The 72,089-nt window shown below is 35.9% G+C and overlaps 1 protein-coding gene and 1 long non-coding RNA gene across 2 annotated transcripts; both read left to right on the plus strand.

Annotated features, from left to right (window-relative positions):
• The first annotated feature begins 17,641 nt into the window (after positions 1 to 17,641).
• Positions 17,642 to 31,240, plus strand: LOC129869817 (uncharacterized). The gene is made up of 5 exons (XM_055944419.1): positions 17,642 to 17,901; positions 27,444 to 27,559; positions 27,751 to 27,942; positions 29,029 to 29,143; positions 30,958 to 31,240. The coding sequence occupies exons 1-5, from the start codon at positions 17,642 to 17,644 to the stop codon at positions 31,238 to 31,240; spliced, it is 966 nt and encodes a 321-aa protein (XP_055800394.1).
• An 11,097-nt stretch (positions 31,241 to 42,337) lies between these two features.
• LOC129871329 (uncharacterized) lies at positions 42,338 to 56,986 on the plus strand. Its single transcript, XR_008762237.1, has 2 exons — positions 42,338 to 42,416; positions 56,757 to 56,986. It is a non-coding gene; the product is annotated as an uncharacterized LOC129871329 (long non-coding RNA).
• Positions 56,987 to 72,089: the final 15,103 nt, after the last annotated feature.

Genomic DNA, 72,089 nt, shown 5'->3' on the forward strand with positions numbered 1-72,089 from the left:
ACGTCCGTCCATACCTTGCCAGGGCATGAACGCCTCCCTAATCATGGATACCATCGATTAGTCAAGTCCTATCATTTCAGGACAATAAAATGGGAAACATTCGACTTTAACTGTTCGATCCCACGGGAAGTATCCAAATTTAACGGTTCCATCCCTACCTATGTTGGAGGCATAGTTTATGGAGTTCGAGTATGGACTATACTCTTACCCACTTCGGTGCTCGATACTCCTCCCATGACTCCATGCTCATAAGAATCCCTCCAATCATCTTAAACAAGCCTTCACGGCTAGTTTTATGTGGGACATTGCCAACTCATCAACTCTATTCTCATTTCAACTCAATTAAGTCATAATCGCAAGTCCCATTTAGGACCTTGTCCACTCGTCAATTCTATCCTCCAATCAACTCAATCAAGCCCCATTTAGATAAGCATTTATAACCTCTTCTTAGGACTCATCACAACTCTAGGGCTTTAACCCAACAATTCAAGTAGAATAGCACATTCAAGAAAATTTACTTATGCAACATAATCACATGGTTAAAGAGATCAACAAAACATAATAACAAGTCATCTCCATCAACTCATACTAATATGAAGGTTTTAGGAACTTCTTAGCTCAATAACATCAACACCAATAAAGTCAAATTAATATGAGACAAAACTCATTCAAAGATAAACCATACCAAGAAACTCCATTCTCATGGACCTCTAACCTCTAAGCAAGAGTAGGGCACATAGGTGGACTCAACCCATGTTCTGGATGGCCTTACATACCTTAGTAAAGACTTGGAGAAAACCTTGATGTTGGGTCTTCAATGGAGAATTCGAATCTTGGAGCTCTTAGAGGCAATTCCTTGTTAGAAATGGAAAAGAAGAAGAAGAGAGAGAGAGAGAGAGACTCTTAGAGCTTTTAGAGAGAGAGAGGGGGCTGAAAATATATTCCCAAATTGGTCAAGGATGATACATATATAATTTGGGACATTTCCCAAACTGCCCCTTCTCAAAAGTTCTAAAAAATAGGTTAAAACACTCCTGGCGCGATAGTGGCACGTCGCGCCATTGCAGCGCCAGGTCGATTATGCCTAAAACCTGCATATTTGTTAGTGGCGCACCGCGCCAAGGACCAAACTACTGAGGCACATTCTTGGCGCGATAGTGGTGCATCGCGCCCTTACAGCGCCAATGCCATATTTTCTGGATTCTAGATATTTATCTTGAAAAACCCTGCACATCTCGTAGTGGCGCGCCGTGCCAAGGACCAAACTACTAAGGCATGTTCCTGGCACGATAGTGGAGCATTGCGCCACTGTGGAACCAAGCCCAGTTTTCTAGCAATTGCAACCCAGGCCTGAAATCCCTGCCGTGCTAGTTTGTCTTAGGATCGCCATATCGTTTGACTCCGAACTTCAAAATTTACATTCTTGGTGGCATTGGAAAGAAGACTCAATGAACTTTAATTTAATTGATCGTGGGCCATCCAGATTGTCGTCCTTCAAAAGATAGGGTCATTAGAAGTCAACCCCTTATGCGAACTCCTCCTCAAACTTAGCCACGACGAATCTTTTGGATTTGATTTGGTCCTAGGGGTCTTTCATGACCCCACATCACCTCTAACGCTGCTCAATTTCTCAAAGACTTATCTTAACTCATGCAAATGCTCCACAATACTTGAGTTCGACCCTATCTAAATACAAGAAGGGTCCGAATCTTAGGGAAAAATTTTGGGGGGTGTTATAATCGATGTGACCAAAATTAAGTTGTCAGGTCCGTGATGAAGATGTGTTCCCTTGCTTGAGATCTGAAAATCTTGCCTCTTCAATGCGATGCGCAGCTAACGCAGAATCCACCGCCTAGCCATTTTTCGGAGCTCAAATTTCATCTCCTAGTTCTACGGACCTATTCCTATATGTCCTTTTTCACATGGCCTTAGCTTTTTTGCTCGTCTCTCACGTCATTCTTTATCTTGATTTTCATTCTTCTCCTTCTTCAACTCTTTTTCGTCCAATTTCCATCCTCTAAAACATCTAATCACATTTGTTAGCACAATTACATAAATAAGCATAGAATAATAACAATCACAATGGATTTGCTCTAAAACTTAGTCTCAATCATGGGTTAAACACAGTTAATAGGCATACAAATATACCCAAGATCAAATACCCTTACAACCAATTGAAAAGAGTCCACTTTGGTTTTAAGCTTAGTTGCTTCCGCCCTGGCCTTAGTAAAATGTGCATTCCTTCTCTTGATAGTCCTTTAGAGTAGAGATATCATGTGTGACATCTGCCTTCTCCTCGACATAAGATTTAAGTTCTCTGGCTTTTTGAGAGAAATCGATTTATAAATTCGATAATTGAGAAAATAGTTGTTTATTAGCTCTTGTAAGGATGTCTTTCTATTCGGTAAAATAAACGTCCAATGAATGAGTCTAATCGTTTAGGGAAACAACTTTCTCTTTCAGTCACTCCATCTTTTGATTCACCGATTATTTTTCCAAAGAGAAGTGAGAGATGAACTTAGACATCACTTGGTATACCTACATGAGAATTTTATTCAAAAAAAGAAAAGAAATATAACTATCAAAAAGGTAAAAAGCCTTGTCAAGAGGAATTGGGTCAGGCGTTCCCTTTATTTATTCTAGGGTATTTTCAGCAACAAGGAACCCGAGAAGAGGGAGTGACCTTTCTAATATAGTAGAGGATTAATAACCCTTGACCTCCATAATAGTAGCAAAGTCAGAGTTTATAGTTCCCTTCTGAAGAGGAGATGACATCAGAATGCCTTCCAAATCCTTAGTCGAACACTTTCTTATTTTCTTTTCATTTCCTCTTATCATCCTCTCCCTCAGACGAGAGGGATAAAATTTGAGAATTTATCAGCAACACATCTTGGCTAGAGCGGTTTGATGGTTGAAGCCATATCCCAAATTTGGTGAGAGGAACATCCCTCAACTATATCCCTAATCCAAGATCAATGAGAGAATCTTTGATCTTCGAGAGTAAGGGAGATAACCCATCACCTTCATAAATATGAAATGTATTCTTCTATTCTTTGATAGGCCGGTCTATAGGAGAAATGTCATAATCCAAAATCGGGTGTGATGGCACTCATACTATCCCACCAAAATAAGTCAGCCTAAACCCAACAAATTAAGGAAATAATGCGGAAGTACTAAACTTAACAAATAAATAAAGGTGGAAGTCTTAAATAAACTAGAATAACCCCCAACATCTGATTTTCATGTATACAAGCCACTAATTAAATATGAAATAAAAGATAATACAAGTCTCAATTGTCTTTGTAACTCAAATAGAATAAAATATAAAAATAAAAGTGTTGAAGCAAGGAGTAACTACCAAACATCATGCTACTCAACAAGTCAACTAACAAAACTAGGGAAAACTAAAAAAATATAAGAACACCTTTCATCCCAACCGCACCTCCATAACTAAAACCTACACAGAAATTCAGCCCAACCTAAATTTTACAATACATAGTTCAAATAAGATCCACAATCATAATTAAATCCACACAAGACAGAAATCAAAAGCAGCACGCGAGTCCAACACAAAAGTCAATATACCATAAATAAATATGTGAGGATGCTCATACACACTCAATAAGCAAGTATCAATCACATTTTATGGCAATGACCTCGGCATCGCACTCTCACCAGAATGACCTAAGCATCACACTCTCACCAGCAATGGCCTCGACATCACACTCTTGCCAGAAATGACCTCGACATCATACTCTCATGGAAAATGACCTCGGCATCATACTCTCTAGCCTGTAATGACCTCGACATCAAATATGTCCATCTCATCACAGTGTCTAAGAACAAAATATAATTTGGCATGTTCACACAATTATGGAGAATTGAAAAGTTCAAAAAATTCACAATCGTATGGGACTATCAAGGCATATTACAAGATCCACATCTGTAACACCCCGACTTTTCAAAACTTCTAAATTAGCTCGTACCTTCACGACAAGATAAGAGAGTGATTAATAAATTAAAATTATGTGGTATATCATATTTTAAGTGTTCAAGGTGTGTATCTTAAGTTTTGAAGTTTAGCGGGGTGCTAAATAAAAGTTGCAAAAATTAGCGTAAGTTTTTTTATAGAGACTCTGAAATTTGGGTCAAATATCTCAGAGGTTTCTCCCAATACATAAAGATTTATAGGGACCATGACCTATCAAATCGAAGGTCTATGATTCTATTTGCGAACATATCAAACCATTTGCCAATACGACTTCAGAATAAAGAGATATTCACGTTTTCATAACACTACACAAGTAGGAATATAAAGTGGGCCCCATAGGTCAGTGGAACTTCATATGTATCTTATTCTTTGTTTTTTCTTCATTTTTTCCAGTAATGAACCATAAAAACCTTCAAAACCATTTCATGAATCACTCATATTAGTTAGTTTCTCAACTTAATTCCTTGACAGAAGTTGTTCTACTCATTGAGCTCGTCATCGTGGCAAAATTTATTTTATCGATTTCACATCATATCACACTTTGGTATTGTGACAGTAAGGTTTTGGACATATTTTAAGGTTTCTAGGTGTATTACGAGCTTAATATCAAGGTAAGACCCTTCTTTTATTATTTTTAGCTTTAATAAGTCGCAAATAGTAATTTGCAACAAAAATCCATATCTTTTGTCGGATTGTCGTGATACCTTATATTTGTGGGTTGATTGTAAACATGTCATGTTATAGTATTAGGGAGGGATTTGGAAAGAAGTCAATAGGCCACTAGAAGTCATCAAAAAATGTATGTTAAGGCTATTTCCTTTCTTTAACATATTTTAATAAATCTTAGAGGTAATACGAGAAGGTGTTGTTATCATTGTTATACTTGTAGGCAAGATTGTTGGTTATGCTGCTTGAGTAGTTGTAATCCTCCTTTATTGAGATTCATATTCTTCTAGTAGCAGACCTATGTTGGGCATGACTTAGAGATTATTTGTATAGGTTTCTTATATCTTAATTACTCGCTTTTAGCCTATTAAAATGTTATTGTTTCCCTTGGGTTTATTGTGGTTAGCTGCAGGAATATGATCATTGCCTAAAATGGCTATGTGTTGCCTACAGAGCTATCGTGTTGTCTAAGAGGGCTATGAGTTGCCTACGGGGATATCTTGATGCTTGAGAAGGATATATGTTGCCTACAGGGCTATGCAGTTACCAAGAGGGCTATGAGTTGACAATGAGGTTATATTGACGCCTAAAAGGGCTATGTACTACCTACAGGGCAATATTATTTCCTAAGAGGGCTATGTGACAGCCTATGGGGCTAGGGGACTATCGATAGGGGTATATGGACTAAATGGGCACCTTTTAAGCTTATAGGGGCCTAGGTAGGTGGTCTTGGTTGTTGTTTCTACCTGTCGATCTTATGGGGACTTGGTCAAGTTGTTTTTTGAATATTTTTGTTATATTATATTATGATAAAGGTTAATATGCTTTTCTTAATCTTGATTCATTTATCTAATTACTGTTAGTATATTATGATACCTACTCATAGTTTATTTCTTTTCATACTCGGTACATTATTTCGTACTGATGCCCCATTGCCCGGGGCACGACATTCATGCATGTAGGTCTCGATAGACGAATGGATAAACCTTCTCAGCAACAGGGTTGACTTCTAGCAGGTTGGCTAGACTTGTTCTTCTAGAGCTGTCACAGTTTGGAGATTTGTTAGGTTTTGTTGTATGTATTTTGTTTAGGTAGGTCGGGGCCCTGTCCAACCAAACTTTACTACTCTTAGAGGCTTGCAGACTAGTGTGTGGAATGTATAGCTACATTATGGACATGTTGGTCTAGTTTGTTAGGCTGCTGAGGCTTGTTAGCTGTTTGATATATTGTCATTATATATACATGCTTTTAGTTTCGGTATAGACATCATGGCGGCCTCGACAGCCAAATTAGGACTTGTGTGTTAGGTTTCTATTAGTTTATATGAAACTATTTTATTTATAAGATTGTTGATAAGGGCCTTATCGGCCAAGGGCGTGATTTTAAGACAAGATATACCTATTTGTTTTCTTGATTGCGGGTGGCTTCCATATGCTAGTAGCATATGGTTTAGCAGGGTCAGCACGGGCCTAAGTTTTGGAATTAGGTGCCAGTTGCCCCTCTTGAGTTTGAGGCCTGACAAAGTTGGTATCAGAGCAATGTCGTATCCTAGGTAGTCTACAAGTCGTGTCTAGTAGAATCTTACTTTATAAATGTGTTGTGCACCACATTCGAAACAGAAAGTTACAGGGTATATTAGAATGGTCATCATTCTTTTTCTCACCTTGTGCTATAGAGCGGTGTCTTAAGGGTTGATTTTTTCTGACTTATACCTGATATTTGTTTACAGGGAGAGATGGATGACACTAGAAAGACCACAACTAGTCAAGGTCTAGATAAAGTTGTAGGAGAGGGTGCCGACAAGGTACCACAAGTGGAGGTAGCCTATCCGGAGACACCGAAGGAGATATCTTATCATCCCTAAATAGCTTTTCTACCACTTCAATAGCCTTTGAAGGATACAGGAACCCCTGCCCCACCAACGATACCACCTTTATCTCCTCCTATTATATCTGATTAATATTAAAAAGGTGCAGTGTGTATGTTAGCATAGTTAGTAGCGGCACAGCACTAGCCGGTTGCACTAGATGTTGCCGGACCTTCTGAAGGACCCGAAAGTTTGAGAGTTTGTGAATTTCTTACCTTGAATCCTCCACAGTTTATAGGGATAGATCACAAAGAGAAACCTCAACACCATGTTGATTTGCTTTATAGGATCTTCAGGCTCATGCATGCCTCAACAATTGAGTCAGTTGAGTTACCAGCATTTCGATTATGTTGTTGCAGTATTGTGGAATGAGAGTTGGGAAAGATCAGTTTCATAAGCCACCCAGGGCCTAGTCATAACACAACAATTGAAACCCCAAAGGGCTTCAACCAAGTCTCTTGTTCATATCATAAGCATACATAAGGTAAAGTAAAAGCAAAAACATCATAAGAGAGTCTAAACCAAGAATAGTAAACGAAGAATGTCACATGATAACATAGACTCGAAATATTTGTCCAACTAGATGCCTTTACTCATGAACATGGGCGGGGGTTAAGACATGTCCCTATCTCACCCTCAATATGAAAACATAACAAAAGTTTTTGGAAAATAAGAAACAACAACTCATACTTGTCCTCGATAGATGAGGACTCACCAAGACTTCATCGATAGAAAGCTCACTAGTCTTGTGCATGGATATGATCCTCAACCTCAACCCCTACATTATGAGATAATGTAGACAATAATATGTATTAGTACATTTGAATGTGGATCATAAGATTCAATGATCAAGATTATACATTATAAAAAGGTTAAGTAAAGTCATGATAAATATCATGTAAGCATTTAAAAGTCGCAGTTGAAGATCATAAAATAGCATAATACTCATATACATATGTGGGATAGGAACCATAACCAATAATAAGACCATGCGAGCTATAACATGGAATTCCATTGTCTCCCCATACAATGATGAAAAAGGGCATATACTTGCCAAGGTAGACTCTACCCCGCGAGGTGAGTCATGTACATATGCTATATGTGGATCCACTAGCTAGGGCCTAATGACAACCTACAGTGGCACGTAGTTTGTGGGATATGAGGCTTTTACAATGGCTTTTGGTAGGGCCCCCACCTCTAGTCCACTTGGGGTTAAGTCAAATCCCACGAAACACATACATAGCATAGTAATCATAGTTAACATATATCATAGACATGATCATAGCTTCGTAATTCATGGAGTAGCTCATTTCATAACATAAGTGCAATGTGGGTATTGTCCTTCCACATTACAAATCATACTTGCATAATTCTTTTTATTAGGCCTTAAGTCACCACGAAGGGCCCTAAATCACCCTTTTCCATAACTTGCATGAAAATCATAATTTGAAACATGCTCATGATTCATTATCATAATTCATATTTGAATTTAGAGTGAAACTCAAATACATAATCAATTTGATTGAAAACCATAAGAATATCTTGAAAAAACATATGACTCTATGATCAAAATTCATAAATTCATCATAGAAAATAACATGGGATTTCAGAATTCATCTTGTAATCATATAATTTATGTAAAAACATACTCATAACGATCGTAAATAATGATTAAACATGAAACTGAATCAGCCCAATATAATTCATCAAAATTGAAATTCAAAAGTAATGAGATTTCATGAGATTTTAAAATTAAATCGTGGACTCCATTAGTGGAAGGAACTCATGAATCAATCCACACATACCTTGATTTGAATTAGGCTTGAATTTGAGAAAGGAGGCTTGATCTTGAAGAAACCCTAGTGAAAGCTTGACGAACTTTTGAGAAACCTTGGGAGAGAAGTCTAAAATTTCTTTGGGAATTTATGAGGGAAAATAAAAAGTTTTAGGAGTACATAGGATGCCATTCATAATGAATCTTTCCCTTAAACGTGCACATACATTATTAGAATGTTGGAAAAATACTAAACTACCCCTTATTAAAATTCCAATCGAGCAACTCTATAGATGGGGTCTATGGGTCGTAGACATTATGGCGAGTTGTCATTACGACTTGTCTTACTGGTCCTGAGGAAAAACCTAAAAATTGAGTCTTTGATATATTGTTATGGGTCATGTTAACGACTCTTCTCCCTCTCTACGGCCCGTCAAAATGGCTCATCTTGCAGGTTTGAAAAACCTGCAAGTTGGTAGCCTCTAAAGTTTTGTTATGACTCCTCTTAATGGGTCATCATTTCCTCTATGACTTGTCATGTTGAGTCGTAGAGTGGATTACGAGGATGACATATGTGGGTCATCATACCTTGCCTTGGTGGCTCATGTCTACGAGTCGTCATTCTTTCTATGAGTCGTTAATATACTCGTCAACCTATCTTTTTCCTTTGCCAAATTTTCAGCCCTGAACCCTTTGTCTACGACTTGCTTCTATGACTCATAATCCTTCCTACGAGTCATAGACCCACTCGTAGACTTGGGGTCAGCGGTCTTTTCTTGAAATTTTCCTTTCCTTCGACTTTCCATCTTACAGTTTCTTACAATATCTTCCCCTTTGGAAAATTCATCCTCAAATGAGATTTAACTAGCATAGGACAGATATGAAAAGAGGACTAACAACCCATCATGAATATAGAAACATTTTTGAAATGCATAGAACATGTAAATTTCATACTTAACATAAAACATGGATTTTGAAAATTACATTCATGAATCATGCATGCATATGAAGGACATATGGAACTAAAACGTAGGAGTTTAATTGACTTGATCATGAACAACTTAGTACCTTTAGGCTTGAGTGGAAGGAAAGAGATACGGATAACGCTTTATCATATCTGCTTCTGCTTCCCACGTAGCCCTCTCTTCTTGTAAATTTCTCCACAACACCTTGATGGATACAACATCTTTATTCCTTAGTCTATTCACTTGCTGGTAGAGTTTCACAACTTCCTCATAAGTCAAATTATCTTCCTCATAACTCATACGCCACTTTGGCAACACTCTTTAAAACTCTATAGGGTCCAACATAACTAGGACTCAACTTTCCTTTCTTACCAAATCGCATTACACCTTTCATAGGTGAAACCTTCAAATACAGCCAATCATTACATCAAATTCAAGCTCTCTTCTCCTAGTGTCTAATTAGGAATTTTGACGACTTTGAGCCGTCTTTAATCTTTCTCGTATGAGCCTTACTTTCTCCATTGCATCAACTACCAAATCTGGACCAATCAATGCCATTTCACCCATTTTAAGTCATCCAACCGGAGATCTACATCTTCTTCCATACAAGGCTTCAAAAGGAGCCATTTGGATGCTAGAGTGATAACTATTATTATAGGCAACTCAATTAATGCCAAATGGTCATCCCAACTCCCTTTAAGATCAATCACACACAAACTCTTAATATATCCTCCAAAGTTTGAATTGTTCTTTTGGCTTGTTAATTGGGTTGAGGATAGAAAGCAACACTTAATTTGACTCTAGTATGAAGACCTCTTTGAATGACTTCCAAAAATGTGAAGTGAATAGAGTACCTCTATCTAATATAAGCGACAAAGGAACTCCATAAAGTTTCACAAGTTCACGAATGTACAACTTAGCATAGTCTTTGGCACTATAAGAAGTCTTAACCTGTAGAAAGTGCGCCGATTTGGTCATTCGGTCCATAACAACCCAAATAGAATCATGTTGTCTTCTTGTGTGAGGCAAAACTGTTACAAAGTCCATATTCACATCTTCCCACTTCTAAGTAGGAATCTCTATGTCTTGAGCTAAGCCTCTCGGTTTTTGATGATCAAATTTAACTTATTGGCAATTAGCACACTTAGCCACAAACTACGCTATGTCCTTCATCATGCCATTCCACTAATACCCTTCCGTCAAATCACGATACATCTTGGTGGATCTCGGATGAATTGAATACCTAGAATTATGGGCCTTATTCAATATCAACTCTCTTAACCCATCAACATTCGAAACACATAAACGACCTTGGTAACATAATACCCCATCTCCCCATTAGGAGAAATCCTCAATGGATTTTTCGGCAATCGATTTCTTCAATTCAATCAACACCGAGTCATTGTCTTGTTTGGCCTTAACATCAGCCAACAGAGATAATTTCGAGCCATTATGTACAAGAACACCTCCATCATTGGAGTCAACCAAACACACACCTAATCGTACCAATCTACAGACATCCTTAACCAACTCCTTCTTACCTTCCTCAACATATGCAATATTACCCATGGACAACCGACTAAAAGCATCAACTACGATGTTTGCCTTACTTGGATGGTACAATACACTCATGTCATAATCTTTTAAAAGTTCAAGTAAACTCCTTTGCCTAAGGTTCAAGTCCCTTAGGCTAAACACATATTGCAAACTCTTATTGTCAGTGAATACATCAACATATACCCCATAAAGATAGCAATGCCATATTTTCAAAGTAAACACAACTGCCGCTAGTTTAAGATTATGGGTTGGATAGTTTTTTTTCATATACCTTGAGTTTTCTAGAAGCATAGGCTATCACCTTAACAGGTTGCATGAAAATACAACCCAAACCAATACGTGAGGTATCATAATAAACAACAAACCCATCCGAACCTTTGGGTAATGTCAAAATATTCGCCGACATAACATGATCCTTCAATATTTGAAAACTCTTTTCATATTCATCCGACTATTGAAATTTCACCTTTTTTGGGTCAACTTAGTAAAAGTCAAAGAAATATACAAAAACCCTTCAACAATCCTTCTATGGTAGCCGACTAGACCCACGAAACTTCCAATCTTCGAAGGAGATAATGGTCTAGGCCAATTCTTAACTGCTTTTATTTTCTTTGGATCTACTTTAATCCCATCATCAGACACCACATGGCCATGAAATTCAACTCCCTTTAGCCAAAACTCACACTTACTAAATTTGGAAAATAATCGCTTCTCACTTAATATTTGCAACACAATCCTCAAGTGACCCATATGATCTTCCTCATTTAGAGAATAAATCAAGATGTCATCAATGAACACCACAACAAACATGTCCAAGTATGACTTGAAAATATGATTCATCAAATCCATGAAGATAATGGGAGAATTAGTCAAACCAAACAACATTACTACAGATTCAAAATGACCATAACTTATTTGAAACACCATTTTAGGAATATCACACTCTTTTACCCTTAATTGATGATAACCCGAATGGAGATCAATCTTAGAAATGTAGCTTGCTTCTTGTAATTGGTCAAACAAGTCATCGATCCTCGAAATTGGATAATTGTTCTTTATGGTGACCTTATTTAATTACCAGTAATCTATACACATTCGGAGTAACCCATCCTTCTTCCTAATAAATAATACGGGAGCACCCCATAGTAAAATACTTGGCCTTATGAAATCCTTATCTAATAAATCTTTCAATTGCTTTTTCAACTCCTTAAGTTCCACTAGAGCCATACGGTAGGGAGGAATAGAAATAATTTGGGTATCGGAAAGGAGATCTATGCCAAAGTTAATTTACCTTTCTCGAGGAACGTCGAGAAAATCATCGAGAAACACATCAGAAAACTTATTAACTATAGGGATCGACTCGAGACATGAGATGAATGGATCCTTAACCACCAAATCATTATCCTTCCATTCAAAAATAGGCTCATTAGGAAAATGAAACTTAACCACACAAGTTCTACAACATATAGATGCATAAGAGATATGTAACTAATCCATACCAAGAATAATGTCAAAATCGATCATATCAAGTTCAACAAAATCACATGGAATAACTTTGTGAAAGACCGACATGAGATGATTTCTATAAGCTCTCTTGGCTACTACCGAATCATCAACTGGAGTACAAACCAAAATAGTTTCTAAAAACACTTTGGGGCACATATCAAATCTTCTAGAAAGGTAATTAGTAACAAAAGACAAGTTCGCAATTGGTTCAAGCAATTTATAAACATCAAAGTTAAAGACCATAACATACCCATATCCACATCGGGAGTCTCATCCACATCTTGCCTAGCATGAATAGAATAGAATAAGTTATTGCATTAGCCACCCTTAGGTTAAGCTCGGGCGTCTTATTGCACTTGGCCTCATTGAGGATGACCTTCTACCCCTTTTTTGGCAATATGAGGGAACTCAGATTTCTTATGGCCCACCTTGCCGCATCTATAACAAATGCCTATTCCCATCAAATATCTACCTCCATGATTCTTTCCACACTTTGCACATGTAGGAAATGAAGAGCTACTAGAATTCACACCTTCTCCTCCTTGAGTATTAGGGTATGACACCCTATCCTTAGCAAACTTCCTCCCTGAATCTTGGCCTTATTGAGAGTGGATATTAATTCCACCTCCGATCCTAGCATTGGAGAACCCACCTTCATATCGAGCCCTCTTAGAATCCCTCACCCTTATCTCATTAAGCTTTTCTCCTTTAATTTGTTTGGCAAAAGTCATGAGCCAAGATATGTCAATCTCCTTAACAAGCATAGCGGTGCGATATTCCTTAGAAACCAAGTCGGACATCACCAATATGAATTTACTCATTCGGGTATGTGGGTCGGCAACCAATGAAGGAGAATACTTGGAGAGATTAGTAAACTTGAGGGCATAGTCCTTTATTCCTATATTGCCTTGTCGAAGATTGATGAAATCCAACACCTTTGCTTTTCTTAGTTCAAGAGGGAAAAAACTATTAAGGAAAGCAAGTTTGAAGGATTCTCATTCAATGGGACCTTTATCCACCCTTTCTATATTCCATTGGGTATACCACACTTATGCAACACCCTTAAGTTGATAAGCCAGTAACTCCTCCTTTTCTTCGAACGACACCCCCATAATGCTAATTATCGTATAGACCTCATCTATGAATTCTTGAGGATCCTCATTAACCTTTGAGCCATGAAACTCGAAAGGGTTCATTCATGCAAAGTCCCTCACTCTTGAGGTCAGCGTAGGAATATTAGGAGGAGCCACAACCCCTTAGTTGGCTACCACTTGGGCTATCATAGTAATGGCAGTCCGAAAATCCGCATTAATAACTTGGTCAGGTAGGGGACCATTGTCTTGATAAGCAGAGGGAAATTGGGCCTCATTAACATTGTTTCCCCTTGACAATGGTGATCTTCTTGGAGCCATATTTCTAAAAATCACAAAGAACGATCGTTAGGGAAAGTCTTAGAATACACTCTACCGCACAAAATAGATCATAAAAGAAGTGAGAATTCCTAAAATGTCTTATAGCCTACTATTTATAGAAGTGGCGTGCTTCACAACCATGAATAAGACTCTACTTGATGCGGTATGTTGGACACCTTAGAATATTTAAAACCTTATGCTCTGATACCAAATTTATCATAACCTGACCTAGGGCCAAGTCGTAACATGGCGGTCGAAATCTTAAAGGGCTCCAACCAATCCTCTTATTCATATCATAAGCATATATAAGGTAAAGTAAAAGCGGAAAAATCATAAAAAAGTCTAAACCATAAATAGTAAATGAAGAATGTCATATGACAACATAGACTCAAAATATTTTTCCAACTATATGCCTTTACTCATGAACATGGGAGGGTGATAAGACATGTCTCTAGCTTACCCTCAATATTAAAACATAACAAAAGTCTTTGGAAAATAAAAAATAACAACTCATACTTTTCCTTGATAGATGAGGACTCACCAAGACTTCATCGATAGAAATCTCACTAGCCTCGTAGATGGATACAATTCTCAACCTCAACCCATACATTATGAGATAATATAGGAAACAATATGCATTAGTACGTGTGAATGAATGAAGTATATAGGCATGACATGCAATGTTAATCATAAGATGCAATAATTAAGATTATACATTATAAAAAGGTTAAGTAAAGTCATGAGAAATACCATGTTGGTCAAGCATTTAAAAGTCGTAGTTGAAGATCATAAAATAGCATAATTCTCATATACATATGTGGGATAGGAACCATAATCAACAATAAGACCATGTGAGCTATAACATAAAATTCCGTTGTCTCCCCATACAATGATTAAAAAGAGAATCTACTTGCCAAGATAGACTCTACCCCACTAGGCGGGTCATGTACATAGCTATATGTGGATCCACTAGCTAGGGCATAATGGAAACCTATGGTGGCACGTAGTTTATGGGACATGAGGCTTTTACAATGGCTTTCGTTAGGGCCCCCACGTCAATTCCACTTGGTGTTAAGTCAAATCCCATAGAATACACACAGAGCATAATAATCATAGTTAATAGATGTCATATACATGATCATAGGTTCATAATTTGTGGAGTAGATCATTTCATAATATAAGTGCAATACGGGTATTATCCTTCCATATTACAAATCATACTTGCATAATTCATGTCATTAGGCCTTAGGTCACCACATAGGGCCCTAAGTCACCCTTTTTCATAACTTGTATGATTATCATAATTTGAAACATGCTCATGATTCATGGTCATAATTCATATTTGAATTTAGAGTGAAACTCATATATATAATCAATTTGATTGAAAACCATAAGAATAACTTGAAAACATATGTCTGCATGATCAAAATTCATAAATTCATCATAAAAAATAGCTTCATGCATGGGCTTTCATAATTCATATTGAAATTATGTAATAGACGTGAAAACATACTCATAACGGTTGTAAAAACTGATTAAATATCGAATTGAATCAGGACAATATAATTCATCAAAATTGAAGTTCAAAAGTAATAAGATTTCATGAGATTTTTGAATTAAACCTTGGACTCGATGAGTGGAAGGGACTCATAAATCAACCCACACATACCTTGTTTGGAATTAGGCTTGCATTTGAGAAAGAAGACTTGATCTTGAAGAAACCTTAGTGAAAGCTTGATGAACTGTTGAAGAACCTTGGGAGAGAAGTCTAGAATTTATTTGAGAATTTATGAGGGAAAATAAAGAGTTTTAGGAGTATATAGGATACCATTCATAATAAATATTGGAAAAATACCAAACTACCCCTTATTAAAATTTCAATCGGGCAATTCTACGGATGTGGTCTACGGGTCGTAACATTATGATGAGTCGCTATTATGACTCGTCCGAAGGTCATGACTAAAAAATTGAGTCTCTGATCTATTGTTATGGGTCATTTTTATGACTATTCATCCTCTTTATAGGTCGTCAAAATGGCTCATCTTGTAGGTCTAAAAAACTTGTACATTGGTAGCCTCTAAAGTTTTGTAACGACTCCTCTTGATGGGTTATCTTTTCCTTTATGACTCATCCTGTTAAGTCTTAGAGTGGATCTCAAGGATGACATATGTGGGTCATCATACCTTGCCTCGATGGCGCGTGTCTACGAATCGTCATTCTTTCTACATGTCGACAATAGACTTGTCAACTCATCTTTTGAATTAGCTAAATTTCTAGCCCTAAACCCTTTGTCTATGACTTGCTTCTATGACCCGTAATCCTCTCTACGAGTAGTAGAGCCACTTGTAGACTTGGGGTCAGTGATGTTTTCTTGAACTTTTCCATTTATTCAACTTTTCAACTTACGGGGGTCTTACATCGAGGAGAAAAGATGCACCTCTACCTCCTTGGGATATATTTACAAAAGCTTTCATAGATTACTATTTACGTCAATAGATTAGGGATGCCAAGGTAGATCAATTTCTAAACCTTCGATAGGGAAGCATGATTTTTCTAGAGTAAGGGCAGAGATTTGATTAATTGGCTAGATATGAACCAATATTTGTTGATACGATGCATGACAGGGTATATAGATTTATTGGAGGGTTTGATTAAGACTATATCGATGGTTTTTCTACCGCCTCACTAAATGATAATATGGATATATCATGAATTCAGGCCTTTGCACAATACATTGAGGACTGATGACATTAGCATTATATTAGTAAAAAGTTCGAGAAAGAGATGCAGAAGAAGGCTAAGACTACTGGTTCATATGGATAGTTTCAAGGTGGTCCCAGACCCCAATATTCTAGTAGACCACCTAGACCTCCACCACAGCAGTTCCATGGTAGTAGACATGATCTTCGGGAAATTCTGGCCCAGGTGATGGTTCATGAGCATCAAGCTCTCAGCAGTAGAGAAGTTCAGGCCAGGCTAGTCTAGCCCCACCTTGCTGTGCTACTTACGGTAGGATGCATTTTAGGAGGTGTAAATAGGGTTTCACGGGATGTTACTCTTGTGGACAGAAGGGAAATGGATAAAAGAACTGTCCAACCATAGGTCAGGGTGGTACTGGTCAGCCGATAGGGTCAGTAGTAGGTTTTTCCTCATCGGCATAGTCTACAAGGAGGGGACCCTAGACTTTGGCAGGTAGAGGTAGAAGTAGAGAGGGAGCATCTAGTTCTTGTATTGGCCAAAATAGTACATATGCACTTACTGACAGACAGAACTCAGATTCGTCACTAGATGTTATGATAGGTACATTGATTGTCTACTCCCATTATGTTTATGCTTTGATAGATCCCGGATCTACTCTATCCTACATTACTCTAGTTATTGCAGGAAGTTGGGTATCATAGTAGAGTCATTAAATCGATCCTTTATCGTGTCTACACCAGTTGGTGAGTCTATTATTTCCAAGAGAGTCTATCGAGGTTGTACGATAGAAATTATCGACTATCAGACCTCTGTAGACCTAGTAAAGTTAGAGATTATCGATTTCGACATCATCATGAGTATGGACTTGCTAGCATCTTGCTATGGTAATGTTGAGTGTAGGAAAAATATTATTAGAGTCCACTTTCCAGAAAAGGAAGTTCGAGAATAGATATGTAGTATGACAATGCTGAAAGGTTGGTTTATTTCCTATCTTAAGGCAAGGATGATGATTATAAAGGGTTGTATTTATAATTTTATGCACGTTCAGGATATAGATGCAGAACCACCAACTCTCCATTCGATTTTGATGGTTAATGAGTTTCCAAACGTATTTCCAGATGAGCTTCTTGGTATTCCTCAGAATGGGAAATTGATTTTGCTATGCTTCCAGGTACACAACTCATATTTATCCCTCCTTATATAATGTCTCTTGCTGAGCTAAATGAGTTGAAGGATCAACTGAAAGACTTACTGGAGAAAGGCTTTATCAGGCCTAGTGCTTCACATTGGGGTGCACCAGTGTTATTTGTGAGAAAGAATGATGGCTCACTAAGAATATGTATCGATTACCAACAGTTGAATAAGGCGACTATAAAAAATAAGTATCCCCTTATGAGGATCAATGATTTGTTTGATCAGTTGCAAGGTGCTAAGTGCTTCACAAAGGTTGATTTGAGATCAAGGTACCATCAGGTACAATTTTGGGAGGAAGACATTCCTAAGATAGCTTTTAGAACCAGATATGGACACTTTATATTCTTGGTGATGTCTTTTGGATTGACTAATGCCCCAACAGTGTTCATGGACCTAAGACATAGCATATTCAGTCCGCATCTAGAACTGTTCATGATCGTATTTATTGGATATTTTGGTATATTCATGTTCAAAAGATGAACATGCAGATTATTTGTGAGCAGTCCTTCAGGTTTTTTGAGATAAAAAACTTTATGCAAAGTTATCTAAGTGTGAGTTTTGGTTGCAATCTGTGGCTTTCTTAGGCAATATTGTATCAGATGAAGGCATTATGGTGGATATATAAAAGATTGAGGAAGTGAAGACTTGGTGGGGTTCGTGGAGGGGTTTTCTTCACTTTCGGAACCACTACCAAAGTTGACTCAGAAAGCAGGTAAGTTTTAGTGGATGAAGGCTTGCGAGCATAATTTTTAAGAGCTGAAGGACACGTTGACATCAACACTAGGTCTAGCCTTATCTGAGGGTTCAAAGGTCTATGCAGCGTACTATGATGCTTCTGGTGTTGGGTTGGGACGTGGTCTAATGCAACATGGTAAGGTGATCGAATATGCTTTAAGGCAATTGAGGAAGCATAAGAAGAACTATCTGACCCATGATTTGGAGTGGGCGGTAGTTGTGCTTGCGTTAAACAATTGGAGACACTATCTATATAGCAATCATGTTGATATCTTCACAGATCATAAGAGCCTTCAATATATCTTTAGGTAGAAGGAGTTAAATCTATGACAATGTTGATGGCTTGAGTTACTAAAAGACTTTCATGTAGATATTTTATATCATCCAGGGAAGACGAATGTGGTAGACGATGCCCTCAGTCATAGATCTATGGGTAGTTTATCATATTTAAGTGTTGAGAGGTACAGGTTAGCTCGAGATATTCATCAGTTAGCTAGCTTGGAAGTCATATTACTAGAGGCAAATGGTAGTAGGATCACAGTTCAGGGCACATCCATATTATCTCTAGTTATTGAGATAAAGGCACGACAGTGTGAGGATCCTAGCTTGGAGCCGCTTAGAACCAAGGCTCAAGATAAGGAGTATTTATACTTTTATATAATAGGAGATGGATTCCTCTGAATGTTGCAGGGCTTTGATATTAGATTATGGTAGATACACATCATTATCATTATTCTATACACCCAGATTCGATTAAGATGTACCATGATATTAGAGGTATATGTTGGTGGCACAGGATGAAGAAGGACATTTCTGATTTTGTCGCATAGTGTCCTAACTGCCAAGGTTGAGCATCAAAAGCCCATTGGGCTTATCCAGGAGATAGCCATTCCATTGTGGAAGTGAGAAGCAATTAAATGGATTTTATTACTAGATTACCCCAGTCACGTCGTATGTTTGATTCTATTTGGGTAATTATTGACAAGCTAACAAAATTGGCCCACTTTTTACCAACCAAAACTACTTTTACAGTTAAAGACTATGCAGGGCTTTATATTAGAAAGATTGTTAGGCTATACAGTGTCCCAGTATCTATAATCTCTGATAAAGGAGCACAATATACCTTTAACTTCTGGAAGTCTTTCCAGAAAGGCTTGGGGAAACAAGTTAATCTGAGTAAAACCTTTCACCCTCAGACAGATGACCAGGCTAATCGCACAATTCAAACGCTTGAGGATATGTTACGAGTATGTGTGCTTGATTTTAAGGAAAATTGGGATGACCACTTACCTCTTATTGAGTTTGCATACTATAATAGTTATCATTCTAACATCAGGATGACACCCTATGAGGCTCTGTATGGGCAAAAATGTAGATCCCCTATTGGATGGTTCGAGGTAGGTGAATCAGGGTTGATTGGACCAGACTTAGTAGAATAGAAAGTGGAGAAGGGAAATCATAGCCCAAGATTCATTGGGCTATACCGGATCATGCAGAGGGTAGGATGAGTGGCTTATGAGTTAGAGTTTCCTTCGAGGCTAGAATCTATTCATCCGACTTTCCATGTGTCGATGCTACAAAAGTGCATAGGAGACCTTTCTCGGGTTGTCCCAATGGAGGATGTTCATATCACATAGGAGCTATCTTATGAGGAAACTCCAGTTGCCATATTAGATAGACAGGTACATAAATAGAGGATAAAAGATATGATTTCGGTTAAAGTATTGTGGAAAAATAAGAATAGAGAAAAGCTGACTTGGGAAGCTGTTCATCATAAAAGGTATGTTGGCTATTTCCTTCCTTCGACATGCTTCCGTAAAGCTTTAGAGGCAATATGAGAAGGTATTGTTATCATTTTTATACTTGTAGGCAAGATTGTTGGTTGTTAGATGCCTGAGTAGTTGTTATCCTCCTTTGTCGGGATTAATATTCTGTTAGTAGCAGCCCTATATTAGGCACAACTTAGAGATTATTTGTATAGGTTGCTTATATCTTAATTGCTCGCCTTTAGCCTATTGAATTGTTGTTGTTTCCCTTAGTTCTAGTGTGGTTAGATGCAGGAATGTGATTATTGCCTAAAAGGGTTATGTGCTGCTTATAGAGCTATCGTGTTGCCTAAGAGGGCTATGAGTTGCCAATGGGGCTATACTGATGCTTGAGAAGGCTATATGTTGCCTAAGGGGCTATGCTATTGCCAAGAGGGCTATGAGTTGACTATGAGGTTATATTGATGCCTAAAAGAACTATGTGCTTCCTATGGGGCTATATTATTGCCTAAGAGGGATATGTGACTGCCTACGGGGCTAGGGGACTACCGATAGGGGTATATAGACTGTATTGGCACCTTCTGGGCTTCTGGGGGCCTAGGTAGGTAGTGTTGGTTGTTGTTTGTACCTACTGAGCTTATGGGGGACTTGGTCAGGTTGTTGTTTGATTATTTTTTGTATGTTTAGATTCTGAAGCAAGTTAGTATGCTTATCTCAATCTTGATTCATTTATCTGATTACTCTTAGTATATTATGATACATGCTCATAGTTTATGGTCTTTCCTATTCGATATATTATTTTGTACTGATGCCCCATTTCCTGGGGGCTTTGCATTCATGCCTGCAGGTCCTGACAAATGATCGGATAGACCTCCTCCGCTGCAGGGTTGACTTCTAGCAGATTGGCTAGCCTCTTTCTTTCGGAGCTGCCAGAATTTGCAGGTTTGTTACCTTTTGTTGTATATATTTTGTTTGGGTAAGCCAGGCTTTGTCCCACTAAGCTTTACTACTCTTAGAGGCTTGCAGACAAGTGTGTGGGTTGTATAACTTTGTTATGGCCATGTTGGTCTAGTTTGTTGGGTTGTTGAGGCTTGTTAGCTATTTGATGTATTGTCCTTATATATACTTGCCTTTAGTTTCGGTATAGACATCATGGTGGCCTCGACAGGCCAATTAGGACTTGTGTGTTAGGTTGCTATTACTTTATATGAATTGTTGGGAGAAGTTGTTTCATTTATAGGGTTGTTGACAGTGGCCTTGGCGGCCGAGGGCGTGATTTTTAAGCCGAGATATACCTGTTTGTTTTCTTGAGTGCGGATGGCTGCCATGTGCTAGTGGCAAATGGTTCAGCAATGAGGCCAGTAGCAACCCAATACAGCAAATCAACACATAACATAAAAATCATGGAATGGACCCTTGTGATTCATTCAGAACCCCATACACATAAATCACATATGTTACCCTACTAATTTTGATGTTCCAAACTCATTAAAATCATCAAAATTCAAATTCGAGTTCTCCTTGATTCGGAACTGGTTTAGTCGTAACTAAACTAACTTAAGGTTCAAAAATATCAAAACAATTTCGGGACCTCTAAAAATTCAACCAAGACCTCACCTAGGTCTAAAATCACCTCTTAGGTCCAGTGGAATCGTTAAAATCTGTTTCAAGATTTCAAACTCTTGATGTTGAGCAAAGCCAACTCTAAGGCCAAAAACTCAACAACTTCTAGGTTAGGACCTCAAATCCACGATATAACCCCAATTCTAAAACTGAAAACTCTCCTAAACTAATTTCATTATTTTAAAGCTGATGGAATCGACAGAATCCCATTTTGAGATGTGAAACTCCAAAAGACCTCAAAAAGCACTATTTGACAACTTAAGATTCTTAAAATTCAAAACTTCCAAAAATCACAACTTTTTCAAAGAATTTCCAAAGCCATCATCACAAATTAATCAAATATGACTCAGGGCAATTATCGAGAAGAGTAAAATGATCATTTTTATAAATATTTCCAAAAATAACCTTCAAGGTCATTACAAGCAAATGCTAGATTAGTTGAAATTTCTTTACTTGAGATTTTATTTCTTTTTTCCCACGTACGCCTAGGAAACAACGAAGTTAGGTCCTTTGGGGGGTTTTGAGAAAACATTTAGGAGAAGATGAGCAAACCTTGATTCCAAATAGAAGAAAAGTCAAGGTCACAAGAAGATGAAAAATAAAAAGTGGAATTTGAGGGTTCAAACTTTGATCTTTGAGATTTCAAACTTTTTTGAAGAGATAAATCTCCAACTATGATTTTTCATGGTTGTGGAATCCAAGATCTTTTGGACTCAAGCCTAGATGCCAATGTCAACATCAAAAGACACCCAATGTTGGGTTGAAAAAGTAAGACACAAATTAAAGAATCCTTAAAGAAAGAAAATACAAAAACACGAAAACCAAAAGTATTGAGAGAAGCAACTTATGATAAAATTTTCATGATTCCAGAAGGTTGACACCTAGGAGAATATCTTTGGTATAGAAAAATATGTACCTCTCTATCCATGCTCTCTCTTTTTCATCAAGACTAGAGAGGATGCCTTTCCTACCCCAACAAGTGATAGTCACTAACCCCTCTTGGCAACACAAGAGAAATAACGTAAGACAAACTGCTTGATGGTAAATAGAAGATCCAAAGCTATGGATAAGGCTAAGAGGCAGCACGCCACCCTCTAGATGGTGGGAGCAACTTGCCTAGAGAGCTCTCATAATTTTGAAAGAGTTAGATAATGATTTCAAAAATTGAAGGGTGGCCAAATCACATAGTAAGAGTATATGTGTAAACACCTATGTAGCCGACTTCAGGTGTGGACATGTTTTCCAAAATCATGGAAATGGAGCTTCACCACAATTGACCTTAATAGCGGGTAGGTCCTCACATATCCCAAAAAGAATAGAGAATGTATCAGATCCTAGAGACATTGTTGTGATAAAAAATTGTGAAAATATTACAATCTCATTCGAAATTCAATTTATTTCGGGGAAGAAGAAACTCAATTGGAGGATTGGCATCTACATCTCCAGAAGCTGTTGTTTCAGAAGGGTTGTTGAAAAGCAATTTTTTAGAGGAATATAAGATATGGTTTCCCCAGCTTCTATTTGAGTATCTAAAGAAGACATCTTAGAAAATAAAGAATCTACAAAGAGATAGAAGGGAAATATACGGCCTTACGAGGTTTTGAAAGACGATGGATAGCAAGATGGAAAATGACAAGGAATTCAAGAGAAAATCTAATGAGATATAGAGTTCAAGATAAATCCAAATATAATGTATTTATAAAAAAATATTGGAAAGTTGGTCATGATTATACCCAACATTTACGAAATCACAACCAAACGACAGGTGGCAAAGACATTTAATAAGATAGGACGTTCATTGCAGAGAGTGAGGCATCTCTTCAAAGTTGCTACTAGAAATTGAATGGGTCTCTTTCCCTGGTTTTCGGACGCGAATAGCTTCACCACAAAAAGTGGAGGGACTATTTATATAGGGTACAATCGGGTAGAGACACAAAGAAGCAAGCCATAAATTTGAGAAGGCATCCTCAGGATAGGAAGAGGATATGTGCTATGGTCGAAAGAGATATCGAATCCTAGTGATGTGGATAACGAGACAATGGTATAGTGTTAAAAAGGCAAGGTGCACGAACGATCCCCATACAGATTTGAGCATTTAAGAAATATTAGTTGGCAATACTATCGACATTATTACTAGCATTCTTTCATTAGATTTAGTACCATAGGGTTGAGTAGGTATATTTTCTACTGACAATCACCATACTATTGTAATCTATAAATAGTTTTCTTCATACATTTGTAATGTCACTCTGAATCCTACCAATACAATATCAATACTCTTTCTTTGGAGCATTATGTTTTATTTTACTTTGGATCTAGAAAATCTGTGTCGAGATATCCTCGAACCAGAGGCTTATCTCTCGTAGACGTTCATTGTTACACCAAAAAATTAGAAATCTTGCTCTCACTCTTTATTTGACTTTACTTGTTCAAGAAGTTATTCTATAACACTTAAGGAGTTGTTTGGTTGGTAACAAGTTTTTTCGCGATTAATTATCTTGGGGTTAGCTATCCTGGGATAAGTTATCCCACTATGTATATGGGATAACTTATTCCATCACTATGGTATAAATGGTGTGATAAGTTATCCCAAACTTTACAGCCAAACAAGACACTAAAATTTTATCCAATATTATTTGTTATCCCAGGACTATTTATTTTTATCCTTACACCAAATGACCTCTTAGATCTATATTCTCTGTTTTCTCTTTAAATCATTTATTTGGTAAATCACCAAATCTAACGAATTTAAAATAGGAAAATCCATCGGTGGCCTCCTAAAGTTGGCACCAACTTTCACTTAGACACCTAAACCAAGAGATGTTCATTTTAGACACCTTATGTAAGGATCGAATGTGTCATTTTGACACTTTTTACACAGTTGGCACCTCACATATTTTCCACCTATCTGAGGCGCGTAGAAGCTGTTTTTTCTTTAAATTTTTTTTTGTTGTTCTTCTTCTTCTTCATTTTTAGCATTCTCCATTTTTGTCATCATAAATTGACATGAAAGCATCAGTCAAATGCACGCATTCCAAATTTTTATGTAAACTTTTTATGGTTTCTCAAGAAATCAATATATCATGACCCCCCACCATCAATTGAAATTGTTACATCCCATCAAAAAATGAATAATTTTCATAACTGATTTAGTTTTCGACCAAGATCAAGAATTTTCCTCAAATCTTGTAAATTCAAAGTTCTTGGCGACGACCCACAGATTTGATACACCAAAATTTAACCAATCCTATCTGAAAATTGAACACAAAAAAAAAATCTATGAACACCAAATTAAAACACAAGAAAAAATAGGATTACCAGCAAATCTTTGTCCTGCAGTAATCTGAGTGACATATAACCTATACACGATCGTTTGGAGAAGATAACGACGGGGTGAGGGGGGTTGGGGTTGGGGTGGGTGGGGTTGGAGAAGATGACGGCGGGGTGGGTGGGGGTTAATAGGTGTTAATTTTTATTTTTTAAAAAATTATTATTTGGATTTTAAAAATGCCATGTGTCATCACATTATTGGTCAGTTTTTCTATTCAAAAGTCATTGTTTGATAATTATTTTTGATATATATGCCACGTGTCTTTATTTAATTCGCTGCTTTTGACACGTCAGGCAAGTGCATTACACACACTTAATATATTTTGGTGATTGTCAAAAAAGTGTCAAAATGACACATTCGACCCTTACATATGGTGTCTAAAATGAACATCTCCTGATTTAGGTGTCTAAGTGAAAGTTGGTGTCAACTTTAGGAGGTCACTGATGGATTTTAGGATTAAATTAAGATGCATGCTTTTTACCTCATATAAGTTTAACTGTACTATTTTTAGGTTAACAACTTTTCCATTTTTCAAACATTCTTTTTCTTTATTTCTCCCCTCCCCATCTGGAATAATTAAGCTATTGACAGAAAAAATACAAGTTAATATTTTTTCCTCACGTAACTTCAAAGGCTTTCATAATAAATATTTTAAGAAAAATCTTTGTTTAAGCAATTCTTAGAGTAAAACATGTAATTACTTGTTATTTTTTTATTTTGACACTTAAAAACACTTTTTAAAATGATTGGTCAAACAATCTGCTTATCATAATTGTATAATTTACTTATTCTTTTTCTTATTTTGTTAGTATTATTAAGAAAGTATTTAAAATTCATTAGAATAACTTTTAACAAAATTTAAATTTTGCCCCACCCCCAGAGTCCATGTGAAAAGTATAATATTTATGATTTCATTTTACTTAATTGTCGCTGCTTTTAATTAAGAAAAACTACAATAAACTTAATTATGGCAAATGGCCAAACTGAGTTTTATGGTAATGACTTATAACAGATAAGTCGTACCAAAAGTGTTGAGTTGGTACCTGCTTTAAACCGTTTTCATGCCTAACTAATTGTCCTTTTGATCATCATTTAATATTTGGCATAATAAATAAATATGTCATTTAACTTGGTTTCAGTTGGTATCTAGATTCTTCAATTTTGAGTGTGCATAACTATGCACTTAAACTTATATAAAATTGAACAAATAGACACATTCATCCAACGTGACTCCCTACATGGCAATTTTGTGTCCTATGTGGCGTCCTACATGTATTATGCCACGTAGGACATGTGTGTCTACTTGTTCAATTTTATACAAGTTTAAGTATTTATTTGCTACATCCAAAATTAGAATGCATAAATATCAGTATCGAAACAATGTTAAATGACATATTTATGTATTATGCCTTAATTTTTCTGTTAAGACATCAATCATCCCTAAATAAAGATCCACACCTTTCGTATCAAATATTGGAGCACAGACGTTTCTCACGCGGAGGGGAAAAACTCCAATTCTCATCTTTTATTCATTTTGCACATAATTGGAGTTTTGATTCGAAAAAGTGTTGTTCATTTATTAGAAGTTCTAGGCTACCATATAAATTGAGTTGATTTTTTGTCACTCAGTTAATAGATATTATCTCAAAAAATAAAATAAAAATAGTTAAAAAAAATTAGAATAAAAAATAATTAAAATGACTTCGTGAAATAATAATTAATAGTGGATTGAATATCGGGGAAATCAACCCCACATAAATCAAGTGCAATGAGAGAGGCACATTGGATAGAAAGAATGTCACTCCACTGATCAAACGTGCCTAATTACTACCCGAAAGACTTATATTGTTTTCCAAGTTTATCATACCATACCTACGTTAGCAACAGCATATTAATAAATATGCAACGTGACTAATTACTTGAAATAGTTTTGTTTCACTATGCCATTTATGTTTGTTATTCCTAAAACTGAGATTCTAGTGCCGTGATGACTTTGTCCTTTACTTTTTAACTTGTTAAGGAAACTTCAGTTTTCCACGAGTCTTTTATGCCAGATGGTCATTTTCTGGTTTAAAACGATTTCTGCTTTCACCTAAAAGACCTCCTTTTCAGTTGGTTGGGTATAACTGGAATATTCTTGTATAGTGTAAAACCAGGCTTAACATGTAGACAAGTTAGATTTATCATTACAACATTCAGATGGCTCCGTTAGAGCTTTATATAATCAGAGGGCTTTATATAATCAGAGGTGTGATGACTCAGAAATTTTGACTCATTTAGGGCTTGTTATTTAATGAAATAGTGTCCTCTTTGCCTATATTGTGTCCATAACTGACATTAAAGTGTTTATTTGTAGATATAAAGGATTAAGGACAAGGCAAAGACACTACATTGCAAAAAGAAGCCAAGAAGTTGAAAAAATAGTGAAAAAGAAGGTTGTTACTCGCAAAGGAGCACTTGGAGATTCGCCAAGTTGATCCCCTTGATCGCCCAAGCATCCTAAAATATGGGAAAGGCTAAAGTGATCGAGCTCGCAAAAGTATACTGAAAATTTTGCTCAGAAGTAGTGGCGAAGCGACGAGAAAAGAGTGAAGATGTCAATTCGCCGAACAGGAACCTGAGCTCGACTGAGCTCGCTAAAAACTTCAGAGATTCCTGATCAGAAAACGCAGAAAAAAGGCTAGTCAGAGCTCCAAATGGCGACTCGCTAACCTGGTATGCGGGATCGTTCAAGCTCACCAAAAGAGATCTGAATGCTGAAGAGCTAGAGCACCTGAAAAGCGAGAAGATGTTCCCCTTGGAGACTCGTCGAACCCTTCGGCGAGCACAACTAATGTCGCAGAAATGGTTCAGACGTGAGTTTTCTACCACATTTTGAGGAAGGTATAAATAATTCTAAAGAAAGATAAATTGGCATCTTAACACTGCTCTGAATTCTGAGAATAGAACCTTCCAACTCATTGGGATTTTGAACTTTGTTTTTGGTGGAATATGGGATTTTTGCATTGGATACTTCATATTGAAGTGTAATTCAACTGAAACTTATGAGAGACAACTATTTCGGTATAATTCTCTTCGATTTTGCAATGTATAGTTAAACTCCCTGCCTTCTAGGGGGTGCTAATATAGTTGAATCCTAGTTTAGAACTTGGATTTTATGTACTAGCTCAATACTTCGTTAATTTCAGATGGGTTTTATCAATTCAACATGTTTTCACTTATGAATTAAAGTTGCAAACTTAGTTCTACTTTATATCTTCATATTTGCTTGAGAAGGTTGTATGAAGCAGGTGAATTAATGAATATCCATTGACGCAAGTCAATTGTGAATTTCTTGAGAGAGAAGGAATTGTTCTACCATTTGGATTAATTTGTACTATTACCCATGTATAGGTTTGAGAGAGCTTTCATGGAAAGCAGATTAGTGATCGAAAGATGCATGTCGAATGTTTGTTTAATCTAGCCTACTCATCGATAATTAACTATATTGAGCTGTACTTTTACCCTTGTTCAAACTATGAGTCTAACTACGCACCTCCCCTAGAAGTCCCTCCTTTACTTGTTTAAAGTCTGTGATCATTGATCTCATTGATGATAGACTAGTAAAATCTCATTATTGATAATTGAAATTTACCAATTTACATTATGTTATATTTTCTTTATTTCGACTCTACAAGAAGTTAGAACACTTTCATACTTCATATTCGAATTCGTTTTAATACCATTCCTTGGGGAATTTGATACTGAACTTATACATTAGGTTTATACTTGCTAATGATTTCCTATACCTTGAATCATTAGAGGTATACTTGAGCATTATAAAAAATGACGTTGTTGCCAGAAACCAGTGATTAGAGTTCATTTATTGAAGTTTGCTTGTTATCTAGTTTGATTGTATTAGAACTCCCTTACTATTGTTTTCTTGTTTTCATTCTTCTTAGGTGAAGATATGAGCTTTCACGGAAGTAACACCTCTAGTCTACATAGCCAAAATACCAACATGGGAAACTTGAATGATGTCAATGTTGACCAAATGGACAGTTCTAGTGCCAGAAGGTTACTCCCAACTGTGGGCAATGTGATCTTTCACGTGACCGGTATGATTCTAAAGTTTCTACAGATGAAAGGATTCTTCGGGGAACTTGCTAATAAAGACCCTCATGATTACATTCAAAAAATTTTGCATGTGTGTGGTCCATTCTCCTTCAAGAACATCTCTCAAGAGTCCATCCATTTGAGGTTGTTTACCTTTTCTCTAATGGGGAAAATGACAAAGTGGTTAGTTGAGCTACCTAGGGACTCTATTACTTATTAGGAGGAGCTAACAGAGGCATTCTATGAAAGATTTTTCCCTCCCTCGAAGATGTTGAAATTGAGGGACATCATTCAAAACTTCAAGCAAGGATGGTGAGCCAATTCATGAAATGTGGTTGAGGTCCCAAAAGTTGCTCTTACAATGTCCTACTCATAGGTTACAAATAATGTTGTGTTGCAATATTTCTATTGGAGTCTTGATACTATGAATAAAGGAGTGGCTGATTAAGTCATTCGAGGTGGAATTATACGTCAAACATTTGTTTTAAAGCCAACCATTTGTTGTAGAATCAACATAGCTTGATGAGCTGACAAAGATAAACCATGCATGGCACACAAGACAGGATCATGTGTCTCCTCTCAATATCGGGCTGACCAAAGATCATTTGGATAAGAATCATGAACATGATGAAAATATGGCAAAGATGATGACCCAAATTGACTTGTTGTCAAAACATGTCATGGGTGACGGTTATAAGACCGTGAATGTGGTTGGTTCTAATAGTGGGTTGAGCCCGAATGATGTTAAGTTTGATGTGACATATAATAAAGAGGTACAAATTTTAGCGAACCAAGCGAGGGGTTCTCGTCCGAGCTACCCCACGCCAGATAGGAATCAAGGTTGGAACAAAGATCGAGATGTTAGTTAGAGAGAAAGGAAAAGGCATTGGTATGATAGAGGTACAAACTGGAGAGAAAGCGATGGTGATACAGATCATTATGTGCCTCGTCATGACCGTCCAAATCCTAAGGAGCCAAATGCTGACCATGAAAGTTTCTAGACCAGGATATGCTTGCACACATCCAAACAAAGTGGAAGGATCAGATAAAGTACTCAAGGAGATGAAGGTTGATTTCTACTCACTGAACCAAACAGTGACCTCTCATTCGTTTATATCAAGCAACTCAAAGCACAAATTGGTCAAATTTCTACTCACTTGAATCCGAGACCAAAAAAGAGTCTCCCTAGTAATACAGAGGCTAATACAAAGAACAATAATGCATAATGTATGGAAATATTGACCCAGAGTCACAATTCCCTCAAATATTGAAGAAGAAGGATAAGGACTTAAAATTCCAAAAATTTCTTTCCATCTTCAAAACTCTTTCTATAAATCCTCCTTTGGTGCAGGCATTGCTAGATATGTCCAGTTATACAAAATTTATGAAGGAATTGGTGGCTAAAATGAGGAGCATGGATTTTGAAACTATTGAGGTCTCTCATAGTTGTAGTGCTATTATGTCGAGCAACGTGGTTGTAAATAAAGATGATTTGGGTGAGTTTATTATTCCTTGTATGATTGGGATGTACCAATTTTCTAAAGCACTAAGTGATTTGGGGGCGGTCATGAATTTGATTCCCTATTCTATCTTCAAACAACTTAGGTTGGGTGAGTCTAAACCAACTACAATGCATCTTCTTATGGCCGATCGATCCATCAAGTATCCTATAAGAATCCTCTATGATATTTTGGTAAAGGTGGATAATTTTATTTTTTGGTGGATTTTGTAATTCTTGATTGTGAGATTGATGCCGAGGTTTCTATTATCCTCAGGAAGCCATTCTTGGATACCGATAGAGCTCTTGTTGATATGGAAAGTGGTGAATTGAAATTTCAAATAAATGGTGAGGAAGTTACTTTCAACGTTTATAAATTGATGAAGCAACCAAATGACCTCCATGTTATATCGGTCATTAACGTGATTGATGAAGCGATTGCAAGTGTGAATGAAATTTCAAGTATGGGTGAATTATTGGCTACTGTGTTGTTGAAAATTGATAGGAAAAAAATCCACAATTATGATGAAGTTGTGGCTGCTCTTTCGGGTCTTGGGTGATATTGATGTAAAGAATAGAGAGACTCCATTGGGAAAGTCATCCATCGATGAACCACTAAAGCTTGAATTGATGGTTCTCCCTTCCTATCTTTGTTATGTGTTTTTGGGTGCAAATAGCACATTGACATTATTATTGCGGATTTTCTTGAATGGAAAATTCAAGAACTTATTAGTGTGTAAAAAAGGTTTGTCAAAGCTATTGGGTGGATGATTGTCGATATTGTGGGAATTCCTCCTAGTATTTGCACCCATAAAATTAAATTAGCTAGTGATTGTAAACCAAGTATTGAGCATCTAAAGAGTTTGAATCCTCCAATGCAAGAAGTTGTTAAGAAAAAGATTATTAAGTGTATTGACATGAGTGTTGTCTACCCCATTACGAATAGCAAAAGGGTAAGTCCAGTTCAATGTGTTTCCAAGAAAGGTGGTATGACCATTGTCCCTGACAAGAATGAATTAGTGTCTATGAGGTTGGTAACCGGGTGGAGAGTATGTATGGATTACCGAAAGTTAAATGCTTGGACTGAAAAGGATTATTTTCCTGTGCCGTTTATGGATCAAATGCTTGATAGACTTGTGGGTCGAACTGGTATTTTTTCTTAGATGGTTATTCAAGTTATAATCAAAACTCCATTGCTCCAGAAGACCAAGAAAAGACAACCTTCACTTGTCCATATGACACTTTGCATTCAAGCATATTCCCTTTGGTTTATGTAATGCTACCGTGATGTTTCAAAGGTGTATGTTGTCTATTTTTTCTGATATGGTAGATGACACAATAAATATCTTCATGGATGACTTCTCGGTTGTGAGAGACACATTCAAAGCTTTCCTTGAATATCTTGGAAGAGTTTTACAAAGATGTGTTGAAACGAATCTTGTTCTCAATTGGGAGAAATGTCACTTTATGGTAAAAAAGGTATTGTATTGGGGCATAAAATTTCGACGGACGATGCTCAGGTTGATCAAGTAAAGGTTGAGGTTATTTCACGATGTGTTCAAATTTCAGCTCCTATCATTGTTGCTCTGGATTGGAGTATTCTTTTTGAGCTAATATGTGATATGAGTGGCATAGCTTTGGGGGATGTGTTTGGCCAGCGGAAGGGCAACTTATTTTACCCAATCTATTAAGCAAGCAATACCTTAAAATGTGGCTCAAAAGAACTACACCATCACCAATCAATAATTGTCATCCATGGTGTATGATTTTGAGAAATTTAGAGCCTATCTTTTGGGTAACAAGGTGGTGTTACACACCGACCATTCTACTATATGCTACTTGATGGCTAAGAAGGATGCAAAGCCGTTCTTGAATTATTGGGGTGTTATTATTGCAAGAATTTGATTTTGAAGTCAAAGATCGAAAAGGTTATGAGAATCAAGTAGTGGACTGCTTATCGAGGCTTGAATCCAATATGGTTGTGTCCGATGAATGAGATATTGAAGAGGATTTTCTTGTTGAGTCGGTGATGGTTGTGTCTAGTAGATCTCAACCATGGTATGCTGATTTTGCCAATTATGTGGTGTGTGAGATTCTTCCCAAAGGGATGAACTTCTATCAATGAAAAATGTTTCTTTTTTATTGTAATAAGTACTTTTGGGATGAGCCTTATCCATTTCGAGAGTGTGCAGATCATATGATTAGGAGGTATGTTTCAGAAGTTAAGGTATATGTTATTCTTGATGCTTGCCATGTGTCATCAGTTGGTGGGCACCATAGTAGAGTGCATACAACTGCTAAGGTACTCCAAAGTGGCTATTATTGTCTAATGTTGTATCAAGATGCCAACTCTCTTGTTAAGAAGTGTGAGCAATGCCAAAAGACGACATGAACTGCCTCTCACTCTTATTCCAGAGGTTGAGTTGTTTGATGTTTGGGGAATTGATTTTATAGGATCTTTTTTGGGTTTCTATGGGAACAAATATATATTGTTTGCGGTAGATTACGTTTCAAACTGGATAGAGGCAGTGGCCTTACATAACAATGAAGGGCGAAGTGTAGTCTAATTCCTAAAATGGTACATCTTCATAAGGTTTGGCACTCCACGTGCAATTATTAGTGATGGTGGTTCACACTTTTGCATCCGCTCATTTTTATCTCTGCTGAGTAAATATAGAGTACAACACAAAGTTTCCATGCCCTATCATTCACAAAAAAGTAAAAAATTAAGGTGTCCAACCGGGAAATCAAAGAAATCTTGGACAAGACCGTTAATGCAAATCAAATCGATTGGTCTCGAAAGTTAGATGATGCTTTATCGACGTATAGAACTGCATACAAGACACTGATTGGTATGTTGCCATATCAATTGGTATTTTGTAAATCTTGTCATCTACCGGTTTAACTTAAGCATAAGGCATTATAGGCCTTTAAGGCTATGCATTTGAATTGGGAGGTTGCGTCAAAAGATAGATTTGACCAACTTCATGCTTTGGAAGAGTTTCATCTTCATGCTTATGAGAGATCATCCCCTTATAATGAGCAAATGAAGAAGTGGAATAATGCCAAAATCCTTCAACGGGAATTTAGAATAGGTGATCTTGTGTTACTCTATAATTCTAGTTTAAGACTTTCCTAGAAAGCTAAAATCAAAGTGGTCTGGCCCATTCAAGGTGGTTCTATGTTTGAAAATGAGGCAATTAAAGTTGAAAATAGTGATGACTCAATGTTTAAAGTCAATAGGCAAAGGTTAAAGTTGCATTTCAGAGATGGCCCAGGTGTTGTGATAATCGGTGTGGTGTATTTGAACGATGCTTGAATGCATGTCCACGTCGTGCCACGATGTAAACCAAGGCACTTCTTGGGAGGTAATCTAAGTTTTTCATTAATTTTCAATAATGTGTGTTAAATGTGTAGGTCAAAGTTAAGTTTCAATGAAAAAGGGAGAATTGGCGGGCTAGTAGCTCAAAAGGTGATACGCCTAGCAGTCTATGCGAGCTCATCTTGGCTCGCCCATTTTAGAACTCAGAACACTCACAAGATTCATGTTAAGATGAGTTGTGTCACATTTAGCGAGTCGCTCATCTTAGTTGGTGAGCTTGGCTCAGCTCGCTATTTGGGTGCTCAGAATACTTAGAAGCTGTAGATTTTTTCGCGAGTTAAATTCAATTTGGCTAGTCACTAACTTGTTAGGCGAACTCAGCTCATCTCACCTTTTATGTGCTCAGTCTGCTCAGGAATTGCTGAAGATTTTAGTAAGGGTGGGACCTCTTGGCGACCTGCGTGCATGACTTTGTGAGCTCTATCGGGCTCCCCAACTGAGTCACACCTTATTAAGACTGGCTACCACACATGGCGAAAACGCTTCTCACAAGGCGGCTCACCAATTAATCGGCGACATTAGTCCCTCATCGCACAGAAGGCCGCCATTGAACAGTGAAAGGGCATTTTTCCCATTTAAATTCTTAACTTTTCAAATTCCTCTATTTTCTTCTTCCTCATTATTTTCACACTCTTATTTAGTATTCATTGAGTCTTTTGCATTTCTCCATTTCTGTATTGTGCAGCATTGTGGAATCAAGTCTCCTGAATTTATTGTTTCTTCTCATTTTTTTGCTCTAATTTAAAGGTTAGTTTAGCTTGATCATAATTATCTATGTCTGCAAGGTAACTTGTTTAATTTTGTTCATGGACTAAAACTATTTCCTGATGCTATTGTGAATGAAGAATTGAAATCCTTAGTTGATACTGTTGAAATTCCTTATTGGAGCCCTATTTTTTTCTTGAATTGTCTCTGGGTCCTTGAGTATTTTGCATATTGGGTCTATTTAATGTGGGCATGCTTAGTAAGGGTAATTGGATTTTGCTGAATGGTCGTATGGGTGAAATCTAAATGGTCCTATGGGTGAAGTCTAAGTAACCCTATGTCCATGAAATGAAATAATGTTCCTTATGATAGATGGGTGGCGTCATTCTTAAGGGCAAAATATCATTTTGTTGTGTTTGGTTCATATTGTAGGGAAGTATGAGTACCTATATGTTAATTCGTGATGTGGGTACCCTAGGATTATGCTTAATTGTGTTTCATATGGTTGTTATTGCATGTTTGGACTGAATTGTTGAAAATCTAAGGTGGGATTCAAATTTGTATGTGTTGACGATCTAATTCTTGCTCGCCTAGTGGTATGCGAGTGGAAAAAGGGCACTCTTACTCACCATTTTTGTTCAAGTGTTGCTTGAAACCTCAGCCACTTTTGGCGAGTTTCTCTTAGATTTTGATAGGTGTTGGCAACTCTCAAAATTGGTATGTTCTCTATAATTTCCTGATGTTTGTATGCATTTTTCTCTGAATATTATGGCGAGCTTCCGGTAGCTCACTGATGGTGTTGGCGTCTCGCCAACACCATTAGTTAGCTCGCCTAATTTCTCCACTCAGGCTTGAAACTTTCTCTGATACATTTGGAGAGCACGACTTAGCTCGCCGAACTTGTTTAGCGACTCACCCTTACTCTTTGTCAAGCTTCAACCACTATTTTCTTCCCACTGTTGTACTGAATTGTTAAATCTTTTTGTGACTAACCCTTCACCCCGATTGTATCTTGTTGTGTGTTGACTTTACAGATATGGCTCGTCCAAAGATTCATGTGGATAGATATAATAATGAAATTAATAATCCACCTCGAAAGCGAGCCAAGGGGATTACTATTCAGGAATTGAGTGGGACCCAACCCACCACTCAAGACCAATCCAAGAGTATGAGTGAATAAGGGAAAGATACAGGCAAGGGAAAGAAGAAAGTTTTGGATGAGCAACGTTCCAGTGATGACTCTGATTCAAGGAGTATTTCTTGGTTGGATGATGAATCTCCAAACCAGGAATAAGGTGCATCCACACCTGTCCATGCACACATTATTAGACACAACTTCCTACTTTAGTTGCAGCACAAGCTCTAAAGAGAACCCGTACGGAGATGCATTCTAAAGAACTCCATGATCCTTTGTCTACTGGGGTGCCTCGGGTAGTCCCTATCACTGCACCCTATTGAATGAAAAGATTAAAGTTGTCTAATCTTCACAAAATATTTGAGGAGAAGCGACTATCTATTAATAGGGTTGTTGATTGGTATCCAGATATATGACGTACAATCCAATATAATAATTTCAAGTGGTTCACTCGAGGCCGGATTCCTCATATCCTAACTTGGGTAAGGGAATTCAATAAGGCATATGCTCGACAGCTCTCGAAAAAAAAGAAGGGGGTTGCGCTCGATCCTCTCAAATCAGTTGAAGTTCATGGTAAGATTGTCCAATGTGGTGCCTCATGTTAGCACTAATGTTGTTTTGTATAATGACTAATAGTTGAATCTTAACTTATACAGGAAAATCAGTATACCTAGTTCACATGGATGATTGATTGACTGCAATCAAAAAGGAAAAAGAATACCAGTATGGAAGGAATATCAATCGAGAACCAATCAAGGAGGATTCACGCCTTGCTGACATCGAGAGCCAAAGGAAAAAAGATTCTAGTTGGCAAGAAGATCAATCAAGGAGAACTAAAGCACCACGACGTCAAGAGTCAAAAGTTTGAAAATGAAAGATTTTCTTACATAGAAAAGAAGGTTTCTATACACGGCAGAAAAGCACAAAATATCCCACGACAAAAGAAATACATGGACATATCTGATATGGACATGTACACTCAATCAAAGAAATATTACAAATCCTTGATTAAATGAAAATCAATTGGGTTTTCCCAATTAGAGATAACAACTACTTCTCTAAAGCCAGATATAAAAGACCTCTTGACTCCATCAAGAAGACTATACAACTTCACTTGAACTTTTAGTTAATCAGTTTCTTTCATCTTTCATCTTTCATAGTACTCTATAATCTTGCAAAAAATACAATTTTAGAAGAAAAAAATAAAGAAAAGGATAGTGTAGATTATACAGATAGAGGTTGTGTCTGCAAAAGACTCATTTGGTAGAGTTAAAGGTTCGCCAAGATGGAACTCATGTGTACTCTCACCATTTACAAAAAAGCTCTAAAGAAAACTCCTATAACCAAAGGGAACTGGAAGTAGGCTCCACATCAGTGTTCCGAACCAGTATAAAATCATCCTGTCTCTATTTACTTTATGAATTATATATACTGTGTTATTTGTGATATTAATTTTTAGGTCAAGTCGACTAGACTACTTGGAAAGTCAACTAAATAATTTTAATTCACTCTCCCTCTTAACCTTCATTTGGTATCAGAGAAGGTCTCACCCTTTGAAGTGTTTAACCACATATGAGAAAAGATCTATGACTAATTATCAAATCCCTAGTGCAATCTTTCAACATGGTCACTCATCAAATCGACCTCCCTACTTCATTGGTCAACACCACTCTCACTGGAAGGATAAATTCATAATCTTTTTTTAGTCAAATGACTTTCAAGCATGGTTCGTAATCAAGAAAGTACAAAAACCCATTCCAGTTCTAACTGGAAAGAAAGCTGCTGGAAAGGAACTCAATCTCGAATCCTTCAACATAACAAAGGATCAACAAGAGGTAATCCAAACTAATTGCAGAGGTATAATTCTATTGTATTATCCAGTTAGCTGAGCGAAATACGACAAGATCTCAACATGTGAGATTGCTAAATAAATATAGGACAAATTTGAAGTAACATACGAGGAAAAAAGCAAAGTAAAAGAAGCACATATCATCTCTCTTGTGAACGAATATGAATTGTTCAAAATAGCAGACGATGAAAATATTGAAAGCATGTTCTCGAGATTCAACAAGATTATATGTGAACTCAAATCTCTGGGTATGGTATATTCAAATGGTCTATAAGTTAGAAAACTCATCTGGAATCTTCCAAAAGCTTGGAAAATCAAAACAGTAATTGTTGAAGATGTAGATCTACAGAAGATGACCTATGATGAACTTAGATGAAATGTTATGTCATATGAACAAAATCATATCAATAAATACAATAAGGATGAAAATAAGAAAACTGTCGCTTTCAATGCAGAGATTCACGAAACAGAAGAAGAATTTGATGAAACAAAAATTGAAGGAATGACTCTCATAAATCGAGGTGTAAGATAAATGTTAAGGCAAAGAAGGAAAAGACCTCAACATGATTCAAGAAACAATAACTATCCAAGAAATGATGATAAATGTTATCATTATGATAAACCAAGACACACCAGGCAAAATTGTCTTGAACTAAAGAAGAACAATTTTCAAAGAAATGAAAATTCAAAATCTCTTGGAGCTTGGAATGATGAAGATAAATTGGAGGAAGATCCTGTAGAGACAACCAAATCATTGCAATACATGAACAAAATGAGGTAAGAAATTCTAACTATTAAAATTATATTGATTTACAATTTTCTTTCGACATGATCACTAACAAATTTCAAAAGGTTATTGATGAATATAACAAACTTGCTAAAAAAAAGAAAGACTGAAAAATCCTACTAGAAGTAAGTCAAGTGGAAGTCGACTTACTTCATGAAGAAATTGGTGAAATCAAGATGCAATTAAATAGAGTTAAGAAATCAGCAAGTCATAGCCCAGTTTGATCAAATAGATCTTCCTGAAACCTTTCTCAAAACTTATATTTTACAGTGTTCAATCATCTTTTAAACCCTGTTATTTCACTTATGGGAAAGCCGGACACAAATTCTTTAACTATAAGTCCTACTCTTCCAGTAAATGGATTTGGCGCCAGAAATTGTATTGTCTATTTTGCAGGTTTGGTGACATTCTAAAGGAGAAGTCAGTAGAATTGGATCAATTACCATAAGTCCTTCATATGATTTAGTTGAAGTGTATCTTATTGATGGACTAAAACATAATCTGTTGAGTATCAGTTAGCTATGTGATGAAGGATTCGAAGTTCATTTCAATATCGTAAAATGCATCATCAATAACACTGAAAAGAGCATCACCATCATTTTAGATCGAGTAGAAAATATCTATGTGCTGAATAACGTAGATTTACCAACACTTATATGTTTCACCGCCATGTCTAGTGATCCTTGGATATGGCATAGAAAGCTCAATCTCACAAGTATGCATGCTATGAAAAACTATCATGATTAAAATTGGTTCTCGGATTGCCTAAAATTAAGTTTGAAAAAGATCACATCTGTGATGCTTTTCATCTTGGCAAACAGACTCGTACCTCGTTCAAAGTTAAAGATATTGTGAACTCCACCAAACCTCTCCAACTCTTACTTACATATGGATTTGTTTGGTCCAACAAAAAATGCAAGTTTTGATGGTAAAAGATACGCATTTGTGATTATTGATGATTATTCTCAATTTACTTCGGTTATTTTCTTATCATATAAACATGAAGATTTTACTTACTTTGAAGTATTTTGTAGAAAATTTCAAAGAGAAGCAGGTTATTTTATCTCTATCATTCACAATGATCATGGAGGAAAATTTGAAAATAAATTCTTTGAGGAATTCTGAAACAAACATGGAATCACTCAGAAAATTTTATCTCCATGCACACCTCAACAGAATGGAGTAGTCGAAATAAAAAAAATTGATCTCTCCAGGATTCAACTAGAACCTTGTTACTTGATCGAAGCCTCTTAGATTACTTTTAGCCAGAAGTTGTAAGTACTGCTTGTCATATTTTTAACAAATGCTTGATCAGACCTATATTAAAGAAAACTCTTTAAGAACTTTGGAAAGGAAAGAGGCCAAACATTAGCTACTTTCATTCCTTCGGATGCAAATGCTAGGTCCACATTAACGGTAAGAACAATCTGGGAAAATTTGATCCTAGGAGTGATAAAGGTATATTTCTTGGTTACTCACCCTCCATTCATACTTTCAGGGTCTTTAATGAACAAATTTTAAGTGTTGAAGAGTCTGTTCATGTTGTTTTTAGTGATATTAACCCAAGTATGTAGGTTTTTAATATATTAATCTCTGAAGAGGAATCTTCTCTGCAAATTTCCTCATCTATAAATATTCCAAAGGCTACAAAAAAATGTTCCAATAGATTCAACCTACACCACGGATGAGTCGACTACCAACATAGAAAAGACTATTGTTTCCAGAGAATGGAGACATAGTGCAAGCTTTCCAAATGACTTCATTATTGTGATCCAACTGACAAAATGCAAACCAGAGCCTTATTGAAGAAGCAAGCATTGGTAGCTTTAATTTCTCAATTTGAGCCAAAATGTGTTGACGAAGCATTAAAAGATGAATCATGGATTCAATCCATGAAGGAAGAACTAGATTAGTTCGAGAGGATGGGTTCTCGGTAAAAGACTCAAGAACTTTTCTTTAATAGAAACCAAATGGGTATTTGAAACAAACTGAATGAAGAAGATAAATTGATTAGGAACAAAGCTAGACTTATTACTCAAGGATACTCACAACAAGAAGGTATTAATTATGACGAGACGTTTGATTCGGTAGCAAGTTTAGAATCTATTTGTATTCTTCTTGCATATGCTTCTTTTAACAAATTTAAAGTGCTTTTTAAAATGGATTCATAAATAAAGAGGTATTTGTAAAACAGTCTCCTGGGTTTGATAATCCTTCTTGTCTTGACTATGTTTTCAAACTTTCTAAAGCTCTCTATGGTCTAAATCAAGCCCGTAAAGCTTGGTATGAATGGCTAAGTTGTTTTTTACTTCTTAACAATTTTCAATGAGGAAAGATCGATACCACCTTGTTTACTAAAAAATATGAATCTAGTCTTCTCATTATTTAGATTTATGCAGATGATATTATTTTTGAAAGTTTTAACCCCCCCTCTGTGTGAGAATTTTGCAAATCTTATGAGACGAGAATTTTAAATGAGTCTTATGGGAGAATTTACATTCTTTCTTGGGCTACAAATCAAACAAAACTTCAAAAGGAACTTTTATCAACCAATATAAGTACAAAAAGAAGTTAATCAAAAGGTTTGGAATAGAGAAAGAAAAAGTGTTCAGTACTCCCATGAGTCTGTCAACTTGTCATAAAATGGAAAAAACTAGAAAAGGCATGGATGAAAAACTATATCGCAGAATGCTTGTTTCATTACTATACTTGACAGCTAATTGATCATATATAATGTTCAGCATGTGTAAATGTGCCATATTTTAGTCTGCTCTAAAAGAATCGCATCTCAGTGTCGTTAAAATGATTATACTATATCTAATTGGAACTTCAGAGATGGGACTATGGTATCCTCACTCATCAAATTTTGATTTAATTGGTTAATCAGACGCTGAATTTGGAGGTGATAAGACTGATAGAAAAAGTACTAGTGGAATATGTCAATTGCTATGAAAATCATTAATCTCCTAGCATAATAATAAGAAAACTTCCGTGGCTTTATCAACCACTGAATCTGAATTATCTTGTTGTTGGAAGTTGTAGCACTCAATTACTACAGATGATGCATAAATTACTTGATTAGGATTTGTGTTATGAAGTTGTTCAATTTTTTTGTGAAAATATGAGTGTTATTAGTCTGTCTAAATATATTATGCATCATTCTAGATCTAAGCATATCGATATTAAACATCATTTTATTAGAGATTATGTAGAAAATAGAGATTTTGAGCTTGAATTTGTTGATTTTGAAAATCAACTTGCAGATATTTTTACTAAACCCTTGCTTTAGGAGAGATTCTGCTTTCTTTGAAAAAAATGTAGGCATTATAAATTCTTTAAATTAGTGGTCTATATATGTAAATTATGTGGTGCATATTTAATTTCCTTATTATGTGAATTAATTAATTGCATTGATGCATGTTTCCTTTTTCAGAAAATCTAATCGCCATTTTTTCAAATTCCATCATTATTTACTTGTCTTCTAAGTCTTCAACTTCCTCTCTTCTTTAAAAATCAACCCCTCTTATTTCTTTCTCATCTTCTCTGCACAATGACTCAAACTCGATCCATGGCGTCTCTAAAAAACATTGTTGAAAATCCCTCCGGCTCCATTGAAATCAACTTTCTGTCTCTTTCTTCTGACTCCTCTAAAGCAACTTAATATGCTAAGCCCTCTACCTCCAAGAAAAGACCCTTTTTTTGTCAAGAAGAATGAGAAGAAGAAAGATCGTTCGGATTTCTGAAGATTGTTCAGTCAAGACAACATACAGAACTTTTGGAGAATCGAACATAAGCAAATATTTAATGTCATTAAGAAAATACCTATTGTGCCTGGGCGAGTAGTTAACTTGGAGCAACTGGAGGAATCTCATTGCCCAGTAAGTTCCATCCTTAGGGCTCAAAAATTGCCTTTATTGTTGCGTCTCTGTGGTCTTGAGTGTTTTAAAGAACCTGTTCACATGTTTTATGCAAATCTTTGTATTTCTGCTCATAAAGGGTAACTGGAAACCCCTGTTTTAGCTAATTGTATTATTGTGAATGAACAATTTTTTAAAGATATTTTTCGGTCTGACTTTTTTGGTGACATTCCTTACATGAATGGTTTGTGAACTGAGGAGTTTGAGGTCACTCTGGAAGCTACTAAGGCAGCCATTGTTGAACCCAATTCTAAGTTATTAGACTTCGGTCCTTTGTCTCTTTGTTTTGAAAAATTGCATTTTGGCTCATATCATTGCTACTACTCTTGTGCCTCGGAAAGGATCTCTTAGTAGCATCTCTAACATGGATGTCTTTGTTTTATTTTGTCTTCTGAAAAAAAATCATATAAATTAGGTTGTTTGGATTCGTGAATATATGATTGAAAGTGTTGAAGACCCTATCCCTTCAGCTAGTTTTCCCTGTGGTCTTCTCATCTCATGCATTATAGTTGATTCTCTGGTCGATCTCTCCTATTTTAAACTGGTTGAAGTCTCTACTACTTACAACTTTAGAACTTTTTCCAGTATGGGGTACACTCTCATTGATAGGAAATGGCATAAGAAGGATTACTTAAATGCAAGAATGGATATACCCAAGGCCATTGGAGTTTCTGCTGATTCAACTTCCCTCCTTCTCAAGAAGGCTGATGAAATTAAGACCCTCTTAGCTACTCTGGAGTCTAACTTATAGGTTATGCATTAGTCAATTGGGAAAATATTGGAGCACAGAAAGGAAACCAGTACTGATCTAGGAAAGCTCCATCTGGCTATGGTCTCTTTAAAAAAGGATGGAGTTTATTCTGTCAAAAAGTTGATTAAGAAAGTTGAATCCATTCGCGTAGGAGATGATTCCTCCAACAATGAGCCATCCTTTTCTATTCAAACCTCCTACTCTAACTTTTCCATGAATGTTGAATGTTCCTACAACACTTTCTGCAGGAATATTCTCAACACTCTCAAGTACTTTCTTGGCGATCATTGATTCTCTCCCTGGTTCTGATAAAACTCTTTTTGTTTTAAAGAATTTATTTCAAGGGATATGTCCCTTTGTTTTGTGGTCTGTAGTATTAGGGTTTCTTCACCCCACACTCTAAATGCTTTGTTTTGGTTATGCTTTCACTTGTTAATTATTCGATGTTTATTTGAAATTATTGTGTTTTGTATGCATTCTCTACTTCTATGTGCCTTCTCATGTGGTTGTTTTCCTTTTTGATTAAGCCAAAGAGAGAGAAAATACTAGCACAGAGTCAGAGGGAGATGGAAGCATAAAAGGATTCAATCGTGGAAGCAATAAATCAGGGGGAGCAAAAAATAAAAATAGGGAAGTTGAATACTTATATTGTACTGTATATTGTCATTATCAAAAAGGGGGAGATTGTTAGTATTAAAGTTGTTTTTCATAATGACTAATGGTTGACTCTTACCCGATAAAGGAAAATTAGTACAACTAGTTTACATGGATGATTGACTGACGGCAACCAAAATGGAAAGAGAATGCCTGTATGGAAGGAAGATCAATCAAGAACCAATCAAGAAGGATTCACACCTTGCTGACTTCGATAGCCAAAGGAAAGAAGATTCCAGTTGGCAAGAAGATTAATCTAGAAGATATCAAGCACCACGACATCAAGAGTCAAAGTTTAAAAAGGAAAGAAAATTTTCTTACATGGAAAAGAAGGTTTTTGTAGAAGGCAGAAAAGCACAGAAGATTCACGGAAAAAGTAATACATGGACATATCTAATATGGATATGTACACTCAATAAAAGAAACATTGCAAATCTTTGATTGAATGAAAATCCCTTGGGTTTTCCCAATTAGAGCTAACGGGTACTTCTCTAAAGCTGAATATAAAAGACCTCTCGGATCCATCAAGAAGAATACACAACTTCACTTGAACTTGTACTCAATTAGTTTCTTTCATCTTTCATAGTAGTTTGCAATCTGGAAAGAATACAATTGCAGGACAAAAAGAATAAGAAAAGAATTGTCTAGGTTATACAAGTAGAGACTGTGTCAACAAAAGACTCATTTGGTAGAGTTAAAGATTCTTCAAGTTGGAATTTATCTATACTCTCACCATTTATAAAAATCTCTAAGGGAAACCTTGTAACCAAAGGGGAATGAAAGTAGGCACCACATTAGTGTTCTAAATCAGTATAAAAGTATCCTATCTCTATTTACTTTATGCATTATATATACTGTGTTATTTGTGATATTAATTTGCATGTTAAGTCAACTAGACTACTGGAAAAGTCGGGTACATAATTTTGTTCACTTGTACATTTGAGTGCCGATTTTGATCAATATTGATGACTTGAATAGTTCTCTTGATGAATAACATATTTGTGTGAGTCCAATGAGGTAATATGAGTTTCATAAGTCTTGTGTGAACTCTTAGCATATCATTGTGGCTAGTTAAATTACAATTTTGAGTCTTACAATAATCATTGCACGCGAGCTTACTTTGTAGAATTGTGTTTGATGATTGTGTTGGAATGTTGTGTGTGTTGAGGATTACTTTAAAAATATTCATGAATATACCTAGAACTTGCCCTATTGGTCTAATTGATTGGTATTGGAGAATGAAAGAAATGATCTTAGGCACAAAATTCTGAGAGTGAATCTAATTTCTCTATACCTTTTTGTGACCTCCTTGTAAGTGTGTGAATCTAGCTCGGAACCATTTGAGCCTAAACTTTTCTTTGGATGAAGAATAAGCATAAATGTTTGAAAACCGGTTGTTGAAATAGCCATTGTCCTTCCCACCTATGACCTTTGTGAAACATTGGTTTGTTTAACTATTCAACTCGGCCAAAAGCCTAAGTTGGGGGTGTGATAAAAATGAGAAAAGGAACCGAGTAAGAAGTTCATGAAAGTCATTCTCTGAAACATGTGGTGAAAAAGATGGAACCTCTAAATTTTTAAAAAAAAGAAAAGAGAAGAAAGAAATGTATTCATTGTGCTTTGTTGAGGAGATAAAAAGGGTGTCCAATGAGCTATATCAAATATTTTGTATGCTATGAATAGGCCAAGGATGATTTATGAATATGAGAAGAATGATAGAGAAGGAAAAGGAGTGAAATTGAGCCATGCTTCAATAATGTAGAGTCACTAAACTGAAATGATCACACCTTTACCCTCTTCCTAATTACAAGATTTGAAAGACCTTTTTCATCTTGCATGAGCCAATTGATGTATTGGTTGGAAGATACAGGCAAACCTATGGATAAAATTATGCATGTTTTTCTCTTTGGAAGTGTGAGAGTTGATTTCGATTCCGTAATTATAGTCGTTGATTGTCTTTGAGAGAGCATGAAATCATTCTTGATGTGAGGGCATTCTAATACTTTCGTTAAGTATGAATTTACATTTGAAGTAAGCACTTGTGAGAATGAACTTTAATTCATAATGGCTAGTCATCGTTTGAAGCTTTGAGTACACTATTGAACATTGCATTTTAGATTGAACCTTGTGTGAACTTTTATGTTGATTCTCAAGGAGTACTGCTTGTAGACATCGCTTTTAAACTGATTGATTTCTTGATTTACTTGAGGACAAGAAAAAGTTTAAGTTAGAGGTGTTGATGAGTCGGGAATTTTGACTTATTTAGAGCTTGTTATTTAATGAAATAGTATCCTCCATAACTGACATTAAAGTGTTGATTTGCTGATACAAAGGATAAAGGATAAGGAAAAGGCATTACAATGTAAAAAGAACCCAAGAAATTGGAAAAAATAGTGAAAAAGAAGGTTGTAACTCACAAAGGAGTAATTGGCGATTCGCCAAGTTGATCCCCTTGATCGCCCAAGCGTCCTGAAGTATAGGCCAATAGTCAAACAAGATTGGTAAGCCAAAAGACTGAAAGGCGACTCGCCGAATTGAAAGGTGACTTGCCGAAGTTAAAGGAGAACACGATCGAGATCGCAAAAGAATTTTGAAAATTTTGCTCAAAAAAAGTGGTGAAGTAGTGAGAAAAAAGTGAAGAAGATGGTTCGATGAACAGGAACGTGAGCTCGCTAAAAATTTAGAGATTCCTGATCATAAAACACAAAAAGAGAGTGAGTCAGAACTTCAAATGGTGACTCACCAACCTAGTATGTAGGATCGTTCAAACTCGTCAAAAGAGATCTGAATGTTGAAGAGCTAGAGCACTTGAAATGCGAGAAGACCTTCCCCTTGGTGACTCACTAAACCCTTAGGCGAGCATGACTAATGTTGCCGAAGTGGTTTAGACTTGAGTTTTCTTCCACATTTTGGGAAGGTATAAATAGTTCTAAAGAAAGAGAAATTGGCATCTTTTACACTGCTCTAAATTCTGAGAATAGAACCTTCCAACTTATTGGGGTTTTGAACTTTGAATTAGGTATTTGAAATTAAAGTGTAATTCAGCTAAAATTGATGGAAGGCAACTATTTCGGTATAATTCTCTTTGATTTTGCAATGTGTAGCTAAAACCCCTGCCTTCTAGGGGGATTCTAATGTAGTTGAATCTTAGTTTTGAACTTGGGCTTTGTGTACTAGCTCATTACTTTGTTAATTTGAGATGAATTTTATTAATTTAGCATGTTTCCACTTATGAATTAAGGTTGCAAACTTAATTCTACTTTATATCTTCATATTTACTTTAGAAGGTTGTATGAAGTGGGTGAATTAATGAATGGCCATTGATGTATGTCAATTATGAATTTCTCTCTCCCTCTCGAGGAAATTATGCTAAGGTTTGGGTTGGTATGTACTAGTACCCATTTGTAGGTTTGAGAGAGTTTGCATGAAAAGTCGATTAGTGATCAAAAAATGCATGTGGACTGTTTGTTTAATCTAGCCTACTCGTCGATAATTAACTACATTGAGTTGTACTTTTACCCTTGTTCGAACTATGAGACTAACTACGCACATCCCCTTGAAGTCTATCCTCTGCTTGTTTAAACTCTGTGATTATTAATCTAGTTGATGATAGGCTACTAAACTCTCTTTATTGTTAATTGAAATTTACCGATTTATTTTGACTCTACAAGAAGTTAAAACACTTTTAAACTTTGTATTTGAATTATTTTTAATACTGTTCCTTGTGGAATTCGATCCCGTCCTTATTCATTGGATTTATACTTGCTAAAGATCACCTATACCTTAAATAATAAGAGGTATACTTGAGCATTATCAAGGTGTCATGCTATGAGTCTACATCATGGGCACTGATCGACACTCTGAATCAGTACTGGTCCCAAAAAAATCATTGACATGGCTTGCTACTATATTAAATGTTGTAACAACTATATGCGGAAGATTTTAAAATATGAGCACATGAAATAACTTAGGAAACAAAATCATTAGCCTTATAGTTAAAAATCTTAAAACCTGAATCTATTGCATTTATTTTGATCAAAATTTGAAATACAAAATATAGAAAACTAAATAAAAATCTAAGATTCAAATGTTTCTATTGTTGTCTTGGATCCACAATTAATCCTATGGATCCTTAGGATTGGTATATTCTTTTCTATCCTGTAGTTTGTAGTTTCACTGAATCAAGCCAAGTATTACAACTCTTTCTACACATCATGTATATAGTCCCCTTTGTTCCGTGTTGAAATAGAATCTTAATTTATTACTTATTATTATATTTTAGATTGTTAGATTAGTTAATGATTAGATATTAGTGTACATAAATATATGTCTGCAAAAATACTGTTGAAAGCAATAACTTAACTAAATTGTCTATGAAGTCATTAATGTACTAAAGATAGGTTATTGGGACAAGACCCCAGGCTACCTGAATATATACTAGAAACATTTAATAACTATTAATACTCTTGATAAACAGAAGAACTCCGAAAGCAAGAAGCTCTCTCCAAAGATGGATGAAAGTGAGATCCTTGTGATGCATCTGATTTCGATCCTAAATGCCAAAATTTGTATCATTTAAAGATACATAATCAAATGACGTTAGTTAATGGAATGTATTGTATGTAAAATAACTGAATGAAATGAGTAGTAAATACGACGAGCAGCTAAAATAAATTCAACTAAATAGTAAAGCATGTATGTTTACTTTAACAATAAAAATTTATAACATAATTATGCATAAATAGCTGTCACAATCCAAAATAGGGCCTAGCCATGACATGGTGATAGGGAATCCGAAGGATCCCAACTAAGCCTCTTAGCATATATCGCATTCATAAGGTCAAGTAAAAGAACCAACAGGAAGTGATGTGATGGGTAAGTCTCAAAATAAAATCTAAAGATAAAGGTGAAGCTTAGGCCCGAATAAATGGACTTGCACATTTTCTTTGTCTAAACATGCCTCTACTATACTAACATAGGTGGGGGCATAGAAAAAGCCACTATGTTACCCAAACAAGAAAATAAATATTCTCAAAATAACAACATAGTCTATAGGTGGCAAAAAAATATAAGCTCAATAAGTAGTCCCCAAAGCATGAGGACTTACCAAAACAAGTGAATAAGTCTTCTATCTAGCCATGAAAGTGTGTAGGGTGATCACCAAGCCCTACATTATAAGACAATGTAGGCAAATAAAAGAAGTATGTGTTAGTACTTTGAATGTACTAAATATGTGAGCATGCAATAAAATATGCCATGACACAATAAAGTGATACAATAGACCATTCTAAGATCATGAAATCATTTGAATTAGTATTTGAAATCATGAAACTTGGCCATGGCAATATACGAACCATAATGAATCATAAAAGAATTTAAACACTATAATGGTAATCGTGAGTCATTATGGGAAATCATATGCATTGAAAACACCATGAATCGTAATGAAGTATACCATAAATATTTTGAACAAAACCCTTAACCTTGTGAGAGCACATACTTTACTTTGTGAGAGATACCGCTAACCGACATAAATAATGTGAGCCATAACATCGAGTCCCAATGTTTACCCATACACCAGAGAAAATGGGTAACTACTTGCCAAGGTAGACTCTTATATGCCTAAGTGGATCCACTAAGCTACATGAAGGATCGAGCTTCAACTACAGGTGACCCTTAAGGAATCGAACCTCTACTACGAGCGATTCTTTATCCTACGGTGGCATGTAGTTATGGGAGAATGGGATCTTACTACTAGTCTCTTTCTTCAACTACATGAGAGAGTGCCTGTGCCAAGGTCAACTCAGTTCTACATATGCTCTCAATGGAATAGATAAATCATAAGTCATAAAGTCAACATCATGTGAGAGGGACCATATCTACTACCCATCCACTATTCATAGAAACATAATCATAGAATAGCTCCTCAATCTTATCTCATGTAATGTGAGTGTAGGCCTTTCATCATTACACATTCATACTTAGGTGAGAAAACCCACCATAATTCATACTTGACTTGAATTTCATCATAAAAGCTTACTTCCTTCTTTTCATGAGAATTGCTTGGAGCCTTGTAAACACATGATCATAACATAAAGATTGTCCTTGAAAAATATAGTCTCATGCATGAATCTATATGAACTCATCTTTAAAATCAGGTAATTGACTTGGAATTATGTGATTTGACTTGATCACACAAATTATATAGAATAAGATCAATTGAAATCATAATTGAAAGAACCCATAAAGACATTCATAAGTTCATACTTGAAGTTAGCATAATTCATGGGTCTAGGTAATAATTTATAGAAATCATGCAATATAATTGAGTAATAAACAATAATTGAATCTGAATTCATACATTAGAATGAGAATTAAATAAAACCCATAATGATATCATGAATCCTAAATAGCATTTAAGGGAATTTATTGGAAAATCATTGAAATCGTGCAATATCTTGGAATTCATGCATATTTGAGTAGAAAATCATGTAATAAAACTTAATTCATGAAATTGGAAGAAAAATCATGGAACCTATAAAATTCCATAATTGAATTTATTAGAAAACTTGAGAAATTGATTGGGCTTCATGGATGAAGGGATCTATGAATCAATACCCACATATCTTGGCTATCAAATCCCTAACAATGGTGAAGCTTAAAGAACTTGAAGATTGAAACCCTAGTTTTTCTTTCTTTGCCCTTGAGAGAGAATCTGGAGAAGTTGAGTTGAGGAATTTGAGATAATGAGGAAATAGAAGGGAGGTTTGAAGAATTGGGAAGTTATAGACTATGAATTTTTCTCCAAATGTGTCTAGATTCATTGAACTAAAAATGGGAAAAGACAATAATACCCTCCATTAAATGTACTCTGAAGACCCTATGACTCAAGTCTATGAGACGTCAATCCTTCTACGAGTCGTACAAATGACTCGTCATCCTTCACTAGTACTTGGAACAAAAATCAGGCCTCAAGACTTTTCTTACAAGTCGATTTTACGATTGAAGTGTCTACGGATCGTAAGACCCATTCGTCCTGCTATTGTGAAAACCAGGAAAACCCTGCGTCTCTGAACCATCCTTACGGATCACTTCTATGGGATGTCAATATGTCTACAAGTCATCAACTTGACTCGTAGACCCTTCTCATACTTAACCAAATTTGCTTCCTCAGTAATATTCCTACGAATCCATCCTACGATTCGTAGAAACTTCTACGAGTCGTAGGTTGATCCGTAGACTGACATAGTGAAGAAATGTTTCCCCAAATCTTCTTTGTTTTGACTTTTGAACTTCCGGGGTCTTACAATAGCAATATTAAATATACAATTTTTTCTTGCAGTGTTTCTCTAACTGACAACCATCATGTGAGCCTTATGATGATACACCCATAGACATTAAAACTTTATAGGACTCTACAAGACGAGTTCAATTTTTGTTAGGATTCTTGGAGGCTACTCCACCTTGAATCCTAATTCATGCCTATATAAAGGGTATTATATTCCTTTGGAAAGGCATCTTGAAAATTCTACAAATTCATGAAATATTCATAAAAAGATCAAAATATGACAAACTCTTCTTGATAATCAAATACTTCATGAAGATCTACAAATTTTTTCACAGAGATCAAGTTCAAATTATCCGAGCTATTCGAGAAATACGCCAATAACAGCCCTCGGATCACGATGGAGATAAAATCCAAATCATCCTTGTTTGAGAAATACACCACTAATGGCTCTCGAATTACATAAAAAATTCAGTGAAAAGAATCAAGGGAACAAACATATTTGTACCCACATTGTTTATCAATAAAATTATGCTTCTTCGTATATTATTTATGATTATAATTTATTTTCTATCACATTAAAACTTTTTGTAAACAACACCGTCTTTACCTCCATGCCATACCTTGCTAGGGTGTAGAACAAAGCTTGAAATTATGGATCCAAATCTAACCCCTTATCAGGAGCTAACTTTGGAGTTGTCCGAACCAATGGCACGATCCTATTTTACCCTAGCGGTGTAGTTTTGGGATTTGGATTATTTGAATTCTTACTTGTCTCGGTGCTCAATACTACTCACAAAATAATGCAGTATGCTTAGTAACTTTTAGATGTCCCTCTTTTCAAGGACAAGTTGATAATCTCTTTCTTTGAGTCTATGCTCAATAATACTTCTTTAAATCTAACTTTTCGTTCTTTCTGAAATAATTCATTTGAAGCTAAATATACTTTGTTGAACTCTTTCTTTTAATACTACTTGTTGAACTTGAAACTTACTTTACTCATGAAAACAATGCACATCAATGCTATAACATGAATTTCGAATAATTATAGCTAGAGAGGATTAATGAGATAGAATATGAATGAATCATTAATTAACAATCATCAGTGCATATGAAATACAATAGTTTAAATAATACAATTCAACAATAAAAAGTTTGAATTAGAGGAAATTTGAAATCATAAAATTTGGGGTAAAACCCTAGCTTTGATCTTACTAACTGACACTGTAGATGTAGGGCAAGAGGAAGAACTGAGTCCCTCACTATGCTAGCTTTACTTACTTTAATTACTTTTCAATAAGTCAAGAGGAACCCTAGCTTGAGAAAGAAGTTCCAAGAATTTATTCTTGGAAACTTGATTGAGGTTTTCTTGAAAATCCTAGGGTTATGGTGTAGGATTTCATTAATAAAACCAAAATCATTATTGGAATAATTGAAATGACTTAGAGTTTCATGGGAGAAACTTACCCTTGGAATGGAGGATGTGGAGAGGAGAGAATACCAGTCCTAGCTTCACATTATATCAAAATAATAATTTTTTTGGATGAAAATCAATTTAAATAGAGATTTTTGTCGGTACCTTTTATTGTGGGGTGTGCAATTTGCACTGCGATATGTGACTGCACAACAACCGCACATGGCTTCTAGTAGAACTTATAAACAAATTCACCTATGTCCTATATTGTGTGTTGGGTGTGTAGAACGCATAATGTGATGTGCGGATGCACACCGACTGTAGAAGGCTTGAAGTGAGTCGTTCATATCACTATCTTTTGGTAAAAATAATCATAAGTTTCTACTCTAAAATTAGATTATCAAGCGGTTGGTGGCGTAAAAAGGAAAACTCAAAGTCTTTTAATTTGATGGATCTTGAGCCACAAAACTCTTAATATTTTAGAAAGGGTGCTTGTTTGAAGTTGACATAAGTAAGAACTTATATCGAAACTCAATCGGTAGAGTACTTCCAACTCAAGTTTGTGCTAGAGGATTCCTCTAAGCTTAATTCATCTTTGAAGCGCTTCCCACACTAATGAATTAATCTTAGTACCTAGGTAAAAAAAAAGTTTTACCAAATTGGAATCTAACTATACATGTAGAACGGTTCAGATCTTATTTCAAGAGTATAAGATTTTACAAGAGGTGTAGGTCTCCAATTGGGTGGCTTTGTATTTTTGAAGTTAGATAGTGGGGTACTGACATATTGAAAGATTCCTTGAGAATGTAAAAGTTATTCAGGATAGACTTTTTATAACTCAAAAAATGTAAAAGAGCTATGCAGATCGAAAGGATTGTAGTTTGGAGTTTATGGTTAGAGTGAAGGTATTCCTGAAGATATCACCCATAAAGGGTGTCATGAGTTTCATAAAGAAGGACAAGCTTAGCTCAAGATTTATTGGTCCGTTCAAGTTACTTTGGCGCATTAGGGAGATGGTAGGCTATGAGTTGGCCTTACCTTTAGGTATATTAGTTGTGCATCTAGTATTCCACGTGCCTATATTGAAGATTTATGTGATTCGATGGGGTTTAGTACATTTGGATAAAACTAATACTTTCGAGGAGGAGGCTATGTTTATTTGGACAGGCACATCAGAAGATGAGATCCAAAATGATAACTTTGGTAAAGGTGTTGTAGAGACAACATCTAGTGAAGAAAGTCACTTGGGATACCGAGCTAGGCATGCGTAGCAGATGTTCCACCTCTTGAACAATACAAGTACTTTTTTTATTTTTTATGTTAGAAGATGAACATATATCTCAGTAGGGGATGATGTAACCGTCCTCATGGTAATTTTGAATTTTCTATATGTTTTCCGTGTTTCACCTTTTATCATAGCTTCTATATATTATTTTTCACCTACGGGAACGGGTGAAATAATTTTCGATGTGATCAAACGAGTATTGAGTGAGGTTTTCTATTTTAAATATTAAAAAATTTGATCAAAGTCAATATTTCAAATTAGTGAGCTCTTAATTGATTTTTTCTAGTTCCATTAGGTTCGAAAGATGATTTTTTACTTAGTTGGATAGTTGGTTTGAGTTTTGATGCATGATTCGGGTCATTGGTTAGATTTTTGAAATTTAAGAAACTTAACATTGACCACAGTCAACATTCAATCGAGAAACCTCAATTTGATGATTTGATAATTCAGTAGGTACAAAATATGATTTTATTCAATGTGCATATTTGGTTTATTTTTGTAGAATTTCAAATAAATCTCGAGAGACAATTCAAGAATTGGTTGTTTTTGGAGAAAATATACACTATTGTATCTGGTGCAATCCCACCTATAAGTTTGGTCCACACTGAAATAGGTGTCGTGGTGATAAAAGTTTATCTTTGACAAAAATGATCTGAGTCAATGTAGGTTACTTCGGTGAGGCCTCATCCATATCGATGGTGTAGCAATGGCGAGGCCTCGCCCGTATCGATGGTGTAGCAATGGCGAGGCCTCGCTCGTATCGACGGTGTCTCAGCGGCGAGGTTTTCTCGATCCTGCGCGATGAGAGCCACTTTTGTGAGGTAGAGGGAATTAAGTGGCTTTCACTGTTGCATGATCTTCCCTCTTTGGTGAGCGGCAGTTGCAATCAGGTCTCTGCACCCACTGAAATTGTTGAGTATGAATAATATTTTTTCTAAACTTGACCTCATTATTGTAAACACAATTTGGAGAGCATAGGAGCACGATTTAAGGTGAAATTCAAGAAGTTTAGCTGGATTCTTTTGTGAATAAATATTATAATTCTTAATTTATGAATTTTTCTCTAATCTACCTATAAATTAGTGACTTAATGGTGTTTGGAGATTAGGAATTTGAGGATTTTAACCCTAAGTTTGGTAAATAAATTTCTTTGATTTGGACGTCAATTAGTGAACCAATTTAGCTGATTTTCAATGTGTGAGTTCCTAAGCTTTAGGTAAATCGATTTTGAAAAAACAATTTCAAGTTCGACACTGGGAGCTCGAAGTTATTTTTTTGATCTAATTTTTTAGCCAATTATTTATGTCAATATGGGTGGTTGCTGACTTGTATACTCGTCTAGATTACATATTTGAATAGATTGAGACCATTTATAGGAAGGGCAATACCATAATTTGGCTTTTCCGTCTTTGGTTAAGGCAAGTTGACACTTTCTTTGATTCATTATGAAATGTTTGTCTATTATTGATTGAATACATAGATAATGGGTAATGCACGGGTAGCATATAAATGACATGACGAGCATTTACGCAGGTACTGGTGTCATCACATAGGAAGTTGAAAACTATCTTCTTAAATTGATGAATTTTGTGAATTGGTGAGCTTGAATTTAGTATAGGGCATCCAATAGAATGCGGTGTTGCTCACTTGATAATGATTAAATGATTCTAGTTGAAGGTTTGCATATGAAATGCTTATTTGATTAATCTTTCACTATCCTATTCTCATTGTAAAATAGTTTGGAGTTATTTTTGATTGTTTGTGCTAAGGATTAAATTCAGCATAGGATTTGTTGTGTTGGTGTTGCATCTCATACACGCGCATAGACATTTGAAAAGTGAAAGGATAAGTATTAGTTATTTTTGATTGTTTGTGCTAAGGATTAAATTCAGCATAGAATTTGTTCTGTTGGTGTTGCATCTCATGCACGCGCATAGACATTTGTAAAGTGAAAGAATAAGTTTTAGTTATTTTGATTGTTTGTGCTAAGTATTAAATTCAGCATAGGATTTGTTGTGTTGGTGTTGCATCTCATGCTCGCGCATAGACATTTGAAAAGTGAAAGGCTATGTTTCGGTAAAGGGTCACCAAGAATATTCACAATATATGATTTATATGATAAGTTTTAGTAATGTTAGGTACATGATGCGTATATGAACCTCATGAGTCCTTCATGTATTCCGACTATCTGATATAGAAAACATGGTTATACAGGATTCTGATTAGGAGCCCGTTTGGATGACCTTAAAAAAAGTAACTTTTATGTATGAAGTGTTTTTAGATCTTTGAAGTGCTGAAAGTTATTTTTATAAATAAGCAGTTGAGTGTTTGGATAAAAGTGCTTAAATGAGGAAAATGATGTGAATTTTAGGGTTAAAAGAATAAAAAGGATAGTTTGGGAATTTAGTTAAAATATAAGAGATATAAAAGTAATTTCCATGGTCAAAGAAAATGACTTTAAGCACTTAGAAAAAAAAAGTTAGGAATCCTAACTTTTCATTTTTGACTGACTTTAAGAACTTTATGCTTAAAGTTAGCATTAGACAAACAGCTAAAAAGGGTCCAAACGGGCGCTAGGTCATATATGCATTGCATTATCATTATACCTTCATTTCATTCTCAGGAGATGGTATATTAGTTTCGTTGTGGAAGTGACTAAGTCATCATAAACTTATTAGCATTTTTTCGAACTTCAACTTGATTCTATATTGTCTTGAACTGATAAATTATAGTCTTAAACTGCTAGTTTACTTTCGATTAGAGAAATCTGGTATTGATAGTATAATGAAGGGTAAAGGAGCAGTATAGGATCGACCCTCGTTATCACATCATTTAAGGGTAAGTCGACGATGTTGTTGTGCACACGTATTCATTGTACTCACCTTTTATTGTTTTACACCTTTTTTGTGCAGGTTCTGAGCACAATACGAGTGGCAGGTTATTTTCTCGTTGATTCCGAGCTTTCAAAATCTTGGAGGTAGTTTCTTGGCTATTCCGCAACGTCCAAACTTCCTATCTTTATATTTTGTCGTCCATATTTAAGATCTTATAAGCTTGTATTCTTGTCACCAAATTTTAGGCGTTGATATCTTTTTTCCCAGATTCTGTACTTGATTTTATGAAAGATTCGTTTAAAGATTTACTTTAGCTTTTGATTTCCTTAATTCTGCATTTTCTTCTTAATTAATCCGTTATTGAAGGATTGACTTGCCTATGAATGGGATTAGAATATATGCCGTCACAGTTTTGGAATTTGGGTCGACATTAACTTTTATCATTTGAATGTATTCTTATAATCCAACAAAACTAAATTTAGTGAGATTTTTTTCCGAAATAACATTTTACTCCCTTTTTATTTGAAATTTTTGTTCTGATTTGATTCTTTTTTTTTTCGGAATATAATTTTGCATGTTTTTTTGGTTTTTTAATCTTCTTATAATAAGATTACCACGCATAATTTGTATTTCTTCAAATAATTACCAACTATCACTTGGATAGACTTTTAATTCCAATTTTAACTTTAGTCTTCTTAAAAGGCTAAAAAGCTATGAAGAAGACCATTTATGTCATTTAATTATTTTATCCCAAAATAAAAAATTCTAAAATTCTTATCTCATATTAAACATAATATGGAAATAATATCAAAGTTGTCAGGTATAAGCCACCAAATTGGTTCCTTTCTTGACTTTTAGAATCTTATAACCTAGATATATCCAGAATTATAACGTGTGTAAAGCACAAAGTTTTGTGCTATCAATGTATATTAGTATTGATATTAACAGATAAAAAGGTGTTAAAAATATATTTAAATTATTATTTTTTTGAGTTTCATATCTAAATATAGAGTGTGAGTTTCATACATAAACTATCAGTTATTAGTTTGAGAAACACATCTCTCTCTTTTATTTCACTTTCATCATGGTGTGTGTACTACACACTCTCTCTTTCATTTAAATTTTTTTATCACATTACACTCCAGATGGATAAAATATTCCATCTTAACAAAAACTAAATAAATTATTAGAATTAGTTAAAATTAAGATTAAAATATTACTATCTCCCTTCCAAAAAAAAAATATTATAAACTAAAATATAAAATATTTTTTTTACCTCACTCCACCACTTTCTCTCACCATACCCCCTTTCCCATACCAATTTTTTAATTTTATTTTTATTTATTAAATTTAAAAAAAAAACTTATTTCATCTCCCATTCCTCCCTTTAAATAATAATTTAGATATTTTTATTTTAATTATTTAAAAAAGAATTCTACCCCGCCCTACCTAACCCTCTACTTTCAATGCTTTTTTTCTTGTTTTGTGTTAGATATATAGATGTGATTTTAGTAAGCTATTTTTCACTTCCCGCAAGACTTTTCTTAAAATAAAATTTTTATTTCTGCTTTATTCGATACGCAAGTAAGAAAAAATATTTCCTTATAAATATATTTACATATCTAACACAAAATGAGAAAAATATATATAAAAAAAGAAATATATATATATATAATATTTTTTAGGTATAGATGGGGTGGGTATGATTTTATTTTTTTAAAAATAAAAAGAATAACATGTTTTAGGAAGGAGTGGGGAGAGGGGGTGAAGTATGAATTTTAAAAAAATATTTTATAAGAGAAATTTTAAAAATAAAAGGACGGGGATTGAAGGGAAGGGGAAGTGGTGGAGTGTGTGAGCAAAATAAAATTTTAAAAAAATAATTTCTTTTATAAAAAACTAAGTTCTTTTTTGGGGATAGAAATACTTTAATCTTTAACTTTAAACTAATATTAATAATTTATCTAATTTTTGTTGATGTGGAATATTTTATCCATGTGGAATGCCATGTAGGAAGTTTTTTTTTCAAAAAATAGAGAGAGTAGAGAGAATGTATTACATACACTACTGAGGTGTGTTTCTCAAACTAATAAATGATAGTTTAGGTATGAAACTCAAAAAAAGTATTTAAGTGTGTTTGTGACACTTATCTCATTAATATATGATACTTATTGTCACTATCCAAAATGATCCATGATGGACAACTACACCTAAACACGGAAGTTGAACCCAAAACTATCCCAATTCAACACTCGGTGTAAACCGAATATAAATAGGTGGAAAGCAATCTTAGAATCCGCCGTTTGGATTAATTTTTGACTTTTAATTTATAAATCATAAGTCATAAATTAAAAAATTTAACTTATGGTTTTTGACTTATTTTTATCATTTTAGCTTAAAAACAAGTGTGTCATGTTATTTTTTTTTATTTTTTAATTTACTCAAACATTTCAAAAATACTTAAATGTTATGACTTAAAAGCACTTAAGATAAGTCAATTCAAATAGGCTTTTAATCTCCAACCTAAAAGAAATTATATAATACAATGACAATCCCAAAAATCTAAAAGTTGTTAGTTCAAGAGCCTCTATGAGTGTAATATAAGTACAAAAACATAAATAGAATATCTGAAAAGAAGACATAAGAAACTAAAGGAGAGGGAGACTGTTGGAGCTAATTTTGATGATAAATATGCAGGTACTATCAAACCATCAAAAAAGAAAGAAGAGCAACACAAGGGCTGCGTGGAAGGAAAGAATCAATCCAAAGAGATAAGAATCAATCCAAGGAGATTTGCAAATCCATTAGAAGAAAAGAGATCAATCCAAGGAGATATGCAAATCAATCTAACACTCGTTGATTCAAGGAAGACAACATTGAAAGGAAAAAAAGATAATCTGTGCAAATCTGATAAGGGGAATCAGACCCTTATCTTATTGAAGGAAAGAAGAATATAACGGAATATCAAGCAGGATTTTGAAGACCTCTCAACGGCTAGAGATACAAAGTCAAGCTATACTTTGTCCTTATTCTTGGAGAGAAGGATTCACCTTCTTTTCAAGGATCAAATCATTTGGGTTGCAGAAGTCAAGCCACATACTCTATAAATCACAAGATCAGTGGCTGGCACAAATATACATTCGTCCATCCATTTTACAAACTCAGTTCTACTTTACCAAGTATTGTCATTTTTTTGTGAATGATTGTGTAATCAAAAAAAGGAGAGTTTACCTGAGTGGTGAGGCATTGTATCAAAGGATAGTGAAAAAGAAAGAGAGAACAAGAAATAATTGAGTATAGATCTAGGATCTAATTTACACACCCTTTGTAACCAATTCACAAAGCTTAGTAGAACACCCTTGCAACCTAAGGGGACTGGACTAAGATCCACATTGGATCTCAACCAATATAAAAGCATCTGGCCTCACTTCTTCTTTATGCTCTTTAATTATCTCTTTACTATTCGGTTGATATAGTTAATTGTTTTACATGTTAGTCGACCAAAGAAAATAAAAAGATTCAATTCACCCCACTCCCCTATTGCACTTTCAATTGGTATCAAAGCTTGGTCTCACTATTTTATCTGCCTTACAGCAGGTGAGAAAAGATCATGACTCAACAGACTATTGGTACTTTATTTCAAGAAGGAACATCTCAAACTAGACCTCCCTACTTCAATGGAAAGCATTTTTCTCATTGAAAAATAAGGATGAAAACCTTCATCAAATCATATGATATGAAAGTATGGAAGGTAATCAAACTTGGAGACTTTTCCATTCCATTAAAGACCACTGAAGGACAAGCTACTCCAACTTCAGATCTTATGGCTCAAATTAATGAACAAATGCAAGTTATTTAGATAAATTTCAAAGAAAAAAATGTTTTATACAATGCTATAAGTGGAGAAGAGTATGAAAGGATATCTTGTTGTGAGACTGCAAAAGAAGTTTGGGACAAATTGGAGGTCACCTATGAGGGAACTAATAAAGTCAAAGAAACTATAGTCAGTTTGCTGATTTATAAATGTGAACTGTTTTAGATGAAGGAAGGTGAAATCATTGAAAACATGTTTTCTCGACTAAGCAAGATCATTGGGGAATTAAAGGTAAATGGGAAAATATATCCCCACATTAAACACATAAGAAGAATTCTTAGAAGTATGCCACCACAATGGCATGCCAAAGTGGTTGCTCTTGAAAGCATGAATCTGAAGAATCTTTCTTATGATGAATTAAGAGGAGATCTCATTGCATTTGAGAAAATCCATCTGAAAAAACTAGGACAAGAAGATGACAAGAAGAAAACAGTTTCTTTTAATGCAATTGAAGATAACAATGAAGATGAAATGGCCTTTCTTTCTTGAGTTAGATTGTTGATTTGGGATTTGTCCACCAAATATTCTCTTTATTTTAAGTCTTCCGCTGATTGAACGAATGAACGGATGTGTGATCAGGTTATGTGGTTTGCTTGGGAGCCAGAAAAGGTTCCGAAGTGCCGGTCACGTCTAGGGTACCCTCTCGGGGCGTGACATATGCTATATTAATTGACCATCCTGAGTTGCTTGATCATTTTGATCTCATATACAATAACACTTTGACTAGTCAGGATATATGGCTAGGAAGGGAGCAAGGTTTACTTAGCCCTGCATGCATTTTCAGAATGTACACAGTCATTGGTGCTTATTGTTGGGTTTAAGTAAGGTGTGAATTGGGAAATGTGGGGATACCATGTGAAGGGAAAATAAAGCTTATTTCTCCATTATTGGTAGAAGAAATGGAAAATTTTTGTCCTTATATTAGGAAACAATTTCTTTAGCTCTTAAAGGGTTAAGTATAGGGTGCCCCCTCACACCGTCGTCGTCATCATCATCATCACTCGTCTCGTCTTTGATAAATGATGTGATTGACTGATAACCTTTTAGATAAAATTTATTTATAAATTTCATTATTTAATTTTCTTTTTCTTACTATTAATTCACTAAGTTATTTATTAATTAATTAATTCATGGAACTCTATTGAATTATTTGGTTCTTGGAATAATTAATCTGCGTTCCACAATTATCTAAATAATTTGTAGAACAAAATTAATTTGAAATTCGTGGAACTGTTTTCCGAACAGACATTTCTTTTTCCTAAAGACACCATGCCTATTATGAATAGATGAGCTTGTTCTGTACATAGGCTTCCTCTCAATTTTCTGCATGAAATTTTCTCCTTCTTCTGCATACATTTTCTTACAAACAAAGTAGAGTATGTGTGTGATTTAGTTGTTGACTTTTGTGTTTGCTAAAGTTATAGAAATTTGAGGTGCCGCTACTTCCTAAACTGGTATATCTATTTTATCCTATGAGAATATAATCCACAACTCAGGTATATCGAGTGGATTAAATTTTTTAAGGAAATACAATGAATTTTATCATCTCTGATACACATACACATTGCCTTCCCACTCAAGGCCTCTACTATTACATTCGCCTTGCCCAGATGGTATAGAATAGAGAGGTCATAGTCATTGAGGAGCTAAATCTAATGGCGCTGCCTTAAATTATGATCCCTCTGACTCATAATTAACTAAATGCTCTCGTGATCAGTGTAGATCTCACAATGAACTTCATAAAATTACTGCCTCCATATCTTAAGCGCAAAAACTACCGCCACCTTCTCCAAGTCATGTGTGGGGTTGATGCTGTTACACCCCACGCTTTTAAAACTCGGAAGGTCTCATAAGTTTCTTGGACATTATCATATGAACCGGATTTTCTACGACACTATCAAATGACTCCAACGAAGGGAGGATGTGATACCCCATAGTAGAGAAGGTTGGAGGTGAAATCATAAGAGTCCGGAAGGAATTGGAGGCCAAGTAATGGGTCGTAGGACTCGAGTTACCTACGTAAGATACTAACTTGGAAGTCTTACATACTTAAGCTATTGGAGTACGTACCAAGCTTGCGTAGTAGGGATTACATAGGCTCTTAAAATAAGACGAGATTATGAACCCACGAGGGAGAAGAAAAAAAGTGAAACGTGGCAGCCAATGGAGGAGTGCTACGTAGCAGCACCTCAAGCAAGCAGGTGACCCACCTGCTTGGGGGAGGTGGGCCCCACTGCCACATAGCAGCCCCTAACTGGTTGCATAGATCTGGTGGCCCAATCACGGCTGGACACGGTCACCCTAGGGGGCTGACATGTGTAACCCCCATAGCCACCCTGTATATATGTGTATTGTGACTAATTAGTTCATTCTTAGCCAAAATTAGTCCAAAAACATCAGCAACATAGGGAGAGAACGTGAGAGAGAAAGGCAGCCATAGCTTGGAAGTTTAAAGGTAGGTTTTCTAATTTTCTCTCCATGAATTAATTATATACGATGTTCCTAAAATATGTGGAGGTGTATATATGTATGTTATGATGCTTACGGAACCATATTTTCAGTTCTTCACTTGGAAAACTAAGAGAAACTTAAAGAGAAAACGCTAGGGCATAAACCCGTTTTTGGAGAGGACAGTTGTTAGTAATATTGGTATAACTTCTTGTGTATAGCTTAGTTTCGGGTGATTCAATATGTTTTGGAAATTTATTGCATAGGTCTATAACTTTTATTTAGACTTTCAAATCCATTTTTGCATTTAGCGTCGCGAAAAAGGGTGATGAAGTGGAGAGGAGGTAATGCCCAGATTGGGTTTTGGAAATCCTACACGGACAGCTGTGAGTATTTTGGTCATATATTTTCATAAAAAATTGCTGTAGGGGTAATTCAAAATTGTTTACGACCTTGATACACATGTATATAACTTTTATTGAGGCCACAAATCCTGTTTCCCGCAATTACCCCTCCGAAACTATGCGACAATATAAGATAGTGGGCTGCCCAGATTTTGCGTTTTGATAGTTCTGGCGAGTTTGACAAGTTTAACGTAAGGTAAAGTTTCTTCTTTAAATTTGAGCTTTACGTTTTATTATGGAGCATGTTACACGCCCTATAGATGGCTGAAAGCGTGTAAATATCATAGAAATACTTGGCGTTCGGAATAAACTAGATTGTAGTCGTTATAGTCGAATTGTCGTCGAAGTAAGGCATTGTTCTTATGCGTTGCTGCTGCAGGGGTGTGGTGTGTTGTTGCAGGGACTAAATATGTTCTAATGTGGGTTAGTGTGCTTCTGGTTGAATCCACATGACTCCCCCGCTACGTATAATTAAAGGCGTTACAAAATAAAGTCTAGACGCCCTATTGTGATATCGTATTTTTGAATAAGTCATTTGGAGTTTATGTTGTGTATTGTTGGTATGAATTGCTGCAGGTTGTTGTTTTTGGTTGGCTGTAGATCTTAGGGACCTAATTGGAAATTCGGATAGGGGACATTATAGGGGAGGTGCTGCCCAATTTTCGTTAACGCCTTAACAAACTAAAGAACTAGTCAAGGAAATGACTAAGGAAATAGATTCCATTAACATTAAGGCGTAACCTAAGATGCTGGAAAGTTAAGATTAGTTGATATTCGTATTACTTTCATATTGAATAGGTTCAGAAGACGACGATCCGGGCAGGATAAAGGGTAACTCCCAAAAGGTATGTAAAGCTTTCTCTTGGCATGTTTTGGTATAAGTTCGTACAACTATTTTTCTTTCCTTTTGGCAAGTGTTGGCCTTAAGTGAACTGTGTGTGAACTGTGGGGATAATTCCATTCCCAGGATTCCAAGTATGCCTCATAACCCCTACCCACTGCTCAGTATTAGAGTTCTTGTGAAGATTAAGTATTGCCTAGTAGGGCTTCTACGTGTCAGAATGGAATGTGTGGGAAGCTATCTCTCATTTCCCTTGAAATGTATTTGATACGAAAATGAGATTACAATGCCATGGTGGTTCACCAATCCCCATGAAGGGCCGGGTACGAGATATGTATGTGATGACCACCAGAAGAAAAGTACAGACCACATAGAGTTTACTCACTTTCTTTTTGGCATGTCCTAGTTGTAAGCTAAATGTGATACGAGCTCCAGGGTAATTCCATTCTTAAGTACCTCTTATTTACTACTGGATGTTGAACTCTACGGTAGTTAAACTATTCCCCTGGAAACTCCTATACGTTAAAGAGGTATGAATGTACAGACTCCAAGTCTTAAAACTATTTGATAAAAAATGTTTTGATTCCATAAGTGAATTGGCCTTACTTTAGTATGCGTCTAGGGTACCTGAGATCTTAACTGATATAGCTCCGAGTGAGAGTTAGAGGGCACTTGAAACAACTACATTCCTACCCTGACCTCCAAGTGATGATTCGCTTGATGACTTCATTGAGTCTCAGATAATGATTTAAATTGTGTTTTGTTTCTCACTACTCTACTCGTGTATACTATAACACTTCTTCTCCGAGTCCTGGGCCGGCTATAAGATTCGTGCAATTCACTGCATTGTCTACCGAGCCCTTCACTAGAAGGCCGGGTATGTATATATATATATGATGATGATGTGTTGTAATAAGGTGGCGATGGCACGGGGCCTGATACTGATACTACAGATATGATTCACCGAATCCCTAGTAGGGCCGGCTATATTGAAAATTTGAGCATGCATGATTTTACTTTTCCAGGTACTGATTTCTGATTTGACATTTTATCCCCTGCTTCTCTATTTTAGATATGCTTCCAGTTGTATCATATTATGTTTTGCATACTCAATACATATGTCGTACTGACCCCCTTTCTTCGGAGGGATGCGTTTCATGCCCGCAGGTACCGATACAGGTTTTGGGAGTCCGTCAGCTTAGGATTCCGTTCAGCTCAGTTGGAAGAGGCTCCATTATGTCAGAGCCTAGTTTTTTTGGATACAGACCAATGATGTATAAAATTGTTTTGTTTATTCAGGGGTACGGCGGGGGCCCTGTCCCGCCATATGTTGTCATTTATATTTTTAGAGGTCTGCAGACATGTATATGTGGGTTGTTTATGTCAGTTTGATTCAGCTGGGTCCACATGATAACCGATGTATGTTATTATGTTATGGCATCCTTGTCAGCTTGCGTGCCCTGTCGTGTTGTGATACAAATGAAAAGGGCTACAGGTTTATGAAAATGTTATCATCCAGTGGGGCTCTATGCCCTGATATTATCTTATTTATGATTTTATGTGACCACAGCTAATAGATATATGTACGGGGGGTCCAGGTCGGACCCTAGTCGTTACCTACGGGGTTGGGTCGTGACAGATGCAGTCACGAATCTTAAGCTGTCTCGATAGATAAGGTATAAACCGACCTCATTGTATTAATACACAACCCAAAAAAACACAATACATGCCATAATACACCATGAAGAACACCCTCTCAACTAAAAGAGTTAGTATAGGTGCGTTGGTAAGAAACTCCTTCAGCCTTAAAAACTATGTCTCACACTCTTCCGACCACTTAAAAATATTTCTTGGAGAATAAACTGAGTCAAAGGTGTTGCAATGGTAGAGAAGGCCACAACAAAGAGACCATAATAACCTGCTAATCTGACAAAGCTATGAATCTAAGTTACGGAGGTGGGCGTAGCCTAAATCATGAATAGCCTCAATCTTTGCCAGATCCACCAGAATGCCATTCTTGGACACCACGTTCCCCAAGAATGATATATATTCAAGTCAAAACTCATACGTAGAGAAATTGGCATAGAGCTACTGACCTTTCAAAGTTTGGAGCACTATTCCCAAATTCTGCTCATGCTCACTACAGCTTCGCGAGCATACCAATATGTCATCAATGAAGACTATGAAAAAGTAATCAAGATATTGCCTGAACACACGCCATCAAGTCCATGATGGCCACAAGGGAATTATTTAACCCAAAAAATATCACTTGGAACTAATAATGGTCGTAGCGAGTCATGAATGCAGTCTTAGGGATATCTACTACCTTAATTCTTTTTTGATGGTAATCGGACCTCAGGTCAATTTTAGAAAACATTGTGGTACCCTGAAGATGATCAAATAGGTAACCAATACGACGCATGGGGTAACAATTATTCAGCATCACCTTATTCAGCAGTTTGTAGTCAACACACATCCGTATAAAGTCATTGTTATTATTCACTAACAAGACTGGGTACCCCAAGGTGATACACTAAGCCTAATAAATCCCTTACCTAAGAGATCCTGAAACTAAACACTGAGCTTCTCTATCTCTGTGGGGGACAAATGCTACGGTGGAATGGAAATAGGATTAGTACATATCTCCGAGACAATGGAAAAATCACTATCACGCTCCGGGGAAAGGCCCGGTAGGTCTATAGAAAACACATCTGCGTACTATCAGACTATAGGAACCAAATAAACTATAGGGACCTCTCTACTAACATCTCTCACATAAGCCAGGTAAGCTAACCATCTGCTAGCCACTAACTTTCGTGCACGAATAAAAGAGATAACCCTAATGGATTTTTGACTACAAGAACACAACCACACCACTGGTGGAATACCAGGGATGGAGAAGGAAACGGTCATGACATAGTAATACAAGACAACTAGGTAGGGGGAGTTACTTGTATATGCCCAAATTCATATCAAAATCTAAAAAATCAAGCAATATAAGTTAGCCCGAGTGTCCCACTACTCAACAGTCACCACACAAGATATGAATACTCGATCCACTACTAAAGAAACACCCACCGGTGTTGAAACATGCAACAACACAACTAAGGGCTCTAGACACATACTCAACTGAGGGGCATAACATATAGATACATACTAAAAAGTAGAGCCTTAATCAAATAATGATAAGGTGGGTTGATCGTATAAAAGAATCATACCTATAATCACATCGTTCAATGCATCAAACTAAGCTCTTACTAGAACTGCATAAAAGTGGCCCTAGGCACCTTTACCTTGTACATCAACCCTACCACCTGACCTGCCTCCTCAAGGACCTCTCATGCACCTTGATGACCACCCCGATGGTTCTAACCCTAGACTCACCCTTTCACAACCTAATTTATCAAGCCATGATAGAACATAATATAACCCACTAGTAGATAAGTTAACTAGTAACTCGGAACAATAAGTAATGAGTTAAAGGGTGGAAACTGAATAGGAATAAGCAATTTTAAGACATACAGGATAAATAAGATAGAAAAGAGGAAACAAGGAAATATATATATATATATATATATATATATATATATATTTATATAATGATCCTTCCCAGAACCTAAAAGTCACAAGTACAGAGCTACTACAAAATATGGATACAAGTCCCAAAATTGGACCACAAAAACAAAGGTTGTCTCAAAAAGCAAAAGACAGTCAAATATGTACAGATGGAGACACGAAGATCCCAAAATTTCAAGTGCTCACCCTTGTCTTCGGTGGAGATTGGAACTGGCCCGAATCAGCGGTGGTAGTTGGTGCTCTAACCTGCATCACTAAAATAAATACAAAGTGTAGTATGAGTATCGAAACAATAGGTACCCAATAGGCATCATAGACCGACTGTGCTTGAAAAGTAAAGGCAATAAGAAGATATAGAATCTTCAATAAATAACTAAATGAGGAAAAACTAAGAAGATGCTAAACGAACTAACTAAGGTAACCTACATGATAACTACACCTAAATGGGCTCCCACAAACCCAAAAGGTACACTCATGCGAAAGTATAAATAAAAACCCGAGCGGACCCCATTAGCCTGACGAGTACACCGAATTACTAAAACTATAGAGAATGAGAAACAGTGAGTCCAAAGCTGGAAAACCATATCTAGAACCTTGAACTGCGGTTACCTTCCAAGTAACTAATAGTATACAATAGTAACAACCCTGTTAACAAGGCCAACACCTGTACCTCGAACTCTGGATGAGTCTCATAGGGACAAACAAGAAGAAATTTTCAAATAACCAATATGGACATCCTAGCTAAGAAGTATAGAACTCGGACCTCGAACCATAAATGTATCCCAAAGGGGAAAGAGTTTATGACTTTGTAAATCATCTCTATATAGGAGAAGCGGGCAACATGACCAGACCTTAAATTTGTGATGATAGCGGCTGCCGAAAGATATCATGTAAACTTGTCATAGTGAAATCATATTCATTCTACTTTCACTTTCACATAATTCATTTAGTTCTTCATACGTTGACCCATACTTCATTTTGAATTGCTAAATAAGATTCCAATGCTCAAATTGTTCATGAACAAGCCTTGAAAAGAGGGAGAGAGGGTAAAAGGTCGTCAAGCTAAGGCAACGCCTAATCTAAGGCTCAAACTACAAGACCCAACTTTGCTATTCCAGTTTAGAAAGAGCTAAGTCATTTGAATCGATGTTGGAGAAAAAGCAAGGCCTAATGGCTCCAACTATCACACATCTATGGCAACACTAGTCTAAGCCTAGACTAAGGCCAATACACACAAAATCAATAGAAAAGAATCAAGAACAAGACTGCAAGGTAAAAACCATCAACATAAAACTAAACACATGCTCGCGAGTTTCCAAAATGCACCAAAAACAACCTAAGACATGATTTTTAAACACCTAAGCATGGTTTGATATCTATCCACCTCAAATTAAACCTAATCCATAGACAATCACTTAATCAAGATCAATATAAAAAAAGGGAAGTCATAGCCTACCTATAGGCCGATCATGCATGCTCCAAATCATAGAACTGAAGTTTTCCCCTTCCAAATGACCTCCGAACGCTGCCACACTATCAAATATAGGTACATAACATTAATATAGTTGTTTTGATACTGAAATTATTGAATTCGGAGATGGATCAATTTTGTTGTAAACAAATATGAATGTGACACCTACTCCAATAATTATTGAATTGACTCCTTGAAAAGGTCTTAAACACCACATAGTCCAAAATGGAACATAATTCGGGGATCGAAACAATTGGAAAGAAGTCATGCAAGGAAATCACAATTAACCACCATTAAAGCTTTGGGACAACAACTATTTCAAGAAATTTACCTCTGATAAAGCCTCTCTGATACTTTCTGAAGCTTCCGACACATTCTCCTAGAAATTACCCACACACCAAGCTTTGAATCACAAATTTTCGATAAGAAACGATATAAATATGCACTTTTAAAGTTAGACATATAGAGATGATCGTGTCTCTAGTCTTAAGTAAAAAGACTAGAGAATTTTGCATTGTGGTCGCAGCCAAAGTGGCCCATGATCACGAAGGCTCAACAAAAAAGGCATTGCGAACATTACTTGAGGCTCACAGTCAAGAAAAAAAGGGACCGAAGGTTCGATTGTGACCCCTAGTTCGCGAACATGAAGATCTGACACCTAGTGCTTCTGGAATGGGGACAGGATGGATCGCGTACGAGAACTCTAAACATAACATACCCCACCACTAGCTGCATCAACAATTTTTGCCAAGTTCAAAATCTCCAATGGGCTGCTCAGAATTAATTTAGAATTCCATTCGCGAAAATGAGATATGCTACTTCATCAAATTTGAAGTTTCAAACTCAATAGCACATTCTAAATTCCCATATGAAGACTTTTTAACATAAAGTGGGTTTCACACCGAAGTGCCATATTTACTCAATTTCCATAATGGGCCTTGAGACTAGACCAAAAGCCTCAACAAGCGAATGAAAGGTCATTCTAGACAAAACTCAACATTTTGAAACTAACTCGCACTAATTGCCACGATAATCATGTTTACTATGCAACCACCCTAATTTGATCATTTTGGAGTAGATAGAACAATCATAATTCTGATTTGTTTTTATGACCAAAACAAACTTTTCAAATCACAAAAACTCTAAATAGGGAAATGGGCTTAAAACCTAAATGAACAATCAGTCAACCAAAAAGTGAGTGCCATCATGTCATAATTGATGTTGGATCGCTACAAGAACACTCTAAACAATGAAAAGTAGGGTCATTGCATCATCCACTACTAAAAAGGACTTTCATCCATAAAAGTAAGTATCAAAAAGTACCTAAAGGCTCAAATAAACAGGGGAACTGCTCCTTCATCTCCTATTCGGTCTCCTAGGTAGTCTTTTCAAATGGATAGTGCTTCTAATAGACCTTAACAACAAGAATGGATCTTGATCGCATATGCCTAACATATGTGTCTATAATGGCCACCAACTCAACTACAAAGGTCAGACGATCATCCTACTCCTCTGAATCATATTGGAGAACATGAGACTTCTCTGAAAAATACCAGCATAGCATCAAACATGGAAGACTGGGTGGATAGATGACAGTGCTGGAGGTAGGGATAACTCATAGGAAAACTCTCTAATTGTCCTCAAAATTTCAAACAACCCTATATCTCTGGGGATGAGTGTCACGCCCCGAGAGGGTACCCTAGGTATGGCCGACACTCAGAAACCATCTCTGGCCTCTGAGAGAACTACTTGATCTCATCACTTATTCGTTCATTAGCGAAAGAATTAATAAGAATACTTAGTCGGCTCTCTGTTAACAACCTCAAATGAAAGAAGACAATTGTTTTAGAAAAAGTAGTTTCAGAGGAGAACTACTCCAATTACATCATTAAACTCTATCTATGAAGCCTCTAACACTATTAGATGGTGCCAATGACATGTCCACGGCTACCTCAAAAGAAACATCACACTCAACAAAAAAAAGGATAAGGAGTTTCTTTGAATACAAGAAGGACTCACCAAATAGCTGAAAATAAATGATCTTCAACGATGCGCCTGTTGAGGATGTCTAACACATGTATCTGCATCATAAAACGATGCAGGTCGAATGATGTCAGTACGTGGAATGTACGAGTATGTAAAATGGCAGGAAAGTAAGGACAGATAGCAAAAAACTCCTCTCAGGAAGACTCGGCTCAAAACTCAACATCATCTCAACATCAATATATAATGTAAGTTTAATAATAATACTAAAAATAATAGTAATAAGCAATGCTTACTTAGTTGGGAGTTTCTCTAACCAACAATCATCACTTATGAGCTAGCGATGATATAATAAAGCGATGTCGTTGCTAGATCCATCCAATACCTTGCCAGGGTAAAGGACATCACCATCTTGGATCCACTCATCAAAGTCCTCTTTTTGGGACTTAAGAGGCATAGCCTCCATCCTACGCTGGCTACGTAGTTGTGGGGTTTGACTCAATTAAACTCTTACCCAACTCGGTGCTCAATACTACTCTCAAAATATATGCTCATATTAATATCATCATCTATTCTCATTGGAATTTAATTTAAATCATCAAACTCATCTCATTACCTCTTCATCAATCATTATACTTCAAAAAAAACATCATTTACATCTCATCAAAACATCTTGCTCAAAACATCAATTACTCAAATTCTTTTAAACTCAACTATTTTTCTCTTTCAAAACTCAATAAAAAATATATATATATAGTATTAATTTATATCACTCTTTTTATCAATGAAAATATTAAAAAGCCAACATCTTTAT

The sequence above is a fragment of the Solanum dulcamara genome, chromosome 10 (assembly GCF_947179165.1).
Source record: "Solanum dulcamara chromosome 10, daSolDulc1.2, whole genome shotgun sequence".
In the NCBI taxonomy this organism is placed as follows: domain Eukaryota; kingdom Viridiplantae; phylum Streptophyta; class Magnoliopsida; order Solanales; family Solanaceae; genus Solanum; species Solanum dulcamara.

What these genes read in the sequence shown, in the direction of transcription:
- LOC129869817 (XM_055944419.1), top strand. Translation starts at nt 17,642, where the DNA reads ATGTCTCTTGCTGAGCTAAATGAGTTGAAGGATCAACTGAAAGACTTA. An exon ending in AAGGTTGATTTGAGATCAAG is followed by an intron (nt 17,902 to 27,443) that starts GTACCATCAGGT and finishes GTTTATTTGTAG; the next exon opens with ATATAAAGGATTAAGGACAA. An exon ending in AGCACTTGGAGATTCGCCAA is followed by an intron (nt 27,560 to 27,750) that starts GTTGATCCCCTT and finishes ATTCCTGATCAG; the next exon opens with AAAACGCAGAAAAAAGGCTA.